The sequence below is a fragment of the Aquarana catesbeiana genome, linkage group LG06, assembly GCF_042186555.1.
Source record: "Aquarana catesbeiana isolate 2022-GZ linkage group LG06, ASM4218655v1, whole genome shotgun sequence".
Lineage (NCBI taxonomy): Eukaryota > Metazoa > Chordata > Amphibia > Anura > Ranidae > Aquarana > Aquarana catesbeiana.
Genome location: NC_133329.1, coordinates 363,317,791 through 363,389,879, shown reverse-complemented (window position 1 = coordinate 363,389,879; position 72,089 = coordinate 363,317,791).

The window sequence follows — 72,089 nt, the reverse complement described above, 5'->3', positions numbered from 1 at the left end:
GCTGTCAGTGCAGCCTGATTCATGTCCATCTGCAGCCTTGGAGGAGACAGGGAGGGGGCGGGACGAGCGCCAACAGATATACAGGAGAAATTCCTGTTTACACGGCGGCCTCTTTAATTGAAAGTCCCGCCTCCTATGATGGACAAAACAATTGTCCAATGGCAGCGCAGGAGACGGGACTTCCTTTTACACAGGACGCCGTGTAAACAGGAAATTCTCCTGTATCCTGTACGGCGCTTGTCCCGCCCCCTCCAAGGCAGCCAGCATATCTATCTTTTATGGCCCCCGGCGCTCGGGGATTCGTTGGGGGCCACAAAAGATATATATGTCAAAATTACCAGGCGGGCCGTCCGAAACCGGACCGCGGGCCGCGATTGGCCCGCGGGCCGGACTTTGGACATGCCTGGGAGGGAGATTGGTGTCCATACTTAGTATGAACACATGTTCTGTCTCCTATCCCTTGAAAGAACCCGGGATCTGTGTGTTTACACACACAGATCCCGGTTCTCGCTCTGTCACCAGCGATCGCTGGAGCCCAGTGGTCATCGTGACCGCCATGCACTCGCATCGGCTCTAGGCACATGATGCGGGCGCGTAAGGTAACGTCAATGTGCCCAGCCGAGCCAACCTGCCGCAGTAAAACTGTGGCGGCTGGTCGGCAATCGGTTAAGAAGCTACATACAGCACCCTGCTGGCCATTCCCACTAGCCATGATCTGCCTGCATTGCCTAGAGAAGCACATAGATGATGTCACTGGGTCTAAAATAAATACACATATACATATATATGTTTGCTAGCACACCACGGATCTTGAATTGCAGTGCAAAACTTTTATTGCAGAAAGATCACATCACAGCAGGATAAGTTATCACTCTGTTATCACTTTGTAGGTAGGTTTAACGGGTTGACATGTCAGTTCATTTTCCTGTTGCCTTCACGCTATCATTGATCACCATCCTCATCATAATCCGGATATTACGGTTTGATTACTTTTATCTGGATGACTGGTTTGGGTTGGTGGATCATCGTCGCGTCTATAGGAACCCACATAGTTCTATTATCCTTCTCCTTATGGCCATGTTCCCCTTTCCTATTGGCTTTGTTTTTATCTCTTTTGCCGTGTACACACGACCGGACTTTTCGACCAGACTGGTCCGACAGAACGAATCCGTTGGACAATCCGACCATGTGTGGGCTTCATCGGACCTCTTTTGTCGAAAATCAGACGGACTTTAGATTTGTAACATGTTTCAAATCTTTCCGACGGACTCGAGTCCGGTCGAAAAATCAGTTCGTCTGTATGCTAGTCCAATGGACAAAAAAGGATGCAAGGGCAGCTATTGGCTACTGGCTATGAACTTCCTTATTCTAGTCCCTTCGTACGTCATCCCGTTCAAATGAACGGACTTTAGTCCGTTTGTGTGTGGGCAAGTCCGGTCATTCAAAAGTCCGTCGTAACTCCGTTGAAAGTCCGTCGTAACTCAGTTGAAAGTCCGTCGGCAAGACCGTCGGACCTTTTGATGCTGAAAAGTTCGCTCGTGTGTACGCGGCATTTCGCTCAATAGCTGCCCATGCATCCATTTGTTCATTCTAACATGTTTTTTACACAACGGTCAAGGATCTCATATTTGGGCAGCTCTGTGTTTTTGCAACGAACCAGTGAGAGTTCGCTTTACAATTGGATTCAATGGGATTGGATTATGGTTAATCGTACCCATTTGAATCCTCTTGTTGTTTTATGGATGGTTGTGCCCTGTTGTTCTTTTTTGTCATGGTATGCTTCTGATTAAGACCATGCAATATGTTAATTATATTCCCTATTTATTGAGTCTAGTTCATTGTAAAATATATGTTCACTTATCTGAATTAGGTCCAGTGTTAATAAGCTACAGAGGGTACACTCGTCTGGTAGGCACATTATAGGTACATGTGTGAAGGTTTTTATATTCTTATACGTCTATATGTATACATGTTTAAATGGTCATGTATTTCATGAGTGTCTTATCATTATCATTATGGTTCTGTATTGTGACAACATTCTTTGTGATAATACTTTGATTTCATTTTTACTCATAGTTCACGATCACGTCAGAATTATAATATTGTTGTTCCTTCTATGGGTATTTTATCTTTATTATATGGGCTCAGGTCATTTGAGGCTTTGACATATCACTTAGCTGTATATACCCACACATTTTTCACATCCTTACACATTTTTACTTCTCCATGTGGAGATTGTGTTGCACGTTTGTTTTTTCATTCGTTTTTTTCATTTGTTTTCCCACTCATTCATATATACATATTTTTCCCATTGTGTGGCACTATGCCCCACGAACATTCAAGGTCAACTTTATACCTTTATACACATACCTATATATGATTATTACTCATATTTCTATTATCACTAGTTGGAGTACGTTGTTCATGTTATCTATTAACATTTCAACACCAATAGATAATTCCTATCACTCTATTACCTATTTCGTCTACTTTTACTTATATTTGCTACTCATACACCCATATTCATGTTCATACACAAGTAAGACGGATTTTTATCCTTTAATTTGGAGTGTGTGGTTTTATCTAGTTATATCTTTCCCACAGTTTTTTTATCCACATTACAGAACCGTTGATGAGTCAGTGTTTCTTCACCTTTTCCATTCACTTTTAATGTCCTTACACATTTGTATACATTTATACACCCCCCCTCCCTCCCCCTCCTTTTTTTTTATCATTTATTCATTCATGAGTATCATTTTTTTTATTTAATTTTATTTTTTACCATCTTTCATCATCTTTTTTTATCTCTTGTGTATCAAATGTTTACATACACACACATTTGTTGTTTTTCCTTTGCACTTCTATCTATCCATTTGCTTACACACCATACGATTTTGTTTTGAGTCTAGGCTGGATCACTTAGGGACACCTGCTGAGCTCCTAGTTCTGTTTGATTGAAGAGCTAATTGAGCACATTATCCAGCCATATGACATAAAACTAGTAGGGTATATATTTGATACTCATTCCAGTGATCGTCAGCTATGAGTAAGCACTCATCGTAGTGTGAAACGCATCAGATCTTGTCTGTATCGCTATGGCTTGTACAGTGTGATCCCAACTTTTCAATAAAAGAAAATATTTGTTTTCCAAAGTGCGGCTGTCCAGAGTTTTCCCGTTCATCTTCATTTGCACAACAGGATATTTGCAGCGTTTCGGAGCCACGCAGGACCCCTTCGTCAGGCATGTGATGTGATGGGTCTGAAATAAGGCATGTAATTAAAGCTTTCTTAACCACTTTCCACCCGGCCTATAACAGGGAAGTGGTTCTGTTATCCTGACTGGGTTTCATATGACGACCAGCAGGATAACGTGCCGACGCGCACCAGATCGCGAGTGCGGCGTGTCAGTCTGACAGAGGCTTCTTACCATGTGATCAGCTGTGACCAATCACAGCTGATCATCGCAAGAACCAGGAAGTGCCGGTAAACGCCATTCCTCGGTTCGTGCTGACAGGGAGAGCAGATCGGCAGCTCTCCCTGTCAGAGAGGGGGGGTGTGTGCTGATAATCAGCACATTGATTATCAGCACAGCCCCATCAGATGTGCAAATCAGCTGCCAATCAGTGCCCAGCAGTGCCTTAATAATAAAGTCTGCCAGTGCCCATCACAGTACCAATCAGTGCCCATCACAGTGCCAATCAGAGCCCACCACAGTGCCAATCAGAGCCCACCACAGTGCCAATCAGTGTCCATCACAGTGCCAATCAGTGCCCAGCATTAATACCTGTCAGTACTTGCCCAATCAGTGCTGCCCATCAGTGCCATCTATTAGTGTCCATCAATGCCACCTGTCAGTGCCAATCAGTGCCGCCTATCAGTGCCAATAAGTGCCACAGGTCAGTGCCCATCAATGCCGCCTGTCAGTCCCCATCAGTGCCGCCTGTCAGTGCCCATCAGTGCCGCTTGTCAGTGCCCATCAGTGCTGCATATCTGTGCCACCTATCAGTGCCCATCAGTGCTGCATATCAGTGCCGCCTATCAGTGCCCATCAATTCTACATATCAGTGCCTCCTCATCAGTGCCTATCAGTGCCACCTTATCAGTGCCACCTCATCAGTGCCTATTGGTGCCGCCTCATCAGTGCTCATCAGTGCCCGTCAGTGAAGGAGAAAACAAAAACAGAACAGAAACAAAGAAAAACTTTTTTTTTTCAAAAATGTTGGTCCTTTTTAGTTTGTTTAGCAAAAAATAAAAACCGCAGAGGTGATCAAATACCACCAAAAGAAAGCTCTATTTGTGGGAAGAAAATGATAAAAATGTAGTTTGGGTACAGTGTTGTATGGCCGCGCAATTGTCCATCAAAGTGCGACAGCGGTGGAAGCTGAAAATTGTCCTGGGCAGGAAGGGGGGAAAGTGCCTGGTATTAAAGTGGTTAATAATGTCATTAGCATATTGATGAGGGAGGAAAGGAGGAACCAGGGAAGGCAAAATTGAAGGCAGATTAAACTTCAGTATTTACTTTCAATTTCTAAAGCCACTGGATTGAAATTTCTAATGCTGACGATCTTTAGCCTTTATTAGGAACCAGTTCCTTTTCTGACGGCCAGACTAAAATTTGGCTTTTGGAAATCAAAGTTTCAAGTTTTATCTCACTGCTAGAACATTGAGTTCTACTTCATGTTCTAGCAATTTTTCTTTAAAAAATTCCATCAATTGCCTGTGACGTAGCATTATCTAATTCCAATTAAACCCTTTGAGGGTTTTATGTATCACATTCAATCTTTAAAATCCCAACTTCAACTTGTAATTAAATTTGGAGGAAATGCACCAAGCCGAAATCTGATCGCACTACAAATTTTTAGTGGTGTTATTGCAATATTAACTCTAATTGGTCTCACAGGGAAATTCATATTTTGTTTTAGAAAACATTTCCTCTCTGTCGTTCATTGGATGTCTGTGGTTAATAAATGCACTTAAACAAAAAGCGCCACTAAACTGTACAAAACAGCAAATAAGTGAAATGAAATCTCTGTCTAGGGGAGAATTTAAGGTTGGAGTAAGTCCTAATTTATAAAATTGTCTGAAGCAAGAAGTGTTTTTGTGACTGTGCATGATTCTAATGCACATAGGAAAGGGAAAGACTGAATGTGTAACTACAACAAATGTGGAGGGTCTATTTATAGAAAACTTGCATAGCCATTTATCCAGCGATCATGCATATACATTGTTTTTATGCAAATTAGGCGAAAACAAGGGTTTTTAAGTTTATTCTCTCTCCTAAGTGAATGTTGTTATATTTTGCATTAAGCCACTAGATGGAGCTGTGGAGTAAAGGAAATACATATATCTTTGCAACAAGAGATACAATGTAATCATTTTAAAGAACGCTAGAGGGAACTAGAAAAACAAATTAACAAATGGTGTACTTCCAGTGTACCTCAGCCCCCTCCAGGGGCCATAATGAGGTAGTTTATTACTGCCCATAATAAACAGCAATCACTCAAAGAAAATATGAACATTTGTTTTTGCTCAGTTTACATAGAACAAATATATGCATACTGATTTGCTGAATGTATGGTTAAGAATTTTTTTTTATAAATAGAGCCCATGTTGCTCACAGAAACTAATCGGGGACAGAGTGATTCCATATTAATTTGACCTGTACAATGAATATGTCTGTAGGGATATGCTCCCTGGCAGCCTTGCTGTGATTTTTTTTGTATCTTTGCAGTTTGTCTTGCAGCGTTTTGCACTCAGGGATGATGCATATTACATAAACTGTAGAAGCATGAGAGTCGCACTAAAAAATTTAATAAATAGATGAAGTAAAATTAATAAATATGTGAACCATATATAATAAATAGACTAGTTTGCATATAAAAATCCTGTAAATATAGTCTATGTGAGTGGTGGCGTCTAATGATGACCACCCGTGCTGAAACAAAACACCAAGTTCACATAAGACAATCTTGATCCACTCTGTGAAGAAATGTGATCCACCACCAAAAAAATAGAAGGGGTAGCTCCTTACCAGAAAACCATGATCCCCCACCACAGAGGATCATAGCAAGCAAAAACAGCTGTGACTTGAACTTGGCATCAATCCTTGTCTGCTAGATCTTCGGATCAACACATGATGGGACCGAATCAGGTGGGAAGTGGACCGTGTAACAAAGATAAAAGCTCTGATAGTGTAAAACCTTATGAGTTTATTAAATCGTATAAAAAGCACACTTACATAGACGTTTCAAAAGATAAGCCTTGAGTCCGGTCAGGCGGCCCAGCCAAAATGCCATAAAAATGCTATAAATCTTTTCCATAGTTTGTAGATACTTTTGCGCAAACCAATCAATATACGCTTATTGTGATTTTTATTACCAAAAATATGTAGAAGAATATATATTGACCAAAACTGATGAAGAAATTAGATTTTTAAAAACATTTTTGGGGATATTTATTATAGCAAAACGTAATCGATATTGTTTTTTTTTTTCAAAATTGTCTTTTTTTTTTTGTTTATAGCGCAAAAAATAAAAAACGCAGAGGTGATCAAATACCACCAAAAGAAAGCTCTATGTGTGGGGAAAAAAGGATGTAAATTTTGTTTGGGTACAGCTTCGTACGACCGCGCAATTGTCAGTTAAAGCGGCGCAGTGCCGTATCGCAAAAAATGGCCTGGTCAGGAAGGGGGTAAATTCTTCCGGGGCTGAAGAGGTTAATGTAAATTCTTGAAATTCTGTAGCCTATCCACAGTTCTGCTTTAATGTAATAATTAATTGGTGCCCTGGTGTCTGCCTTCATAATCCATGGACTTCCACAGAAGAGTTGTGGAGTGGTGCTCACATGAATGCAGTATTGTAAGACATTCATTTTCATCAATCCATCTATAGTTCCTTGTGTAATTAAAAACTGATTGGTCCAGTACTTTTTTATAGAGATCTATTAAAATGTTTTGGGTTCCTAATGCCGCGTACACACGGGCAGACTTTGACGGACTTTCGAATGAACGGACTTGCCTACACACGATCAACCAAAGTCCAACGGATTCGTACGTGATGACGTACGACCGGACGAAAATAAGGAAGTTGATAGCCAGTAACCAATACATACATAGCATACAGACGAGCGGACTTTTTGACCGGACTCGAGTCCGTCCGAAAGATTTGAAACAAGTTTTATTTCTAGGACCGTCGGACTTTTGGGAAAAAAAAGTCCGCTGGAGCCCACACACGATCGAATTGTCCGACCTAGTCCGTCGAAAAGTCCGCTCGTGTGTACGCGGCATCACAGTCACTAAGATGCAGCACCATTCATGTGTATCTTCCTTCCTCCTCTGAAGACGGCTGTTGGCAGTTTTAAATCACATTTTTTTTAAATTCCTGCATCCGTTGCTTTCCCTCCATTGTAAATGGTTTGTGATAAACAGTACATGGTCCTCTTCATGTAGTAAGTAAATGAATAGCGGAACTGATAGGTGCTGAGGATACCAGAGTTCACATTACGCTTTTTCTTGTTCTCTCTCTTTATCAGCAGAACCCCTCAGCAAAAAATAAATGGATATTTATTTATGCCAGGTGTTTATATAGCACCAACAATTTATACAGAGCTTTTATATATTGCACATCAGTCCCTGCTCTCAATCAGCTTACATTTTAGGGTCCAATAGTCAATTTTAATTTTATACATAGAAATATGTATATATAATATGTTTGGTACTTAGTATATATCCTTTTTTGACTTCTTGTATGATGATTAATATCAAATCTTTTGAAGGTCTTCATGATGATTAATTTGATCTTGTTTATAGTTGTTCTATAACTTTTTATATCTGCATTTGTTTTTGTATCAGTATTTATTATACTTTTTCTTTATTATTTCCAAATGTTTTAGCCTTTGATTGTACTACATATACATATATATCTTTCTATGTTTTCCTTCATTTGGATTGATTGTAGTCGCTAGCTCTTTGCTTCTCCCCTTCAGGTGCAATTCATTTTGGCATTAACAAGGTCTGATTCTATGGGGAGGTTTTTTCCAACATTAGTTCACATTTGATTGGCTGTCTATTTTTCATCAGCTCCATATATATATATGATCAGACCTTGTTTATTCAGCTATGACTAAGCATCTGTTGTGATGTGAAATGCGTTAGCTGTTCTACCCTGTTTTCTATGCATAAGATATGACTGTTTTTGGATTTTAATTTAATTTGAGCAGAGCCAGCACCTGCAAGATCATATAGGGCGGGTGTTTTCAACAGGTCTGGAGCTATTGAGCTGTAATTTTTCTTCTTTCACCGATTACATGTTTGTTACCCCCAACATTTCATATTCCTGATATGTACCTGTTGTACCATGTACTTGTATGAAATAGTAACCTGTAGTCTTTGCATTGCTTCCTTTGTGTGAAATCACTGGTGATCCTGCCAGTCCCCCTGTTTTCCTATTTTGAACTGCTAACGCCAGGGCATGGAAGCACAGCTGACCCAGTATGGTCAGTTTTCCTCTTTACTTTCTGCTTGGGTTCACAGCCTGCCTGTACTCCCAGGGGCAAATCCAGGGGAGGGGCATAGAAAACGGTGAGCGGGTGGCCGGCGGGTGAACGGACGGGCAGTCTGGTCAGTAAGAGGCCGGAAAGTGAGCGGAGTGGGCGAGCAGGCCAGTGAGCGGCCAGTGGGTGAGCAGAGCAGGTGGGCAGTCATGCCAGTAAGCGGGCCGGTGGGTGAACGGGAAGGCAGTAGAGTGGGCTGGTGGGCGAGCGAGCAGAGAGATGACATCATCTTTCACTGCCCGCCCTGCATCGCCACAGTTCTGCCCTCACTGCGCAGTTGTGGGCAGCATAGAAATTACATCATCTCTCACTGCCCGCCCTCATATGTGTTGAAAAGCTGGGGAGAGAAGCCTGTTTCTCTGATGTCACTGTTGTTGCAGGATAGTGACAAGCTGCATCTGGTGGCAAATAACATAGCAAGTGACAAGCTGCATCTGATGGCAGGCAATGTGGAAAGTGACAGTCCGCATCCGGTGGCAAGTAACGTGGCAAATGACAAGCTGCATCCGGTGGAAAGTAACGTGGCAAGTGGCAAACTGCATCTGGTGGCAGGCGATGTGGCAAATGATAAGCTGCATCTGGTGACAGGCAATGGTGGCAAGTGACAATTTGCATCTGGTGGCAAGTGACCATCTGCATTTGGTGGCACATGACAATCTGCATCTGGTGGCATCTAGTGGCAGATAACGTGGCAAGTGACAAGCTGCATCTGAAGGCAGGTGGCGTGGCAAGTGACAAGCTGCATCTGGTGGCAGGCGACAGCAGCAAGTGACATACAGCATCTAGTGGCAGGTGGCGATGGCAGATGACACACTCTGGGCACCCACTAATTCTGCATTATGGTGAGTTGAACTATTTAATTTTATATTACATACATATACAATGTAATATTAGATATAATGCACTTCAATCATTCTGACACCATATCAACCATGGTGCTGGAATGTATGATGCACCAACACCAGCCATTGCACTAACAAATTGCCTGCAAAAAACTTTATTTTCTGGCAATGTCCCTTCCGAGACTAGACTCTGAATCCGCCCCTGTATACTCCAGTAGTCAGACTTTTGCTGACAGGCCCCTTGCCCAGCTAATCATTGAGAAGATCAGTGTACTGTTACTGTTGTTTCTCTGAATCTTGCTGACACACCCCTCCCCTGTAGTCTCCACCCCCCTCTCTCTAAGCCCCGTATGCAGCTGAGAAGAGAGGTCATGTGAGCAATTAAAAAACATAAAATAAGGTATTTAAATATATATATACCAGCACATTTTTGGGTGTGGGAGGAAATCAGGGTCCCCAGAGGAAACACATGCAAACTCCATGCAGGTATGGTTGGAATTCAATACCCTAGTGCTAACCACTAACCCACTGTCCTCCTTTATTAAAGCCCAGCTCTGGGCTGTGCTTGCAAGGATTACTTGTTAATTTTGGTCTTACCCGATTCTCTGCTCCTCCCTGCAGCTAGACCAGTCCCTGCAGCTTCTTCTATCCCATTCTCCAGCAGTGTAGGGTCCTGACATCATCAAAACCAAAGCCATAACCAAAACCATAGTCCTGCACTGGAGGACTCAGTGGGACAATCCACTGCTGGATGATGGAGTGCCAACTTTAGTAGGAACGGAGGATCAGGTAAGTAAAACTCTTTTTTCCCCTCCCCTAGACAAACCAAGCTATTAAAGGGGTTGTAAACCCTTTACAACCACTTTATACTACAGGCAAACCTATAATTAGGCTTACCTGTAGCTATACTGGATATCTCCTAAACCTGCACGGTTTAGGAGATATCCCTGTATTTGCATGTGCCAACTTCATCGGCACATGCACACTTAAGCAAACTGAAGCAACGGCACTACGTGCCGTTGCTTCAGTTATACTGCGCCGACACCGGCGGCTCCAGGGGCATGCGCGGGAGTGACGTCATTGCGGCTTTGGCCAATCACTACGGGGCAGCCACGAAACCCAGAAGTAACCCCAGGAGAGATGTCGGTGAACGAGGACTGCTGCGGGGGATTCGATCTAAGCTATGCATACTAACTCAATATGCCTTTGTCTTGCAGGTTGTTTTTTTTGGAATTTTTTTTAAGGGTTTAAAACCACTTTAACCCTTGCAGTGCGGGCACAGCCACACTGCTGGGAATCATTTTTTTTTTTGTTGCCCGGAGTTGGGCTTTAAGAATATGTGACACAAAGTAAAAGTCCCATCAAAATTTACTCTCAGCTAAACTTTATGTGCAGGCTTTGAAATGTACTATAGTTTCTCTTCCAAAAAGCTTTCTGTATTGTTTCCATTTCATTGCAGCATTAAATAAAAAATACAATAAAAATTGGTGCCCCTGTATTGCCGTTCTCGTCTATATATCTGGATTGAATTGTTCTGTTTGGTAATAAGCTGTTATGGCCGGAGCCGTCCATTTCTCCTTCCCGACTCCGGAGCCATAACCGGTAACAGTTAACTTCTCCGCAGCTCACATATAAACTTCTTGATTCAGAACATCAGTTTACTGTACAGCTCAATTTTGGGTTTCCATGGTAACATGCGGGGAGCCTATCTTCTGTGTTTATCTCCATCTCTCAAAAGAGAATTCCCAAGTAGGAGCAGTTTCTGAGTTGATTCCCTTAACACAGCATTCTCTGCTTCACCTGGTAGGCAAACACATCTACCCTGGAGACGAGGCGGCAAACAATTTTGGATGAATAATTACCTTGGCAAGTCTATAGTCAGAACAGCCCCTGAGCTGCTGAAAAACTGCAGGATAAAGTCATTTTTCTTGGACTGATAACTGCTGAACAAAAGAAGTGCTCTTGCGCCACCTTGAGGGCAGAGAAAAGAATGCCATCCTCAGGATCGAAACCTGCAATACCCCTGTTCACATTAGTGCAATTTGTTGTACGTCTGCATAGCTCCCAACTGTCCCTGATTTCGAGTGACTGTCCCCTGATTTGGAGCAATGTCCCTCTGTCCCTTTTTCCCCCTCATTTGTCCCTCATTTTGGTCTGATCTATGTAGATTGTGATGGTATGCGAGGTGATATAGTGGATAATCGCTACATTTCACCTCGCATTCGTTGTAAGGGATTGCACTGGAATCCGGCCCGGGTTGTCCCAGCCTCTGTTGCAGGCTGGGTTCCAGCCTGGATGTTCTGGTCCACTTGAGCCCACACTCAGGTGGACTTTAAATAACCAGGAAGAGAACTCAACAGGGCTCTGGTTTTGAGACTCAGGAAGGAACCTAAGTGAGAGGAGCTCTGGCTATTGGACTAAAAAGGTTTGCTTTACCGCATGTTTTGTGGGTGACAGGGACCAGCCCTGCACTGTCTAGAGAGGAGACTATTTGTTTAGTTAGCGCCGGACGGCAAGGATTTACTTTACTGATTTTGTTATCCTTATTTTGCAAACCTCCTGTAAATAAACGTGGCATCCGCCAGATTTTTAAGAAAGTGCCCGTTTGCTGACTGTCGTTCAGAAAAGGTGATCCCCACAAGCTAATCTGCCTTAAGATGTATATAAAATGCACTTTTTATCTATTAAAAAGTGTTTTCCAGCACTAAACCTTTCATCTGATTTCTAAATTGCTGCATTTGTAAATTCCAAAAGCCAATATAAAGAAATAGTGGTGGTAAAAAAAAGCACTTGTGGGTTTAACCAATCTTGTTTTTTTTGTACAATTCACCTTTTAAGGGGACGTGGCAGGGGGTGTGTCCTATGCCTGCATACTTTTGCTGATAGGTGTCCCTCATTCCCATCTCAAAAAGTTGGGAGGTGTGCGTCTACTATCACACTGCACTGCATGACAATGGAAGTTACATTATTCTCTATGGTGTCAGTTCACATCAATGCAGCATAGTGCAGTGTGATTTTTGAAAGAGTGCGTGCTCTTCTTTTGTTTCTGGTCCCATAGACTTCAATTGAAATGCATCAAAAATGCAGGTAGATGCATTTTTTATGCATATTGGAGTGGCTTTTTTTTTACTTCCAATTAATTTTCTTCTCGTTATTCATTGGCAAAAAAAAAAAAATGCATGAAGCATGAAAACACAGGAAAAAATGCATCAAAAAACATGCATAAACCTGCTACAAAAATGCGCATGATCATACAGCAGCACTAATGTGAACCTAGCCTAACACATTTAAAGGGTTTACCTGTATGAAAAACTGCCTATGCAGATAAGGGGTGTCTGTAGATAAAAATAAAATGTGAGGCTTTGACTAAAGATTAATAATGCCCTTTCTATAGGTGTAGGCATAGCTCCAAAGCTCCCAACTATGCCTGATTTTGGGGACTTTCCCTGATTTGGAACAAAGTCCCTCTGTCCCTCTTTGCTCCTCATTTGTTCCTTCTTTTGGTCTGATCTATATAGTTGTTCATAAAATGCATTTTTTTATCATTCAGAAAGTTATTCTCAGTGCTAAATCTTTCATCCAATTTCTAAATTGCTACATTTGTAAATTTTACACGCCGATATAAAAGAATAGATATAAAATGATACCCGCGTGAATAAGGTTAAGACAGCAGCTGAACACTATAACAATGGCGTCCCTGGGGGGGGGGGGCAGAGGGGGCCCTGACCCCCCCCCCCAACATTATGCTGTGCTCCACCATGTCCCCCCCCCCCCCCCCCCCCCAATTTAAAAAAAAAAAACATTTTTTTTTTTTACAAAAAATCAATGTCTAAGAGGGAGATAGTCCCCAGTCAGCTCCTGCGGGTGATTCCTCCCCCCTCCCTCTGCTCGCTGACACTGCATAATGTGAGCGCTCACACAACCACGGCCGCCCGATCTGCTCCTTCCCCTGCATCCTCATTGGCAGGGAGAAGAGCGAGTTGCAGGAAGGACTCCACCAGGACTCTGTTACTGAAAAAACAGACTGATTTCTCCCATCCTTAGGACAGGAGAACCAGCCTGTAAATTCCAAGAGATGCCAGACCAGCACTGTCAATAGCAGGGGCAGGACAGCAAGAGGAGGCTGGGGAACCCCACAGTGGCAGAACACCAGGGCCCGGTGGCAAGACAACCTTTGCAACCCTGATAGTTCTCCCACTGCTTTGGATCCTTATATTTTCTTGGTATGTATATATATAAATTGCATTTTATAGTTGCCCCCCTACTTTTGACTTTTGTCCCTGTCCCCCCCATGTGCCCCCCCTAAATATGAAAGCTGGAGACGCCACTGCACTATAACCCAGATATTGGGCACAAAAATGTAATCTAAAATATAAAGTGCAGCACTAAAGTTAAACTGTGCAATTCATGATAACACAATGCATATAAATAGCATGTGATAAGCTGTAAAGTGCAAAAGTGCAATGAAACAATATGCAAATACCAACTATGGCTCATATGCAATACCAATACAACTGTAAAAAAGTGGTGAACAAAGAAGGTTCATATATGACTAAGGCTGGCCATACATGGTCGAATTTCGAAAGAATTTTCTTTTGAAAATCAGAAAATTTGTGTGTTTTGTGATCAGATGGAGCCCCCATTGATTTAGAAATTCAACCAACCAAACCTTCAATTTCATCTCATGTTGCTACAGAAAAGAATTTTTGTGGCTGGGAATCTTCTTTTCTTTCAGGGAATTTTCTTTTCTTGCACATGTACATTTCTTTTTCGACTACGTTTTTTACACGATTCTCCATGCCCCATAGATTTACTAATTAGGTGACTTCTGAAGGCAATTGGTTCCACTAGATTTTAGTTAGGGGTATCAGAGTAAAGGGGGCTGAATACAAATGCGCACCACACTTTTCAGATATTTATTTGTAAAAAATATTGAAAAACATTTATCATTTACTTTCCACTTCACAATTATTTGCCATGCTGGATCAATGTAACTTAAAGGGGTTGTAAAGGTAAAAATTTTTTCACCTTAATGCATTCTATGCATTAAGGTGAAAAAACTTTTGACAGTACCGCCGCCCCCAGGCCCCCCGTTTTACTTACCTGACGCCTCGAATCTTCGCTGCTCGTGCTCGTCATCTTCATTGCAGCTCAGCCTGGTCGCTGATTGGCTGCAGTGGATGGATTGAAAGCAGCGCAGCCATTGGCTCGCGCTGCTGTCAATCACATCCGATGACGCGGCGCGCCGGGGGGCGGGGCCGAGTGATACAGCGAGCGGCTATAGCCGCCGGCTGTATCACGGGAGCGCGCCCGCAAGCACTCACCACCGTGCAAGGGAGCTCGCATGAAGGTGGTAAATGCTTGCGGGGAGGAGCTGAAACAGCCGCCGAGGGACCCCAGAAGACCAGGTTCGGGGCCACTCTGTGCAGAACGAGCTGCACAGTGAAGGTAGCACATTGCAGGGGCTTCTATCGTTAAGGCTTCTATCTCTAAGTGATTCTTTCTACAAGTGATATGCACTTCATTCTCTGCACTGGGTTCTGCCTCACCTGATCATTCCTTCTGTCTCTTTACAGGTATGTGTCAGCTCATCCACATCTTCCACCGTTAACTGCAATTGGGATCTGCTTGCTGTCTCTGTGTGTGTGTGTCTCTCTGGTATGTGTCAGCTCATCCACATCTTCCACCGTTAACTGCAATTGGGATCTGCTTGCTGTCTCTGTGTGTGTGTGTCTCTCTGGTATGTGTCAGCTCATCCACATCTTCCACCGTTAACTGCAATTGGGATCTGCTTGCTGTCTCTGTGTGTGTGTGTCTCTCTGGTATGTGTCAGCTCATCCACATCTTCCACCGTTAACTGCAATTGGGATCTGCTTGCTGTCTCTGTGTGTGTGTGTCTCTCTGGTATGTGTCAGCTCATCCACATCTTCCACCGTTAACTGCAATTGGGATCTGCTTGCTGTCTCTGTGTGTGTGTGTCTCTCTGGTATGTGTCAGCTCATCCACATCTTCCACCGTTAACTGCAATTGGGATCTGCTTGCTGTCTCTGTGTGTGTGTGTCTCTCTGGTATGTGGCCTTCTCTATCTGTTGCCCTGTGCGAACAACCATGACATTATTTGTTTTTCTGGACTGTCTTACCTAAGTTTTATGTGTTGATCTTGTCTTGGCCTCTTGCTATTCTGACTTTTGAAGCAAAAAGTTCACTTTGATTGCTAGGCACTCTTATAGTCACTCATGATTAATTAACGAACTTCAACCCCACCCTTATAACAGTATATATTTGAGCATCCTTAAGGGGGTAGCACATTGCTGGGGTAGCACATTGCAGGGGCTTCTATCGTTAAGGCTTCTATCTCTAAGTGATTCTTTCTACAAGTGATATGCACTTCATTCTCTGCACTGGGTTCTGCCTCACCTGATCATTCCTTCTGTCTCTTTACAGGTATGTGTCAGCTCATCCACATCTTCCACCGTTAACTGCAATTGGGATCTGCTTGCTGTCTCTGTGTGTGTGTGTCTCTCTGGTATGTGTCAGCTCATCCACATCTTCCACCGTTAACTGCAATTGGGATCTGCTTGCTGTCTCTGTGTGTGTGTGTCTCTCTGGTATGTGTCAGCTCATCCACATCTTCCACCGTTAACTGCAATTGGGATCTGCTTGCTGTCTCTGTGTGTGTGTGTCTCTCTGGTATGTGTCAGCTCATCCACATCTTCCACCGTTAACTGCAATTGGGATCTGCTTGCTGTCTCTGTGTGTGTGTGTCTCTCTGGTATGTGTCAGCTCATCCACATCTTCCACCGTTAACTGCAATTGGGATCTGCTTGCTGTCTCTGTGTGTGTGTGTCTCTCTGGTATGTGGCCTTCTCTATCTGTTGCCCTGTGCGAACAACCATGACATTATTTGTTTTTCTGGACTGTCTTACCTAAGTTTTATGTGTTGATCTTGTCTTGGCCTCTTGCTATTCTGACTTTTGAAGCAAAAAGTTCACTTTGATTGCTAGGCACTCTTATAGTCACTCATGATTAATTAACGAACTTCAACCCCACCCTTATAACAGTATATATTTGAGCATCCTTAAGGGGGTAGCACATTGCTGGGGTAGCACATTGCAGGGGCTTCTATCGTTAAGGCTTCTATCTCTAAGTGATTCTTTCTACAAGTGATATGCACTTCATTCTCTGCACTGGGTTCTGCCTCACCTGATCATTCCTTCTGTCTCTTTACAGGTATGTGTCAGCTCATCCACATCTTCCACCGTTAACTGCAATTGGGATCTGCTTGCTGTCTCTGTGTGTGTGTGTCTCTCTGGTATGTGTCAGCTCATCCACATCTTCCACCGTTAACTGCAATTGGGATCTGCTTGCTGTCTCTGTGTGTGTGTGTCTCTCTGGTATGTGTCAGCTCATCCACATCTTCCACCGTTAACTGCAATTGGGATCTGCTTGCTGTCTCTGTGTGTGTGTGTCTCTCTGGTATGTGTCAGCTCATCCACATCTTCCACCGTTAACTGCAATTGGGATCTGCTTGCTGTCTCTGTGTGTGTGTGTCTCTCTGGTATGTGTCAGCTCATCCACATCTTCCACCGTTAACTGCAATTGGGATCTGCTTGCTGTCTCTGTGTGTGTGTGTCTCTCTGGTATGTGGCCTTCTCTATCTGTTGCCCTGTGCGAACAACCATGACATTATTTGTTTTTCTGGACTGTCTTACCTAAGTTTTATGTGTTGATCTTGTCTTGGCCTCTTGCTATTCTGACTTTTGAAGCAAAAAGTTCACTTTGATTGCTAGGCACTCTTATAGTCACTCATGATTAATTAACGAACTTCAACCCCACCCTTATAACAGTATATATTTGAGCATCCTTAAGGGGGTAGCACATTGCTGGGGTAGCACATTGCAGGGGCTTCTATCGTTAAGGCTTCTATCTCTAAGTGATTCTTTCTACAAGTGATATGCACTTCATTCTCTGCACTGGGTTCTGCCTCACCTGATCATTCCTTCTGTCTCTTTACAGGTATGTGTCAGCTCATCCACATCTTCCACCGTTAACTGCAATTGGGATCTGCTTGCTGTCTCTGTGTGTGTGTGTCTCTCTGGTATGTGTCAGCTCATCCACATCTTCCACCGTTAACTGCAATTGGGATCTGCTTGCTGTCTCTGTGTGTGTGTGTCTCTCTGGTATGTGTCAGCTCATCCACATCTTCCACCGTTAACTGCAATTGGGATCTGCTTGCTGTCTCTGTGTGTGTGTGTCTCTCTGGTATGTGTCAGCTCATCCACATCTTCCACCGTTAACTGCAATTGGGATCTGCTTGCTGTCTCTGTGTGTGTGTGTCTCTCTGGTATGTGTCAGCTCATCCACATCTTCCACCGTTAACTGCAATTGGGATCTGCTTGCTGTCTCTGTGTGTGTGTGTCTCTCTGGTATGTGGCCTTCTCTATCTGTTGCCCTGTGCGAACAACCATGACATTATTTGTTTTTCTGGACTGTCTTACCTAAGTTTTATGTGTTGATCTTGTCTTGGCCTCTTGCTATTCTGACTTTTGAAGCAAAAAGTTCACTTTGATTGCTAGGCACTCTTATAGTCACTCATGATTAATTAACGAACTTCAACCCCACCCTTATAACAGTATATATTTGAGCATCCTTAAGGGGGTAGCACATTGCTGGGGTAGCACATTGCAGGGGCTTCTATCGTTAAGGCTTCTATCTCTAAGTGATTCTTTCTACAAGTGATATGCACTTCATTCTCTGCACTGGGTTCTGCCTCACCTGATCATTCCTTCTGTCTCTTTACAGGTATGTGTCAGCTCATCCACATCTTCCACCGTTAACTGCAATTGGGATCTGCTTGCTGTCTCTGTGTGTGTGTGTCTCTCTGGTATGTGTCAGCTCATCCACATCTTCCACCGTTAACTGCAATTGGGATCTGCTTGCTGTCTCTGTGTGTGTGTGTCTCTCTGGTATGTGTCAGCTCATCCACATCTTCCACCGTTAACTGCAATTGGGATCTGCTTGCTGTCTCTGTGTGTGTGTGTCTCTCTGGTATGTGTCAGCTCATCCACATCTTCCACCGTTAACTGCAATTGGGATCTGCTTGCTGTCTCTGTGTGTGTGTGTCTCTCTGGTATGTGTCAGCTCATCCACATCTTCCACCGTTAACTGCAATTGGGATCTGCTTGCTGTCTCTGTGTGTGTGTGTCTCTCTGGTATGTGGCCTTCTCTATCTGTTGCCCTGTGCGAACAACCATGACATTATTTGTTTTTCTGGACTGTCTTACCTAAGTTTTATGTGTTGATCTTGTCTTGGCCTCTTGCTATTCTGACTTTTGAAGCAAAAAGTTCACTTTGATTGCTAGGCACTCTTATAGTCACTCATGATTAATTAACGAACTTCAACCCCACCCTTATAACAGTATATATTTGAGCATCCTTAAGGGGGTAGCACATTGCTGGGGTAGCACATTGCAGGGGCTTCTATCGTTAAGGCTTCTATCTCTAAGTGATTCTTTCTACAAGTGATATGCACTTCATTCTCTGCACTGGGTTCTGCCTCACCTGATCATTCCTTCTGTCTCTTTACAGGTATGTGTCAGCTCATCCACATCTTCCACCGTTAACTGCAATTGGGATCTGCTTGCTGTCTCTGTGTGTGTGTGTCTCTCTGGTATGTGTCAGCTCATCCACATCTTCCACCGTTAACTGCAATTGGGATCTGCTTGCTGTCTCTGTGTGTGTGTGTCTCTCTGGTATGTGTCAGCTCATCCACATCTTCCACCGTTAACTGCAATTGGGATCTGCTTGCTGTCTCTGTGTGTGTGTGTCTCTCTGGTATGTGTCAGCTCATCCACATCTTCCACCGTTAACTGCAATTGGGATCTGCTTGCTGTCTCTGTGTGTGTGTGTCTCTCTGGTATGTGTCAGCTCATCCACATCTTCCACCGTTAACTGCAATTGGGATCTGCTTGCTGTCTCTGTGTGTGTGTGTCTCTCTGGTATGTGGCCTTCTCTATCTGTTGCCCTGTGCGAACAACCATGACATTATTTGTTTTTCTGGACTGTCTTACCTAAGTTTTATGTGTTGATCTTGTCTTGGCCTCTTGCTATTCTGACTTTTGAAGCAAAAAGTTCACTTTGATTGCTAGGCACTCTTATAGTCACTCATGATTAATTAACGAACTTCAACCCCACCCTTATAACAGTATATATTTGAGCATCCTTAAGGGGGTAGCACATTGCTGGGGTAGCACATTGCAGGGGCTTCTATCGTTAAGGCTTCTATCTCTAAGTGATTCTTTCTACAAGTGATATGCACTTCATTCTCTGCACTGGGTTCTGCCTCACCTGATCATTCCTTCTGTCTCTTTACAGGTATGTGTCAGCTCATCCACATCTTCCACCGTTAACTGCAATTGGGATCTGCTTGCTGTCTCTGTGTGTGTGTGTCTCTCTGGTATGTGTCAGCTCATCCACATCTTCCACCGTTAACTGCAATTGGGATCTGCTTGCTGTCTCTGTGTGTGTGTGTCTCTCTGGTATGTGTCAGCTCATCCACATCTTCCACCGTTAACTGCAATTGGGATCTGCTTGCTGTCTCTGTGTGTGTGTGTCTCTCTGGTATGTGTCAGCTCATCCACATCTTCCACCGTTAACTGCAATTGGGATCTGCTTGCTGTCTCTGTGTGTGTGTGTCTCTCTGGTATGTGTCAGCTCATCCACATCTTCCACCGTTAACTGCAATTGGGATCTGCTTGCTGTCTCTGTGTGTGTGTGTCTCTCTGGTATGTGGCCTTCTCTATCTGTTGCCCTGTGCGAACAACCATGACATTATTTGTTTTTCTGGACTGTCTTACCTAAGTTTTATGTGTTGATCTTGTCTTGGCCTCTTGCTATTCTGACTTTTGAAGCAAAAAGTTCACTTTGATTGCTAGGCACTCTTATAGTCACTCATGATTAATTAACGAACTTCAACCCCACCCTTATAACAGTATATATTTGAGCATCCTTAAGGGGGTAGCACATTGCTGGGGTAGCACATTGCAGGGGCTTCTATCGTTAAGGCTTCTATCTCTAAGTGATTCTTTCTACAAGTGATATGCACTTCATTCTCTGCACTGGGTTCTGCCTCACCTGATCATTCCTTCTGTCTCTTTACAGGTATGTGTCAGCTCATCCACATCTTCCACCGTTAACTGCAATTGGGATCTGCTTGCTGTCTCTGTGTGTGTGTGTCTCTCTGGTATGTGTCAGCTCATCCACATCTTCCACCGTTAACTGCAATTGGGATCTGCTTGCTGTCTCTGTGTGTGTGTGTCTCTCTGGTATGTGTCAGCTCATCCACATCTTCCACCGTTAACTGCAATTGGGATCTGCTTGCTGTCTCTGTGTGTGTGTGTCTCTCTGGTATGTGTCAGCTCATCCACATCTTCCACCGTTAACTGCAATTGGGATCTGCTTGCTGTCTCTGTGTGTGTGTGTCTCTCTGGTATGTGTCAGCTCATCCACATCTTCCACCGTTAACTGCAATTGGGATCTGCTTGCTGTCTCTGTGTGTGTGTGTCTCTCTGGTATGTGGCCTTCTCTATCTGTTGCCCTGTGCGAACAACCATGACATTATTTGTTTTTCTGGACTGTCTTACCTAAGTTTTATGTGTTGATCTTGTCTTGGCCTCTTGCTATTCTGACTTTTGAAGCAAAAAGTTCACTTTGATTGCTAGGCACTCTTATAGTCACTCATGATTAATTAACGAACTTCAACCCCACCCTTATAACAGTATATATTTGAGCATCCTTAAGGGGGTAGCACATTGCTGGGGTAGCACATTGCAGGGGCTTCTATCGTTAAGGCTTCTATCTCTAAGTGATTCTTTCTACAAGTGATATGCACTTCATTCTCTGCACTGGGTTCTGCCTCACCTGATCATTCCTTCTGTCTCTTTACAGGTATGTGTCAGCTCATCCACATCTTCCACCGTTAACTGCAATTGGGATCTGCTTGCTGTCTCTGTGTGTGTGTGTCTCTCTGGTATGTGTCAGCTCATCCACATCTTCCACCGTTAACTGCAATTGGGATCTGCTTGCTGTCTCTGTGTGTGTGTGTCTCTCTGGTATGTGTCAGCTCATCCACATCTTCCACCGTTAACTGCAATTGGGATCTGCTTGCTGTCTCTGTGTGTGTGTGTCTCTCTGGTATGTGTCAGCTCATCCACATCTTCCACCGTTAACTGCAATTGGGATCTGCTTGCTGTCTCTGTGTGTGTGTGTCTCTCTGGTATGTGTCAGCTCATCCACATCTTCCACCGTTAACTGCAATTGGGATCTGCTTGCTGTCTCTGTGTGTGTGTGTCTCTCTGGTATGTGTCAGCTCATCCACATCTTCCACCGTTAACTGCAATTGGGATCTGCTTGCTGTCTCTGTGTGTGTGTGTCTCTCTGGTATGTGTCAGCTCATCCACATCTTCCACCGTTAACTGCAATTGGGATCTGCTTGCTGTCTCTGTGTGTGTGTGTCTCTCTGGTATGTGGCCTTCTCTATCTGTTGCCCTGTGCGAACAACCATGACATTATTTGTTTTTCTGGACTGTCTTACCTAAGTTTTATGTGTTGATCTTGTCTTGGCCTCTTGCTATTCTGACTTTTGAAGCAAAAAGTTCACTTTGATTGCTAGGCACTCTTATAGTCACTCATGATTAATTAACGAACTTCAACCCCACCCTTATAACAGTATATATTTGAGCATCCTTAAGGGGGTAGCACATTGCTGGGGTAGCACATTGCAGGGGCTTCTATCGTTAAGGCTTCTATCTCTAAGTGATTCTTTCTACAAGTGATATGCACTTCATTCTCTGCACTGGGTTCTGCCTCACCTGATCATTCCTTCTGTCTCTTTACAGGTATGTGTCAGCTCATCCACATCTTCCACCGTTAACTGCAATTGGGATCTGCTTGCTGTCTCTGTGTGTGTGTGTCTCTCTGGTATGTGTCAGCTCATCCACATCTTCCACCGTTAACTGCAATTGGGATCTGCTTGCTGTCTCTGTGTGTGTGTGTCTCTCTGGTATGTGTCAGCTCATCCACATCTTCCACCGTTAACTGCAATTGGGATCTGCTTGCTGTCTCTGTGTGTGTGTGTCTCTCTGGTATGTGTCAGCTCATCCACATCTTCCACCGTTAACTGCAATTGGGATCTGCTTGCTGTCTCTGTGTGTGTGTGTCTCTCTGGTATGTGGCCTTCTCTATCTGTTGCCCTGTGCGAACAACCATGACATTATTTGTTTTTCTGGACTGTCTTACCTAAGTTTTATGTGTTGATCTTGTCTTGGCCTCTTGCTATTCTGACTTTTGAAGCAAAAAGTTCACTTTGATTGCTAGGCACTCTTATAGTCACTCATGATTAATTAACGAACTTCAACCCCACCCTTATAACAGTATATATTTGAGCATCCTTAAGGGGGTAGCACATTGCTGGGGTAGCACATTGCAGGGGCTTCTATCGTTAAGGCTTCTATCTCTAAGTGATTCTTTCTACAAGTGATATGCACTTCATTCTCTGCACTGGGTTCTGCCTCACCTGATCATTCCTTCTGTCTCTTTACAGGTATGTGTCAGCTCATCCACATCTTCCACCGTTAACTGCAATTGGGATCTGCTTGCTGTCTCTGTGTGTGTGTGTCTCTCTGGTATGTGTCAGCTCATCCACATCTTCCACCGTTAACTGCAATTGGGATCTGCTTGCTGTCTCTGTGTGTGTGTGTCTCTCTGGTATGTGTCAGCTCATCCACATCTTCCACCGTTAACTGCAATTGGGATCTGCTTGCTGTCTCTGTGTGTGTGTGTCTCTCTGGTATGTGTCAGCTCATCCACATCTTCCACCGTTAACTGCAATTGGGATCTGCTTGCTGTCTCTGTGTGTGTGTGTCTCTCTGGTATGTGTCAGCTCATCCACATCTTCCACCGTTAACTGCAATTGGGATCTGCTTGCTGTCTCTGTGTGTGTGTGTCTCTCTGGTATGTGGCCTTCTCTATCTGTTGCCCTGTGCGAACAACCATGACATTATTTGTTTTTCTGGACTGTCTTACCTAAGTTTTATGTGTTGATCTTGTCTTGGCCTCTTGCTATTCTGACTTTTGAAGCAAAAAGTTCACTTTGATTGCTAGGCACTCTTATAGTCACTCATGATTAATTAACGAACTTCAACCCCACCCTTATAACAGTATATATTTGAGCATCCTTAAGGGGGTAGCACATTGCTGGGGTAGCACATTGCAGGGGCTTCTATCGTTAAGGCTTCTATCTCTAAGTGATTCTTTCTACAAGTGATATGCACTTCATTCTCTGCACTGGGTTCTGCCTCACCTGATCATTCCTTCTGTCTCTTTACAGGTATGTGTCAGCTCATCCACATCTTCCACCGTTAACTGCAATTGGGATCTGCTTGCTGTCTCTGTGTGTGTGTGTCTCTCTGGTATGTGTCAGCTCATCCACATCTTCCACCGTTAACTGCAATTGGGATCTGCTTGCTGTCTCTGTGTGTGTGTGTCTCTCTGGTATGTGTCAGCTCATCCACATCTTCCACCGTTAACTGCAATTGGGATCTGCTTGCTGTCTCTGTGTGTGTGTGTCTCTCTGGTATGTGTCAGCTCATCCACATCTTCCACCGTTAACTGCAATTGGGATCTGCTTGCTGTCTCTGTGTGTGTGTGTCTCTCTGGTATGTGTCAGCTCATCCACATCTTCCACCGTTAACTGCAATTGGGATCTGCTTGCTGTCTCTGTGTGTGTGTGTCTCTCTGGTATGTGGCCTTCTCTATCTGTTGCCCTGTGCGAACAACCATGACATTATTTGTTTTTCTGGACTGTCTTACCTAAGTTTTATGTGTTGATCTTGTCTTGGCCTCTTGCTATTCTGACTTTTGAAGCAAAAAGTTCACTTTGATTGCTAGGCACTCTTATAGTCACTCATGATTAATTAACGAACTTCAACCCCACCCTTATAACAGTATATATTTGAGCATCCTTAAGGGGGTAGCACATTGCTGGGGTAGCACATTGCAGGGGCTTCTATCGTTAAGGCTTCTATCTCTAAGTGATTCTTTCTACAAGTGATATGCACTTCATTCTCTGCACTGGGTTCTGCCTCACCTGATCATTCCTTCTGTCTCTTTACAGGTATGTGTCAGCTCATCCACATCTTCCACCGTTAACTGCAATTGGGATCTGCTTGCTGTCTCTGTGTGTGTGTGTCTCTCTGGTATGTGTCAGCTCATCCACATCTTCCACCGTTAACTGCAATTGGGATCTGCTTGCTGTCTCTGTGTGTGTGTGTCTCTCTGGTATGTGTCAGCTCATCCACATCTTCCACCGTTAACTGCAATTGGGATCTGCTTGCTGTCTCTGTGTGTGTGTGTCTCTCTGGTATGTGTCAGCTCATCCACATCTTCCACCGTTAACTGCAATTGGGATCTGCTTGCTGTCTCTGTGTGTGTGTGTGTCTCTCTGGTATGTGTCAGCTCATCCACATCTTCCACCGTTAACTGCAATTGGGATCTGCTTGCTGTCTCTGTGTGTGTGTGTCTCTCTGGTATGTGGCCTTCTCTATCTGTTGCCCTGTGCGAACAACCATGACATTATTTGTTTTTCTGGACTGTCTTACCTAAGTTTTATGTGTTGATCTTGTCTTGGCCTCTTGCTATTCTGACTTTTGAAGCAAAAAGTTCACTTTGATTGCTAGGCACTCTTATAGTCACTCATGATTAATTAACGAACTTCAACCCCACCCTTATAACAGTATATATTTGAGCATCCTTAAGGGGGTAGCACATTGCTGGGGTAGCACATTGCAGGGGCTTCTATCGTTAAGGCTTCTATCTCTAAGTGATTCTTTCTACAAGTGATATGCACTTCATTCTCTGCACTGGGTTCTGCCTCACCTGATCATTCCTTCTGTCTCTTTACAGGTATGTGTCAGCTCATCCACATCTTCCACCGTTAACTGCAATTGGGATCTGCTTGCTGTCTCTGTGTGTGTGTGTCTCTCTGGTATGTGGCCTTCTCTATCTGTTGCCCTGTGCGAACAACCATGACATTATTTGTTTTTCTGGACTGTCTTACCTAAGTTTTATGTGTTGATCTTGTCTTGGCCTCTTGCTATTCTGACTTTTGAAGCAAAAAGTTCACTTTGATTGCTAGGCACTCTTATAGTCACTCATGATTAATTAACGAACTTCAACCCCACCCTTATAACAGTATATATTTGAGCATCCTTAAGGGGGTAGCACATTGCTGGGGTAGCACATTGCAGGGGCTTCTATCGTTAAGGCTTCTATCTCTAAGTGATTCTTTCTACAAGTGATATGCACTTCATTCTCTGCACTGGGTTCTGCCTCACCTGATCATTCCTTCTGTCTCTTTACAGGTATGTGTCAGCTCATCCACATCTTCCACCGTTAACTGCAATTGGGATCTGCTTGCTGTCTCTGTGTGTGTGTGTCTCTCTGGTATGTGTCAGCTCATCCACATCTTCCACCGTTAACTGCAATTGGGATCTGCTTGCTGTCTCTGTGTGTGTGTGTCTCTCTGGTATGTGTCAGCTCATCCACATCTTCCACCGTTAACTGCAATTGGGATCTGCTTGCTGTCTCTGTGTGTGTGTGTCTCTCTGGTATGTGTCAGCTCATCCACATCTTCCACCGTTAACTGCAATTGGGATCTGCTTGCTGTCTCTGTGTGTGTGTGTCTCTCTGGTATGTGTCAGCTCATCCACATCTTCCACCGTTAACTGCAATTGGGATCTGCTTGCTGTCTCTGTGTGTGTGTGTCTCTCTGGTATGTGGCCTTCTCTATCTGTTGCCCTGTGCGAACAACCATGACATTATTTGTTTTTCTGGACTGTCTTACCTAAGTTTTATGTGTTGATCTTGTCTTGGCCTCTTGCTATTCTGACTTTTGAAGCAAAAAGTTCACTTTGATTGCTAGGCACTCTTATAGTCACTCATGATTAATTAACGAACTTCAACCCCACCCTTATAACAGTATATATTTGAGCATCCTTAAGGGGGTAGCACATTGCTGGGGTAGCACATTGCAGGGGCTTCTATCGTTAAGGCTTCTATCTCTAAGTGATTCTTTCTACAAGTGATATGCACTTCATTCTCTGCACTGGGTTCTGCCTCACCTGATCATTCCTTCTGTCTCTTTACAGGTATGTGTCAGCTCATCCACATCTTCCACCGTTAACTGCAATTGGGATCTGCTTGCTGTCTCTGTGTGTGTGTGTCTCTCTGGTATGTGGCCTTCTCTATCTGTTGCCCTGTGCGAACAACCATGACATTATTTGTTTTTCTGGACTGTCTTACCTAAGTTTTATGTGTTGATCTTGTCTTGGCCTCTTGCTATTCTGACTTTTGAAGCAAAAAGTTCACTTTGATTGCTAGGCACTCTTATAGTCACTCATGATTAATTAACGAACTTCAACCCCACCCTTATAACAGTATATATTTGAGCATCCTTAAGGGGGTAGCACATTGCTGGGGTAGCACATTGCAGGGGCTTCTATCGTTAAGGCTTCTATCTCTAAGTGATTCTTTCTACAAGTGATATGCACTTCATTCTCTGCACTGGGTTCTGCCTCACCTGATCATTCCTTCTGTCTCTTTACAGGTATGTGTCAGCTCATCCACATCTTCCACCGTTAACTGCAATTGGGATCTGCTTGCTGTCTCTGTGTGTGTGTGTCTCTCTGGTATGTGTCAGCTCATCCACATCTTCCACCGTTAACTGCAATTGGGATCTGCTTGCTGTCTCTGTGTGTGTGTGTCTCTCTGGTATGTGTCAGCTCATCCACATCTTCCACCGTTAACTGCAATTGGGATCTGCTTGCTGTCTCTGTGTGTGTGTGTCTCTCTGGTATGTGTCAGCTCATCCACATCTTCCACCGTTAACTGCAATTGGGATCTGCTTGCTGTCTCTGTGTGTGTGTGTCTCTCTGGTATGTGTCAGCTCATCCACATCTTCCACCGTTAACTGCAATTGGGATCTGCTTGCTGTCTCTGTGTGTGTGTGTCTCTCTGGTATGTGGCCTTCTCTATCTGTTGCCCTGTGCGAACAACCATGACATTATTTGTTTTTCTGGACTGTCTTACCTAAGTTTTATGTGTTGATCTTGTCTTGGCCTCTTGCTATTCTGACTTTTGAAGCAAAAAGTTCACTTTGATTGCTAGGCACTCTTATAGTCACTCATGATTAATTAACGAACTTCAACCCCACCCTTATAACAGTATATATTTGAGCATCCTTAAGGGGGTAGCACATTGCTGGGGTAGCACATTGCAGGGGCTTCTATCGTTAAGGCTTCTATCTCTAAGTGATTCTTTCTACAAGTGATATGCACTTCATTCTCTGCACTGGGTTCTGCCTCACCTGATCATTCCTTCTGTCTCTTTACAGGTATGTGTCAGCTCATCCACATCTTCCACCGTTAACTGCAATTGGGATCTGCTTGCTGTCTCTGTGTGTGTGTGTCTCTCTGGTATGTGTCAGCTCATCCACATCTTCCACCGTTAACTGCAATTGGGATCTGCTTGCTGTCTCTGTGTGTGTGTGTCTCTCTGGTATGTGTCAGCTCATCCACATCTTCCACCGTTAACTGCAATTGGGATCTGCTTGCTGTCTCTGTGTGTGTGTGTCTCTCTGGTATGTGTCAGCTCATCCACATCTTCCACCGTTAACTGCAATTGGGATCTGCTTGCTGTCTCTGTGTGTGTGTGTCTCTCTGGTATGTGTCAGCTCATCCACATCTTCCACCGTTAACTGCAATTGGGATCTGCTTGCTGTCTCTGTGTGTGTGTGTCTCTCTGGTATGTGGCCTTCTCTATCTGTTGCCCTGTGCGAACAACCATGACATTATTTGTTTTTCTGGACTGTCTTACCTAAGTTTTATGTGTTGATCTTGTCTTGGCCTCTTGCTATTCTGACTTTTGAAGCAAAAAGTTCACTTTGATTGCTAGGCACTCTTATAGTCACTCATGATTAATTAACGAACTTCAACCCCACCCTTATAACAGTATATATTTGAGCATCCTTAAGGGGGTAGCACATTGCTGGGGTAGCACATTGCAGGGGCTTCTATCGTTAAGGCTTCTATCTCTAAGTGATTCTTTCTACAAGTGATATGCACTTCATTCTCTGCACTGGGTTCTGCCTCACCTGATCATTCCTTCTGTCTCTTTACAGGTATGTGTCAGCTCATCCACATCTTCCACCGTTAACTGCAATTGGGATCTGCTTGCTGTCTCTGTGTGTGTGTGTCTCTCTGGTATGTGTCAGCTCATCCACATCTTCCACCGTTAACTGCAATTGGGATCTGCTTGCTGTCTCTGTGTGTGTGTGTCTCTCTGGTATGTGTCAGCTCATCCACATCTTCCACCGTTAACTGCAATTGGGATCTGCTTGCTGTCTCTGTGTGTGTGTGTCTCTCTGGTATGTGTCAGCTCATCCACATCTTCCACCGTTAACTGCAATTGGGATCTGCTTGCTGTCTCTGTGTGTGTGTGTCTCTCTGGTATGTGTCAGCTCATCCACATCTTCCACCGTTAACTGCAATTGGGATCTGCTTGCTGTCTCTGTGTGTGTGTGTCTCTCTGGTATGTGGCCTTCTCTATCTGTTGCCCTGTGCGAACAACCATGACATTATTTGTTTTTCTGGACTGTCTTACCTAAGTTTTATGTGTTGATCTTGTCTTGGCCTCTTGCTATTCTGACTTTTGAAGCAAAAAGTTCACTTTGATTGCTAGGCACTCTTATAGTCACTCATGATTAATTAACGAACTTCAACCCCACCCTTATAACAGTATATATTTGAGCATCCTTAAGGGGGTAGCACATTGCTGGGGTAGCACATTGCAGGGGCTTCTATCGTTAAGGCTTCTATCTCTAAGTGATTCTTTCTACAAGTGATATGCACTTCATTCTCTGCACTGGGTTCTGCCTCACCTGATCATTCCTTCTGTCTCTTTACAGGTATGTGTCAGCTCATCCACATCTTCCACCGTTAACTGCAATTGGGATCTGCTTGCTGTCTCTGTGTGTGTGTGTCTCTCTGGTATGTGTCAGCTCATCCACATCTTCCACCGTTAACTGCAATTGGGATCTGCTTGCTGTCTCTGTGTGTGTGTGTCTCTCTGGTATGTGTCAGCTCATCCACATCTTCCACCGTTAACTGCAATTGGGATCTGCTTGCTGTCTCTGTGTGTGTGTGTCTCTCTGGTATGTGTCAGCTCATCCACATCTTCCACCGTTAACTGCAATTGGGATCTGCTTGCTGTCTCTGTGTGTGTGTGTCTCTCTGGTATGTGTCAGCTCATCCACATCTTCCACCGTTAACTGCAATTGGGATCTGCTTGCTGTCTCTGTGTGTGTGTGTCTCTCTGGTATGTGTCAGCTCATCCACATCTTCCACCGTTAACTGCAATTGGGATCTGCTTGCTGTCTCTGTGTGTGTGTGTGTCTCTCTGGTATGTGGCCTTCTCTATCTGTTGCCCTGTGCGAACAACCATGACATTATTTGTTTTTCTGGACTGTCTTACCTAAGTTTTATGTGTTGATCTTGTCTTGGCCTCTTGCTATTCTGACTTTTGAAGCAAAAAGTTCACTTTGATTGCTAGGCACTCTTATAGTCACTCATGATTAATTAACGAACTTCAACCCCACCCTTATAACAGTATATATTTGAGCATCCTTAAGGGGGTAGCACATTGCTGGGGTAGCACATTGCAGGGGCTTCTATCGTTAAGGCTTCTATCTCTAAGTGATTCTTTCTACAAGTGATATGCACTTCATTCTCTGCACTGGGTTCTGCCTCACCTGATCATTCCTTCTGTCTCTTTACAGGTATGTGTCAGCTCATCCACATCTTCCACCGTTAACTGCAATTGGGATCTGCTTGCTGTCTCTGTGTGTGTGTGTCTCTCTGGTATGTGTCAGCTCATCCACATCTTCCACCGTTAACTGCAATTGGGATCTGCTTGCTGTCTCTGTGTGTGTGTGTCTCTCTGGTATGTGTCAGCTCATCCACATCTTCCACCGTTAACTGCAATTGGGATCTGCTTGCTGTCTCTGTGTGTGTGTGTCTCTCTGGTATGTGTCAGCTCATCCACATCTTCCACCGTTAACTGCAATTGGGATCTGCTTGCTGTCTCTGTGTGTGTGTGTCTCTCTGGTATGTGTCAGCTCATCCACATCTTCCACCGTTAACTGCAATTGGGATCTGCTTGCTGTCTCTGTGTGTGTGTGTCTCTCTGGTATGTGTCAGCTCATCCACATCTTCCACCGTTAACTGCAATTGGGATCTGCTTGCTGTCTCTGTGTGTGTGTGTCTCTCTGGTATGTGGCCTTCTCTATCTGTTGCCCTGTGCGAACAACCATGACATTATTTGTTTTTCTGGACTGTCTTACCTAAGTTTTATGTGTTGATCTTGTCTTGGCCTCTTGCTATTCTGACTTTTGAAGCAAAAAGTTCACTTTGATTGCTAGGCACTCTTATAGTCACTCATGATTAATTAACGAACTTCAACCCCACCCTTATAACAGTATATATTTGAGCATCCTTAAGGGGGTAGCACATTGCTGGGGTAGCACATTGCAGGGGCTTCTATCGTTAAGGCTTCTATCTCTAAGTGATTCTTTCTACAAGTGATATGCACTTCATTCTCTGCACTGGGTTCTGCCTCACCTGATCATTCCTTCTGTCTCTTTACAGGTATGTGTCAGCTCATCCACATCTTCCACCGTTAACTGCAATTGGGATCTGCTTGCTGTCTCTGTGTGTGTGTGTCTCTCTGGTATGTGTCAGCTCATCCACATCTTCCACCGTTAACTGCAATTGGGATCTGCTTGCTGTCTCTGTGTGTGTGTGTCTCTCTGGTATGTGTCAGCTCATCCACATCTTCCACCGTTAACTGCAATTGGGATCTGCTTGCTGTCTCTGTGTGTGTGTGTCTCTCTGGTATGTGTCAGCTCATCCACATCTTCCACCGTTAACTGCAATTGGGATCTGCTTGCTGTCTCTGTGTGTGTGTGTCTCTCTGGTATGTGTCAGCTCATCCACATCTTCCACCGTTAACTGCAATTGGGATCTGCTTGCTGTCTCTGTGTGTGTGTGTCTCTCTGGTATGTGGCCTTCTCTATCTGTTGCCCTGTGCGAACAACCATGACATTATTTGTTTTTCTGGACTGTCTTACCTAAGTTTTATGTGTTGATCTTGTCTTGGCCTCTTGCTATTCTGACTTTTGAAGCAAAAAGTTCACTTTGATTGCTAGGCACTCTTATAGTCACTCATGATTAATTAACGAACTTCAACCCCACCCTTATAACAGTATATATTTGAGCATCCTTAAGGGGGTAGCACATTGCTGGGGTAGCACATTGCAGGGGCTTCTATCGTTAAGGCTTCTATCTCTAAGTGATTCTTTCTACAAGTGATATGCACTTCATTCTCTGCACTGGGTTCTGCCTCACCTGATCATTCCTTCTGTCTCTTTACAGGTATGTGTCAGCTCATCCACATCTTCCACCGTTAACTGCAATTGGGATCTGCTTGCTGTCTCTGTGTGTGTGTGTCTCTCTGGTATGTGTCAGCTCATCCACATCTTCCACCGTTAACTGCAATTGGGATCTGCTTGCTGTCTCTGTGTGTGTGTGTCTCTCTGGTATGTGTCAGCTCATCCACATCTTCCACCGTTAACTGCAATTGGGATCTGCTTGCTGTCTCTGTGTGTGTGTGTCTCTCTGGTATGTGTCAGCTCATCCACATCTTCCACCGTTAACTGCAATTGGGATCTGCTTGCTGTCTCTGTGTGTGTGTGTCTCTCTGGTATGTGTCAGCTCATCCACATCTTCCACCGTTAACTGCAATTGGGATCTGCTTGCTGTCTCTGTGTGTGTGTGTCTCTCTGGTATGTGGCCTTCTCTATCTGTTGCCCTGTGCGAACAACCATGACATTATTTGTTTTTCTGGACTGTCTTACCTAAGTTTTATGTGTTGATCTTGTCTTGGCCTCTTGCTATTCTGACTTTTGAAGCAAAAAGTTCACTTTGATTGCTAGGCACTCTTATAGTCACTCATGATTAATTAACGAACTTCAACCCCACCCTTATAACAGTATATATTTGAGCATCCTTAAGGGGGTAGCACATTGCTGGGGTAGCACATTGCAGGGGCTTCTATCGTTAAGGCTTCTATCTCTAAGTGATTCTTTCTACAAGTGATATGCACTTCATTCTCTGCACTGGGTTCTGCCTCACCTGATCATTCCTTCTGTCTCTTTACAGGTATGTGTCAGCTCATCCACATCTTCCACCGTTAACTGCAATTGGGATCTGCTTGCTGTCTCTGTGTGTGTGTGTCTCTCTGGTATGTGTCAGCTCATCCACATCTTCCACCGTTAACTGCAATTGGGATCTGCTTGCTGTCTCTGTGTGTGTGTGTCTCTCTGGTATGTGGCCTTCTCTATCTGTTGCCCTGTGCGAACAACCATGACATTATTTGTTTTTCTGGACTGTCTTACCTAAGTTTTATGTGTTGATCTTGTCTTGGCCTCTTGCTATTCTGACTTTTGAAGCAAAAAGTTCACTTTGATTGCTAGGCACTCTTATAGTCACTCATGATTAATTAACGAACTTCAACCCCACCCTTATAACAGTATATATTTGAGCATCCTTAAGGGGGTAGCACATTGCTGGGGTAGCACATTGCAGGGGCTTCTATCGTTAAGGCTTCTATCTCTAAGTGATTCTTTCTACAAGTGATATGCACTTCATTCTCTGCACTGGGTTCTGCCTCACCTGATCATTCCTTCTGTCTCTTTACAGGTATGTGTCAGCTCATCCACATCTTCCACCGTTAACTGCAATTGGGATCTGCTTGCTGTCTCTGTGTGTGTGTGTCTCTCTGGTATGTGTCAGCTCATCCACATCTTCCACCGTTAACTGCAATTGGGATCTGCTTGCTGTCTCTGTGTGTGTGTGTCTCTCTGGTATGTGTCAGCTCATCCACATCTTCCACCGTTAACTGCAATTGGGATCTGCTTGCTGTCTCTGTGTGTGTGTGTCTCTCTGGTATGTGTCAGCTCATCCACATCTTCCACCGTTAACTGCAATTGGGATCTGCTTGCTGTCTCTGTGTGTGTGTGTCTCTCTGGTATGTGTCAGCTCATCCACATCTTCCACCGTTAACTGCAATTGGGATCTGCTTGCTGTCTCTGTGTGTGTGTGTCTCTCTGGTATGTGGCCTTCTCTATCTGTTGCCCTGTGCGAACAACCATGACATTATTTGTTTTTCTGGACTGTCTTACCTAAGTTTTATGTGTTGATCTTGTCTTGGCCTCTTGCTATTCTGACTTTTGAAGCAAAAAGTTCACTTTGATTGCTAGGCACTCTTATAGTCACTCATGATTAATTAACGAACTTCAACCCCACCCTTATAACAGTATATATTTGAGCATCCTTAAGGGGGTAGCACATTGCTGGGGTAGCACATTGCAGGGGCTTCTATCGTTAAGGCTTCTATCTCTAAGTGATTCTTTCTACAAGTGATATGCACTTCATTCTCTGCACTGGGTTCTGCCTCACCTGATCATTCCTTCTGTCTCTTTACAGGTATGTGTCAGCTCATCCACATCTTCCACCGTTAACTGCAATTGGGATCTGCTTGCTGTCTCTGTGTGTGTGTGTCTCTCTGGTATGTGTCAGCTCATCCACATCTTCCACCGTTAACTGCAATTGGGATCTGCTTGCTGTCTCTGTGTGTGTGTGTGTCTCTCTGGTATGTGGCCTTCTCTATCTGTTGCCCTGTGCGAACAACCATGACATTATTTGTTTTTCTGGACTGTCTTACCTAAGTTTTATGTGTTGATCTTGTCTTGGCCTCTTGCTATTCTGACTTTTGAAGCAAAAAGTTCACTTTGATTGCTAGGCACTCTTATAGTCACTCATGATTAATTAACGAACTTCAACCCCACCCTTATAACAGTATATATTTGAGCATCCTTAAGGGGGTAGCACATTGCTGGGGTAGCACATTGCAGGGGCTTCTATCGTTAAGGCTTCTATCTCTAAGTGATTCTTTCTACAAGTGATATGCACTTCATTCTCTGCACTGGGTTCTGCCTCACCTGATCATTCCTTCTGTCTCTTTACAGGTATGTGTCAGCTCATCCACATCTTCCACCGTTAACTGCAATTGGGATCTGCTTGCTGTCTCTGTGTGTGTGTGTCTCTCTGGTATGTGTCAGCTCATCCACATCTTCCACCGTTAACTGCAATTGGGATCTGCTTGCTGTCTCTGTGTGTGTGTGTCTCTCTGGTATGTGTCAGCTCATCCACATCTTCCACCGTTAACTGCAATTGGGATCTGCTTGCTGTCTCTGTGTGTGTGTGTGTCTCTCTGGTATGTGTCAGCTCATCCACATCTTCCACCGTTAACTGCAATTGGGATCTGCTTGCTGTCTCTGTGTGTGTGTGTCTCTCTGGTATGTGTCAGCTCATCCACATCTTCCACCGTTAACTGCAATTGGGATCTGCTTGCTGTCTCTGTGTGTGTGTGTCTCTCTGGTATGTGGCCTTCTCTATCTGTTGCCCTGTGCGAACAACCATGACATTATTTGTTTTTCTGGACTGTCTTACCTAAGTTTTATGTGTTGATCTTGTCTTGGCCTCTTGCTATTCTGACTTTTGAAGCAAAAAGTTCACTTTGATTGCTAGGCACTCTTATAGTCACTCATGATTAATTAACGAACTTCAACCCCACCCTTATAACAGTATATATTTGAGCATCCTTAAGGGGGTAGCACATTGCTGGGGTAGCACATTGCAGGGGCTTCTATCGTTAAGGCTTCTATCTCTAAGTGATTCTTTCTACAAGTGATATGCACTTCATTCTCTGCACTGGGTTCTGCCTCACCTGATCATTCCTTCTGTCTCTTTACAGGTATGTGTCAGCTCATCCACATCTTCCACCGTTAACTGCAATTGGGATCTGCTTGCTGTCTCTGTGTGTGTGTGTCTCTCTGGTATGTGGCCTTCTCTATCTGTTGCCCTGTGCGAACAACCATGACATTATTTGTTTTTCTGGACTGTCTTACCTAAGTTTTATGTGTTGATCTTGTCTTGGCCTCTTGCTATTCTGACTTTTGAAGCAAAAAGTTCACTTTGATTGCTAGGCACTCTTATAGTCACTCATGATTAATTAACGAACTTCAACCCCACCCTTATAACAGTATATATTTGAGCATCCTTAAGGGGGTAGCACATTGCTGGGGTAGCACATTGCAGGGGCTTCTATCGTTAAGGCTTCTATCTCTAAGTGATTCTTTCTACAAGTGATATGCACTTCATTCTCTGCACTGGGTTCTGCCTCACCTGATCATTCCTTCTGTCTCTTTACAGGTATGTGTCAGCTCATCCACATCTTCCACCGTTAACTGCAATTGGGATCTGCTTGCTGTCTCTGTGTGTGTGTGTCTCTCTGGTATGTGTCAGCTCATCCACATCTTCCACCGTTAACTGCAATTGGGATCTGCTTGCTGTCTCTGTGTGTGTGTGTCTCTCTGGTATGTGGCCTTCTCTATCTGTTGCCCTGTGCGAACAACCATGACATTATTTGTTTTTCTGGACTGTCTTACCTAAGTTTTATGTGTTGATCTTGTCTTGGCCTCTTGCTATTCTGACTTTTGAAGCAAAAAGTTCACTTTGATTGCTAGGCACTCTTATAGTCACTCATGATTAATTAACGAACTTCAACCCCACCCTTATAACAGTATATATTTGAGCATCCTTAAGGGGGTAGCACATTGCTGGGGTAGCACATTGCAGGGGCTTCTATCGTTAAGGCTTCTATCTCTAAGTGATTCTTTCTACAAGTGATATGCACTTCATTCTCTGCACTGGGTTCTGCCTCACCTGATCATTCCTTCTGTCTCTTTACAGGTATGTGTCAGCTCATCCACATCTTCCACCGTTAACTGCAATTGGGATCTGCTTGCTGTCTCTGTGTGTGTGTGTCTCTCTGGTATGTGTCAGCTCATCCACATCTTCCACCGTTAACTGCAATTGGGATCTGCTTGCTGTCTCTGTGTGTGTGTGTCTCTCTGGTATGTGGCCTTCTCTATCTGTTGCCCTGTGCGAACAACCATAACATTATTTGTTTTTCTGGACTGTCTTACCTAAGTTTTATGTGTTGATCTTGTCTTGGCCTCTTGCTATTCTGACTTTTGAAGCAAAAAGTTCACTTTGATTGCTAGGCACTCTTATAGTCACTCATGATTAATTAACGAACTTCAACCCCACCCTTATAACAGTATATATTTGAGCATCCTTAAGGGGGTAGCACATTGCTGGGGTAGCACATTGCAGGGGCTTCTATCGTTAAGGCTTCTATCTCTAAGTGATTCTTTCTACAAGTGATATGCACTTCATTCTCTGCACTGGGTTCTGCCTCACCTGATCATTCCTTCTGTCTCTTTACAGGTATGTGTCAGCTCATCCACATCTTCCACCGTTAACTGCAATTGGGATCTGCTTGCTGTCTCTGTGTGTGTGTGTCTCTCTGGTATGTGTCAGCTCATCCACATCTTCCACCGTTAACTGCAATTGGGATCTGCTTGCTGTCTCTGTGTGTGTGTGTCTCTCTGGTATGTGGCCTTCTCTATCTGTTGCCCTGTGCGAACAACCATGACATTATTTGTTTTTCTGGACTGTCTTACCTAAGTTTTATGTGTTGATCTTGTCTTGGCCTCTTGCTATTCTGACTTTTGAAGCAAAAAGTTCACTTTGATTGCTAGGCACTCTTATAGTCACTCATGATTAATTAACGAACTTCAACCCCACCCTTATAACAGTATATATTTGAGCATCCTTAAGGGGGTAGCACATTGCTGGGGTAGCACATTGCAGGGGCTTCTATCGTTAAGGCTTCTATCTCTAAGTGATTCTTTCTACAAGTGATATGCACTTCATTCTCTGCACTGGGTTCTGCCTCACCTGATCATTCCTTCTGTCTCTTTACAGGTATGTGTCAGCTCATCCACATCTTCCACCGTTAACTGCAATTGGGATCTGCTTGCTGTCTCTGTGTGTGTGTGTCTCTCTGGTATGTGTCAGCTCATCCACATCTTCCACCGTTAACTGCAATTGGGATCTGCTTGCTGTCTCTGTGTGTGTGTGTCTCTCTGGTATGTGGCCTTCTCTATCTGTTGCCCTGTGCGAACAACCATGACATTATTTGTTTTTCTGGACTGTCTTACCTAAGTTTTATGTGTTGATCTTGTCTTGGCCTCTTGCTATTCTGACTTTTGAAGCAAAAAGTTCACTTTGATTGCTAGGCACTCTTATAGTCACTCATGATTAATTAACGAACTTCAACCCCACCCTTATAACAGTATATATTTGAGCATCCTTAAGGGGGTAGCACATTGCTGGGGTAGCACATTGCAGGGGCTTCTATCGTTAAGGCTTCTATCTCTAAGTGATTCTTTCTACAAGTGATATGCACTTCATTCTCTGCACTTCAGTGATTGCACGAAGCAAACAAATACAGCAATCTGCACTGGAAAGCAGCTAACAGACTGCAGGTGACCCTGTCTCTCTATTAAGCTCTCCTTCCACTCTGTAACATGCACTCTCTACCACTGCTTCTAACACTCCTGTCCTCTCTCCTCAAACTCTCTTACCTTCACCCCCCCTCTCCACCCGCCTGCTTATACATATCACCCTGCCTTCTGTCTTCCCCCTACTACTGCTCTTACCAACTCTCGCTCATTCTACATCCATACACTGATAAAACCTCCAGTACTCTGAGACATGTCCCTTCACATAAATCACAGTCCCACATTACCTCCCTCACCCTCCTGCTTCTCCTAATCTCTGGTGACATATCCCCAAACCCTGGGCCACCATCATCTGTCTTTGCCCAACGCTCCCATCCCCCTACACCCTCTGGCAGGAGCCGCAACCCACAGAACTTGGTCCATATTCCTCTTTCCAAAACCAGCCCCCCCTTTTCCTGTGCCCTGTGGAATGCACGTTCTGTCTGCAACAAACTCACCGCCCTCCACGACCTCTTCATCACAAATTCCTTTAACCTACTTGCCATTACTGAAACCTGGCTTCATGAATCGGATACTATTTCTCCTGCTTCCCTCTCCCATGGGGGCCTTCTTTGGACTCACTCCCCCAGACCAAGTGGACGGAAGGGAGGTGGAGTGGGAATCCTTCTAGCCCCATGCAGCACCTATCAGGTTCTTCACCCACCTCCCTCTCTGACACTCTCCTCTTTTGAGGCACATTGCATTCGTCTTTTCTCTCCCATTTCTCTAAGAATTGCTGTCATCTACCGGCCCCCTGGACTGGTATCAGCCTTTCTTGATGACTTCTCTGCCTGGCTACCCTACTTTCTCTCTTCTGAAATCCCCACAATTATTCTTGGGGACTTCAACATCCCTGTCAACACTAACACTACTATTACTTCTAAACTTCTCAGTCTAACCTCATCGCTTGACCTGAAGCAATGGATACAGGCTCCTACCCACTCCAACGGCAACACCCTTGACCTTGCCTTCTCCTATCTGTGCACTCCGTGCAACCTTTCCAACAATCCATTCCCACTCTCTGATCACCACCTCATTAGTTTTGCTCTCTCCTTGTCTTCCACCTCTTCTCCCTCCAACCGCCCAACAGTTACACGCAGAAACCTTCGCCACCTCAACCCTTCTCTTCTCTACTCTGCTACTGATCACCTCTATGACAAAATCTCCCCCCTGTCCTGCCCCAACCTAGCTACTTTCATTTACAACAGCTCACTGTCCTCCTCCCTAGACAAGCTGGCCCCCCTCACTACACGCAGAATTAGGCCCCGACTGCTACAACCCTGGCAAACAGATGACACCAGAAGTCTCAGAAAACGTAGCCGCGCTCTTGAGCGCCTGTGGCATAAGACTAAGACCCAGGAAGACTTCACACAATATAAATCTGCCCTCCTAAAATACTACTCCTGCCTTCACACTGCCAAACAGACCTACTTTATCACACTCATCAACACCTTCTCATCCAGTCCACGTCAACTCTTCTCTACCTTCAACACTCTACTCTGTCCTCCACTGCCTCCACCCACCAACTCAATCACCGCCCAGGAGATTGCCAATCACTTCAAAACTAAGATTGATACAATTCATGAGGAGATCGCCAATGCGCAAAAACCTCCCCCATGCAACACCCCATGTCCACAGATACAGTCATTACTTCCCTCATTCAACCCTGCTACTACTACTGAGGTTGCTAAACTTTTATCTAGCACTCATCTAACCACTTGCCCCCTGGATCCTGTTCCCTCGCAAATGCTACGCTCACCCTCTGACTCGATTCTACGCTCTCTAACTCACATTTTCAACCTCTCCCTCTCTTGTGGCATCTTCCCAAACTCTCTAAAACATGCACTAGTCACCCCCATACTAAAAAAGCCCTCACTGGATCCCACCAATCTCAACAACTTACGTCCCATCTCCTTACTCTCCTTCTCCTCCAAACTTCTTGAAAGACTGGTCTACAACCGATTAAGTGACCATCTGACCATGAATAAACTTCTTGATCCCCTTCAGTCCGGTTTTCGCCCTCAACACTCCACGGAAACTGCTCTCCTTAAACTCTCAAATGACCTACTAATGGCTAAAGCCAATGGACACTATTCTGTACTACTTCTCCTGGATCTCTCTGCTGCCTTTGACACAGTGGACCACCCACTCCTCCTCGAAAAACTCCACTCCTTTGGTCTCCGTGACTGCACTCTTCGCTGGTTCTCATCCTACCTATCCCACCGCTCCTTCAGTGTCACTTACAACTCTACTTCCTCCTCTCCTCTTCCTTTTTCCGTTGGGGTCCCCCAAGGTTCTGTTCTCGGACCTCTCCTTTTCTCAATCTACACCACCTCCTTGGGTCAGTTGATTGCCTCCCACGGCTTTAAATATCATCTCTACGCTGATGACACCCAAATCTATCTCTCCACCCCCCAGCTCTCTCCATCTGTCTCCTCACGCATTACCAACTTATTAGCAGACATATCAGCCTGGATGTCACATCACTTTCTCAAACTCAACCTATCCAAAACCGAGCTCATGATATTTCCTCCCTCAGGTGCCACTTCCCCTGATCTCCCTGTCAAGATCAACGGCTCAACTATCAACCCATCTCCCCACACCAAGGTCCTAGGTGTAATCCTGGACTCTGAACTAACCTTTCGACCCCACATTCTATCACTATCCAAAGCTTGCCGCCTCTGTCTTCGCAACATCTCCAAGATACGCCCCTTCCTAACCATTGACACCACAAAGCTTCTAATCCACTCCCTGGTCATCTCCCGCCTTGACTACTGCAACTCCCTCCTCATTGGTTTACCTCTAAATAGGCTATCCCCACTTCAGTCCATCATGAACGCTGCGGCCAGGCTCATCCACCACACAAACCGCTCAGCGTCTGCTACACCCCTCTGCCAATCCCTCCATTGGCTGCCACTCAGTCACCGAATTAAATTCAAGATACTAACCATAACTTACAAAGCCATCCACAACTTGGCCCCTAGCTACATCTCTAACCTAGTCACAAAATACCAACCTAATCGTTCTCTTCGCTCCTCCCAAGACCTCCTGCTCTCAAACTCCCTTGTCACCTCATCCCATGCTCGCCTTCAGGACTTCTCCAGAGCCTCCCCCATCCTCTGGAATGCTCTACCCCAATCCGTCCGTTTTTCTCCTACTTTATCCACTTTCAGACGATCCCTGAAAACTCATCTCTTCAGAGAAGCCTATCTGGCCCCCACCTAACAACTGTACATTTATCTTCTCAATCAGCACATCACCCACAGTTATTACCTCTTGTATCTCTTGACCTCCCCTCTTAGATTGTAAGCTCTAAGGAGCAGGGCCCTCTGATTCCTACTGTATCAAATTGTATTGTACTTGTACTGTCTACCCTCAAGTTGTAAAGCGCTACGTAAACTGTTGGCGCTATATAAATACTGTATAATAATAATAATAATAATAACATGTTTGTTATTTAAAAAAAAAAAAAATAAATAACTTTACAACCCCTTTAAGAAATTGCCATACCTGGAATTCATCTTTATAGCGAATATTCAGAAGAACAGTAAGAGATTGCTGTCTCTTAGCCAATGAGGAGGCAGAGAGAGCAACCGCTCTTGTGCTCATTGCTAGATCAGGATGAGGCTCGGGTAAATTATTGGGGGTGGGGGGGAGCTATGGTGGGAGATGCATACTGAAGGTTTTTACCTTCATGCATAGAATGTGTGAAGGTAATAAACCTTCAACCTTTAGAAACACTTTTCTTTTTTATATAATACTTTTAACCACTTCAGCCCCGATAGGATTTACCCCCTTAATGACTAGGCCATTTTTTGCGATACAGCACTGCATTACTTTAACTGACAATTGTGCGGTCATGCGATGTTGTACCTGAACAAAATTGACATCCTTTTTTTCCCACAAATAGAGCTTTCTTTTAGTGGTATTTGATCACCCCTGTGGTTTACATTTTTTGCGCTATAAACAAAAAAGAAACCACCAATTTTGAAAAAAACACAATATTTTTTACTTTCTGCTATAAAACATATCCAAAAAATAAAAATAAAAAAAAAACAAATGTATTCATCAGTTAAGGCCAATATGTATTCTTCTACATATTTTTGGTAAAAAAAAAATCCCAATAAGCGTATATTGATTGGTTTGCACAAAAGTTATAGCGCCTACAAAATAGGGGATAGATTTATGGGATTTTTATTTTTTATTTTTTTAACTAGTAATGGCGGCGAGCTGGAGAATAAAATGGTGGTTGTTGCAAGTTTTTAGATCACACAAAATGTGCACAGATGTTTATTGAATGTAAGTTTTCAGGGGAAAAAAACACTTAAATGCATTTTTAGTGAACACAAGCACAATATTTTCATCCTGTCCCCAGTTTCTATAATTATTTCATGGGTTTGGAGCTATGCTATAGAGCAGGGGTCTCCAAACTTTCTAAACACAGCACCAGTTTACTGTCCTTCAGATTTTAGGGAGCCAGACTGGGTAGTAGCAAATTGGGGGTAGAAATTGTCCAGGTGTCAGTGGGAGTAAAAAATACGTCTTTGTTATTAGGGGAGGAATTAGGAATAATGTCCTATTATTGGTATTAGTGGGAGGAATAGTGTCTCATTGTTGGTATCAGTGGGATGAATAGTGTCCCATCATTAGTATTAGTGGGAGGGATAGTGTCCCATCATTGGTATCAGTGGGAGGAATAATGTCCCATCATTGGCATCAGTGGGAGGAATAGTGTCCCATCATTGGTATCAATAGAAGGAATAATGCCTCATTGTTGATGTCAGTGGGAAGAATACAGGGGAGGGCTGGCAGCCTTAGGCCTAGGGGACAAGTCCAGTCAAGTGGCCCATTGAACCACTGAATCATCTCACCATCCATCTGCACTAAATTGCCCGCACAGAGAGAGAGAGAGAGAGGCAGGGAGACTGCTCCACATTGCCCCAGAAAGATCACTTCACACTGCCTGCACAGAAAGAGGCCGCTTCACACTGCCTGCACAGAGAGAGGCTGCTTTACACTGCCTGCACAGAAAGAGGCCGCTTCACACTGCCTACACAGAGAGAGAGACCGCTTCATGCTGCCTGCACAGAGAGAGAGACTGCTTCATGCTGCCTGCACAGAGAGAGAGAGACCGCTTCACGTTGCCTGCACAGAGAGAGAGAGACCGCTTCACGCTGCCTGCACAGAGAGAGAGACCGCTTCACGCTGCCTGTACAGAGAGAGAGACCGCTTCATGCTGCCTGCACAGAGAGAGAGAGACCGCTTCACGCTGCCTGCACAGAGAGAGAGAGACCGCTTCACGCTGCCTGCACAGAGAGAGAGAGACCGCTTCACGCTGCCTGCACAGAGAGAGAGAGACCGATTCACGCTGCCTGCACAGAGAGAGAGAGACCGCTTCACACTGCCTGCACAGAGAGAGAGAGAGAGACCGCTTCACACTGCTCGTAGAGAGAGAGAGAGACCGCTTCACACTGCCTGTACAGAGAGAGAGACCGCTTCACACTGCCTGCACAGAGAGAGAGACCACTTCACACTGCCTGTACAGAGAGAGAGACCGATTCACGCTGCCTGCACAGAGAGAGAGACCGCTTCACACTGCCTGTACAGATAGAGAGACCGCTTCACACTGCCTACACAGAGAGAGAGACCGCTTCATGCTGCTTGTACAGAGAGAGAGACAGCTTCACACTGCCTGCACAGAGAGAGAGACCGCTTCACGCTGCCTGCACAGAGAGAGAGAGACCACTTCACACTGCCTGCACAGAGAGAGAGAGCTCTTCACACTGCTTGTACAGAGAGAGAGATCGCTTCACGCTGCCTGCACAGAGAGAGAGACCGCTTCACACTGTCTGCACAGAGAGAGAGAGACAGCTTCACACTGCCTGCACAGAGAGAGAGAGAGACCGCTTCACACTGCTTGTACAGAGAGAGAGACCGCTTCACGCTGCCTGCACAGAGAGAGAGAGAGACCGCTTCACGCTGCCTGCACAGAGAGAGAGAGACCGCTTCACGCTGCCTGCACAGAGAGAGAGAGACCGATTCACGCTGCCTGCACAGAGAGAGAGAGACCGCTTCACACTGCCTGCACAGAGAGAGAGAGAGAGACCGCTTCACACTGCTCGTAGAGAGAGAGAGAGACCGCTTCACACTGCCTGTACAGAGAGAGAGACCGCTTCACACTGCCTGCACAGAGAGAGAGACCACTTCACACTGCCTGTACAGAGAGAGAGACCGATTCACGCTGCCTGCACAGAGAGAGAGACCGCTTCACACTGCCTGTACAGATAGAGAGACCGCTTCACACTGCCTACACAGAGAGAGAGACCGCTTCATGCTGCTTGTACAGAGAGAGAGACAGCTTCACACTGCCTGCACAGAGAGAGAGACCGCTTCACGCTGCCTGCACAGAGAGAGAGAGACCACTTCACACTGCCTGCACAGAGAGAGAGAGCTCTTCACACTGCTTGTACAGAGAGAGAGATCGCTTCACGCTGCCTGCACAGAGAGAGAGACCGCTTCACACTGTCTGCACAGAGAGAGAGAGACAGCTTCACACTGCCTGCACAGAGAGAGAGAGAGACCGCTTCACACTGCTTGTACAGAGAGAGAGACCGCTTCACGCTGCCTGCACAGAGAGAGAGAGAGACCGCTTCACACTGCCTGCACAGAGAGAGAGAGAGACCGCTTCACACTGCTTGTACAGAGAGAGAGACCGCTTCACGCTGCCTGCACAGAGAGAGAGAGAGACCGCTTCACGCTGCCTGCACAGAGAGAGAGAGACCGCTTCACACTGCCTGCGCAGAGAGAGAGAGCTCTTCACACTGCTTGTACAGAGAGAGAGATCGCTTCACGCTGCCTGCACAGAGAGAGAGACCGCTTCATACTGCCTGCACAGAGAGAGAGACCGCTTCACACTGCCTGCACAGAGAGAAAGACCGCTTCACGCTGCCTGCACAGAGAGAGAGACTGCTTCACACTGCCTGCACAGAGAGAGAGAGAGACCGCTTCACACTGCCTGCACAGAGAGAGAGACCGCTTCACGCTGCCTGCACAGAGAGAGATCGCTTCATGCTGCCTGCACAGAGAGAGAGAGAGACCGCTTCACGCTGCCTGCACAGAGAGAGAGATCGCTTCACGCTGCCTGCACAGAGAGAGAGAGACCGCTTCACACTGCTTGTACAGAGAGAGAGACCGTTTCACGCTGCCTGCACAGAGAGAGAGAGAGACCGCTTCACGCTGCCTGCACAGAGAGAGAGATTGCTTCACGCTGCCTGCACAGAGAGAGAGAGACCGCTTCACACTGCCTGCGCAGAGAGAGAGAGCTCTTCACACTGCTTGTACAGAGAGAGAGATCGCTTCACGCTGCCTGCACAGAGAGAGAGACCGCTTCATACTGCCTGCACAGAGAGAGAGACTGCTTCACACTGCCTGCACAGAGAGAAAGACCGCTTCACGCTGCCTGCACAGAGAGAGAGACTGCTTCACGCTGCCTGCACAGAGAGAGAGAGAGACCGCTTCACACTGCCTGCACAGAGAGAGAGACCGCTTCACGCTGCCTGCACAGAGAGAGAGATCGCTTCATGCTGCCTGCACAGAGAGAGAGAGACCGCTTCACACTGCCTGTGCAGAGAGAGAGAGCTCTTCACACTGCTTCTACAGAGAGAGAGATCGCTTCACGCTGCCTGCACAGAGAGAGAGACCGCTTCATACTGCCTGCACAGAGAGAGAGAGACCGCTTCACACTGCCTGCACAGAGAGAAAGACCACTTCACGCTGCCTGCACAGAGAGAGAGACTGCTTCATGCTGCCTGCACAGAGAGAGAGACAGCTTCACACTGCCTGCACACAGAGAGAGACCGCTTCAGGCTGCCTGCACAGAGAGAGAGAGAGACTGCTTCACACTGCTTGTACAGAGAGAGAGACAGCTTCACACTGCCTGCACAGAGAGAGAGAGAGAGACCGCTTCACACTGCTTGTACAGAGAGAGAGACAGCTTCACACTGCCTGCACAGAGAGAGAGACCGCTTCACACTGCCTGCACAGAGAGAGGGACCACTTCACGCTACCTGCACAGAGAGAGAGACAGCTTCACACTGCCTGCACAGAGAGAGAGAGCGCTTCACACTGCCTGCACAGAGAGAGAGACAGCTTCACACTGCCTGCACAGAGAGAGACCGCTTCACGCTGTCTGCACAGAGAGAGAGACCGCTTCACACTGCCTGCACAGAGATAGAGACAGTTTCACACTGCCTGCACAGAGAGAGCGCTTCACGCTGCCTGCACAGAGAGAGAGACAGCTTCATACTGCCTGCACAGAGAGAGACCGCTTCACACTGCCTGCACAGAGAGAGACGGCTTCACGCTGCCTGCACAGAGAGAGAGACCGCTTCACACTGCCTGCACAGAGAGAGAGAGAGCGCTTCACACTGCCTGCACAGAGAGAGAGAGAGACAGCTTCACGCTGCCTGCACAGAGAGAGAGACTGCTTCACACTGCCTGCACAGAGAGAGAGAGAGACCGCTTCACACTGCCTGTACAGAAAGAGAGACCGCTTCACACTGCCCGCATTGAAGCAGTCACTCTCTGTGTGGGCAGTGTGAAGCGGTCACTCTCTGTGTGGGCAGTGTGAAGCAGTCACTCTCTCTCTCTGTGCAGGCAGTGTGAAGCAGTCTCTCTCTCTGCACAGAGAGAGAGACTGCTTCACACTGCCTGCACAGAGAGAGAGAGAGAGACTGCTTCACACTGCTCGTAGAGAGAGAGAGACTGCTTCACACTGCCTGCACAGAGAGAGAGACTGCTTCACACTGCCTGTACAGAGAGAGAGACCGCTTCACGCTGCCTGCACAGAGAGAGAGAGAAAGAGACCACTTTACACTGCTTGTACAGAGAGAGAGACAGCTTCACACAGCCTGCACAGAGAGAGAGAGACCGCTTCACACTGCTTGTACAGAGAGAGAGACAGCTTCACGCTGCCTGCACAGAGAGAGAGAGACCGCTTCACACTGCCTGCACAGAGAGAGAGACCGCTTCACGCTGCCTGCACAGAGAGAGAGAGACAGCGTCACACTGCCTGCACAGAGAGAGACCGCTTCACGCTGCCTGCACAGAGAGAGAGAGTGCTTTACACTGCTTGTACAAGGAGAGAGAGAGACAGCTTCACGCTGCCTGCACAGAGAGAGAGAGACAGCTTCACACTGCCTGCACAGAGAGGGACAGCTTCACACTGCCTGCACAGAGAGAGAGAGTGCTTTACACTGCTTGTACAGAGAGAGAGAGAGACTGCTTCACACTGCCTGCACAGAGAGAGAGAGAGAGACCGCTTCACACTGCCTGTACAGAAAGAGAGACCGCTTCACACTGCCCGCATTGAAGCAGTCACTCACTGTGTGGGCAGTGTGAAGCGGTCTCTCTCTCTGTGCAGGCAGTGTGAAGCGGTCTCTTTCTGTGCTGGCAGTGTGAAGCGGTCTCTCTTTGTGCGGGCAGTGTGAAGCAGTCTCTCTCTGTGCGGGCAATGTAATGCGGCCACTCTCATTGCAGTCAGTGTAGAATATATATACAGTGTAAGCAATGTATTGATATATATACAGTGCATTCAGTGTATACAGTGCAGGCAGTTATATCTATCTATCTATCTATCTATCTATCTATCTATCTATCTATCTTTCTATCTTTCTATCTATCTATCTATCTATCTATCTATCTATCTATCTATCTATCTATCTATCTATCTATCTATCTATCTATCTATCTATCTATCTATCTATATACAGTGCAGTCAGTGCAGAGTAGATAATAGTGCATTTAAGTGGTTAAGGGGAACCCTATGACAGAATTAAGGGCCCCCCCAAAATCCATACCAGACCCTTATCAGAGCATGCAGCCTGGAGGATAAGGATACCATACCAGGCCACATGCCCTCAACATGGGGAGGGTGCTTTGGGGTGCAATACATTACAGCCACGAGCAAGTTTAAGTACATTTTTTCCTTTAGAAATGTAACTTTGCTGCGGCACTGTTTTATACACTGTACAGATGCGCTACTTTACAGGCAGTCTAAGGGAACCCCCCAGGGGTCTTTAAGCATTATTAAGATCCACTGCTCCTGAAAAAACGGTGTTTTGAAAAGCTTTTTTTTGCTTTGATACATGTCCCCTGGGGCAGTACCCATACACTTTTTATAGCAATAACTTGCATATAAGCCTTCAAATTTTATTTTTCATGTTCATGTCCCATAGACTTTAATAGGGTTCACATGTTCGCTCAAACTTTTTGCCTGTTCGCATGTTCTGATGAGAACCGAACGGTTCTCATCCCTACTAAATAGTGCATTTTATATACAACTATAGATCAGACCAAAATGAGGGACAAATGAGGAGGAAAGAGGGACAGAGGGACTTTGTTCCAAATCAGGGACAGTCCCTTGAAATCAGGGACAGTTGGGAGCTATGTCACTGGAGTTTTAACTTTCTTGCCCACACATCCTCTTCACAGACAGCACATGAGCTGTCCAGAGTGTGGGGAGCGGGAAAAAGAAAGCAGATCCAGCCTCTACCAGCCATTCGTGTGGAGGAGGGAGGGGCTGGGCTGCGCTCTGTAATGCCCCGTACACATGGTCGGACTTTGTTCGGACATTCCGACAACAAAATCCTAGGATTTTTTCAGACGGATGTTGGCTCAAACTTGTCTTGCATACACACGGTCACACAATGTTGTCGGAAAATCCGATCGTTCTAAACGCGGTGACGTAAAACACGTACGTCGGGACTATAAACGGGGCAGTGGCCAATACCTTTCATCTCTTTATTTATTCTGAGCATGCATGGCACTTTGTCCGTCGGATTTGTGTACACACGATCGGAATTTCCGACAACGGATTTTGTTGTCAGAAAATTTTATATCCTGCTCTCAAACTTTGTGTGTCGGAAAATCCGATGGAAAATGTGTGATGGAGCCTACACACGATCGGAATTTCCGATAACAAGGTCCTATCACACATTTTCCGTCGGAAAATCCGACCGTGTGTACGGGGCATAACACAGACTGTCAGCCCTGTGACAGAACACATCGCTGGCTCACAGTATTGCATTTCCAGCAAGTGTTTTTGGAACTTATAGAAAAGATGTAACAATGCATTTCAGATCAAAAGTAAAACAAGTCAAGTATACTTAAACAAATAAGAGAAGTTCAGTGTTGGCGTTAAATACACTTTAACCGCTTGCCGTAGCTGTACGTTGCCTCGTGAACTCGCTTTTTTGGGCACCTGCACACTCTCATTGGCCAGCGGGAGAGCCAATCTGCGGGTCTGCGGATTCGATGTCCGCTGACCACCTGCAATCATTCCCCGCAGTGACAGAATGGGGATCTGCCTGTGTAAACAGGGCAGATCACACAGATCCTGTCTTTCTGCTATGCAGGAAGATGGATCTGTGTGTTTCCCCAGTCACACAGTCCCCCATACAGTTAGTAAACACACCTGCAGGGAACACAGTTAACCCCTTGATCGCCCCTGATGTTAATCCCTTCTCTGCCAGTGTCATTAGTACAATAACAGTGCATATTTTTAGCATAATGACTACTGTAAAAAATGTCACTGGTTCCCAAAAAAGTGTCAAAAATGGCAGTTAGATGTCCTCTCTGTCTGCTGCAATGTTGCAGTCCCGCTAAAAATCACTGATCACCACCATTACTAGTAAAAATAAATAAATAAATAAATAAATAAATAATAAAAATGGCATAAATATACCCCCTATTTTGTAGACGCGATAACTTTTGCGCAAACCAATCAATATATGCTTATTGCAATTTTTTTTACCAAAAATATCATAATGTAGCAGAATGCATATTGGCCTAAACTGATTTGTTTTTTTGTTTGTTTTTTTATTAATTGTTTTTTTTGGAAATGTTTTATAGCAGAAAGTAAAACATTTTGTTATTTTTCAGATTTTTTATTTTTATTTTTTATTTTTTATTTATAGCGCAAAAAATAAAAACCGCAGTGGTGATCAAATGCCACCAAAAGACAGCTCTATTTGTGGAGAAAAAGGACATCAATTTTGTTTGGGTACAGTGTTGCACGGCCGCGCAATTGTCAGTTAAAGCGATGCAATGCCGTATCCTAAAAAGTGGCCTGGTCAGGAATTGGGTAAATCCTTCCGGGGCTGAAGTGGTTAAATGTTGTTGGTGTGTGCCATTGCATCCCCATTTTCTGATCTGACAATTCATCCTCTGTCTTCCAGGGTTTCCATAATAACTGTCAGACTGATCGTAACATTCTGTTACCTGCCTGGAAATTTTCCCTTTCCTAATCCTCACCTGAAGCATGAAACTGGCTCCCTGTTAAATTTTTTACAATGTTGCAGTAAATCAGGCTTTTCTGGAAAAGACTTTACAAAAACATTGCAATTATATTTTATACTACACCTGCTTGTGTGAACATTTAGTAAAAGGCAATATTCTAATTGAATGCCTTGCTTTTAGTTACTTGTATACTGTATGTACCATTTAAAATGCGCTATTAATATTAATTATAGTGAAACAAACTGACATAATAAGACAATTTCATGGCTCATCTAATGATACAAACATAGCTTATCTTAAATATTTATTCCATGTTTTATGTATCTAGGTTGTAATGTTTATGTTCTAATGTAAAGATTGCTGTTAATAATTCATGGTGACACAAACACACTTTATAAAAATCATTTTACAAAGCCCCTATGTGAGCTGCAGTTTAATTATAGTGCTAGAGTGCCATCTAGTGTTTGATGTTATTAAAGAAAATACATTGTCATTTACTGTACTGTATATAAAAAGCAGCCCTTCTAGACAAATTCATTTGCCTTGATCCACCCTACCAGCCGTGGGCATAAATGCTTATTTGCAAATATGGATTGTGGGTAATGGAACAAGCAAGATTTAGCATGGTTGTTGAACCAAGGATAAAATTATTTCCCATTTCAAACAGGTGGATGCTTTAACCACTTCAGCTCCAGAAGATTAGCATTTTTAATTTGTTTGCGCTATAAACAAAAAAGAGACCGACAAGTAAAAAAAATATATATATATTATTATTATTTTTTTTTTTACTTTCTGCTATAAAACATATGCAATATTTTTTTTTAAAAAGATCTAATTTCTTCATCAATTTAAGAAAAGAACGGCAATCTGCCATGTTTACATGACAATTACAGTGGGAGGGAGCTGCCGGCTCAGTGCATTCACAAACCTTACCCGGAAGTGCAGGATCATGTACATATATGTGATCCTGTGCACAGCAGCTACCCTGTAGCAGAAAACTGTAGGGCAGTCGGCAAGTAGTTAAGGTGATCAGTTCTCTTTACAACCTCTTTTACATCTACCAAAAAAATCTGATTGCCTCTTTAAGCAATACATTAATTTTGTATCCGACCTTGCAGGCCCTTTACGCAACATAGTTTTCAGTAGATTTAAAGCCCAACGCCATATTTACCAGGCTCCTCATCCACCCACTGGTGCACCCTTAACCACACACCCCAAAAAAAGAGAAAAACATGTATAGTTTTCTTTTTACGCTTTTGAAATTAGGATTTGCAACTCAGGTATGTGCTCCAAGACTTGCATCCGGTTTCTGTTTGGTAGGCGACAAAGCAGCCAGTATTATACCTACAGGTTGATTAAACTATTATTTGTGTAGCACTTACCTCCACAGGAGCCACTAGTAATGACGGTTCTCTGTTGTGCCAGGACTCTTTTAACTGTTCGGTCCCCACTGACCAGGGATGAGCCGAACACCGCCCCCTACCCCTGGTTTCGTTCGCAGCAGAACATGTGAACAGGCAAAAAATGTGTTCAAACACCGTTAGTCTATGGGACACGAACGTAAAAAATCAAAAGTGCTCATTTTAAAGGCTTATATGCAAGTTATTGCCATAAAAAGTGTTTGGGGACCTGGGTCCTGCTCCAGGGGACATGTATCAATGCAAAAAAAGTTTTTAAAGCATCAGTTTTTTCAGGAGCAGTGATTTTAAGAATTCTTAAAGTAAAACAATAAAAATGAAATCTTCCTTTAAATATCGTGCCTGGAGGGGTCCTTAGCATGCCTGTAAAGTAGCACATCTTTCCCATGTTTATAACAGTGCCACAGCCAAAAGACATTTCTAAAGGAAAAAATGTCATTTAAAACTGCTTGCGGCTGTAATGTATTGTCGTATCCCGGCAATATAGATAAAAATACCAAAAATACCAAAAAAATGGCGTGGATGTCACCCCCAAAATCCATACCAGGCCCTTCAGGTCTGGTATTGATATTAAGGGGAACCCCACACCCAAATCTTTTAAAAAATGACGTGGGGGTCCCCCAGGCCCCCAGGCACTATATACTCTGAACAGCAGTGTATATGTTATAAGGCCTGCCCTATATACTCTGCAGAAAATTGAGCCTTAGGTATTGGTGGTACCAAAACACTGTAAGTCCTCACAGTTACTCTTGTTGGGCGCAGGAACGGGCCCTGCGTTTAAATATTATATAAAAAATTGTAAGTACATGCCCCTCTTAAACAGGGGCAGAAAAATTGGGCCTTGGGTGGTGGTGCCACAACACTGTAAGCTCTCACAGTTACTCTTGGTGGAGGCAGGAACAGGCCCTGCTGTGAAATATTAAATCAAAAATTGTAATTACATGCCTCTGTTAAACAGGGGCAGAAAAATTGGGCCTTGGGTGGTGGTGCCACAACACTGTAAGCCCTCACAGTAATGCCCTGTACACACGGTCAGATTTCCCGACGGAAAATGTGCGATCGGAGCTTGTTGTCGGAAATTCCGACCGTGTGTGTGGGCTCCATCGGACTTTTTCCAGCAAATTTTCCGACACACAAAGTTTGAGAGCAGGCTATAAAATTTTCCGACAACAAAATCCGATCACATCAATTCTGACCGTGTGTGGACAATTCCGACACACAAAGTGCCACGCATGCTCAGAAGAAATTCCGAGATGGAACAGCTCGGTCTGGTAAACTTAGCGTTCAGAATGGATATAGCACTTCAGGCTGCAGTGTTTTAAATAGTTTAATGCAGCGCACTCTGTTTTTATTTATAATGCAAGAAGGATTAAGTCGTTTTGCTGCTCATATTCACACAGAATTATCACAAACTTCTTTCTTTATTATTTAGCATGATTTCATCAATATATTTTGATTTGTTACATCTGACTAAAAAAAGATATATATATTTTTTTTGGTTTATATTTTTTTTAAGCCTGATTTTTTTTTTTTTTTTACTCCTGAAAATTTTTGGGTGTGTTTTGTGTGTCAAGTTACCACAACACCATTATTATCTTGTATTATTTAATCTCAAGGAGGTTGCTTAGTGTTGGTGTCTCTCATTAATTTCACATTGTATTTTTGAAATGTACCTGCCTCCTCACAAACAAACTGTCCTTTTTGAAGGAAAACACACATAGGCGAGTATAATTGAAATAAAAATTCCTTTATTAAGGGCTCAGAACCAAACAAAGAGGAAGGCAACGCTGGATAAACATCAGAAATTGGTGAAGCCTTTGACCCCCAGGGCACACATCAATTATTTTACTGCAAAAGTCCATATATAAGGGAGTGCAGTCTGGTCCAGAAGTCCAAGAGAATCACGAACAGCTGCAGATGACATCTGTGTCCCCAGGCTGTGGTCATACAAGAGCCTGCATCTTTGGCCAGACCAGACTTAACCCAGGTCATCACTCTCTGGTCTTCCTTCCCGGCTGTGGCTCTGGTGGTGGAGTTGTGGCAGGAGGAGGAGTAGGACCTGGAGGAGGAGGAGGAGGGGGAGGAGGACCTGGAGGAGGAGGAGGAGGACCATGGGTGAGCTGACAAATGTGGCTTTCACATGTGAGTTGGCCCCTCAACCCCTTATTTAGAGCTTCTAAAATGACAAACTCACATAAGAGGCGTTGGCCCTCCTCCATTTGCATCATTTTGCATGCAGTTAGCTCAGCAAAATCCTCTTCCACACTGTGGGGTGTTCTGAGGGCCTCAGTAGCCTTCCAAAATAGGCCAATTGCAGCCTCCTCCAGGTTACTCCTCTTCCTGACACTTTTTCTTTGAAGGAGGAGGAGAGGGACCTGGGTATTGGGCAGCCTGCTTGGCCCGGCCACCTCCTGGCTGAGACTTCCCTGTGTATGAAAAAGGGACATCGTTTTAGTTTTTGGTTCATCAGTCACAATCTGAAATTAGTACTCCAAACTAACATCTATTTAACATCATTGATTGGACAACCAGAAATATTTCGAAGAATGCTATACCTGGCTCAAGCTGGGCTCCTCCACATGTTGCTGCCTGGAAGGCCCAGGTTGGGCGTCAGAAGCCAGGAAGGGTGGAAGGAAGAGTGGAGAGTGCTGGCCTGGGTTCAGTCTCACCTGACAGAAAATGCAGCCTGTCATAGTACCACAGCCTGGGGACATAAATGTCATCTGCTGCTCCTGATCTCTGGAAATCCTGAACTTTCTTGCGCTTCCTTAGATAAGTGCTCCTCATGGCACCAATTAGGATCTTCAAATAGGTGATGTCTGCCGTGGGGATCACCGGCTTCACGAATTGCAGCAAATTATCCAGCGCTGCCTTCCTCTTTGTTTGGTTCTTATATTCGGGGTGGTTCACCTGCCACAGACAGGGCAGCTCCCTAAACATATCTATGAAGATTGGCATAAAGTCATGATCATTGACTAGATCCATTTTCTCTGCAAGACACAACACAAGACAAACCCTAATGTCAGCCTAAAGTCTTCTAAACTTGTCCAAATACAGGCCTCAATCTAGAAGCAGTATAGGCCCAATTTGAATCTTACCTTCGTCATCACGATCGGCGCCTCCGATAGTCCTTCCTCCGCTCACAGATCGTACGTAGTACGCACGCATGTTACGCTTTATATACACTGCGCATGCGTGAAACTCCACCCGCCCCTGGCGTTCTTTCTAGCCTATTCCCCGCCCCTTCTCGTTCGGCGCAGTGGGGAAGAGCACATGGTGGAGACACAGCAGGTGCGTGTTAATTACACCAACGAGGAAGAGGAGGAAAGCCCGGAGCCAGAAATGTCCCGATCCCGGAGGAGACGATTTAAGGCCTCAAATATGTCCTTTGGGGAGATGTTGGAGATGGTCGACATCCTGAAGAGGGCCGACTATGACTGGAAGTATGGACCTTACCCCAATCCCAATGTCAGAAAGGCCAAGATCACTGCGAAAGTGGTCAAGAGTCCGCACCGGAATTTCAGGGTACGACGATCGAAAGATCAACTGAGGAAGCTGGGGTCGGACTTCAAATTAAGGGAGCACGATCAGTATAGAAGGATCAGGAGAGTGCTGCAAAAAAGTAAGTAGTTGTCCTGTGTTACTATTCTTTATTTTTATTACGTTCGTGCTGCTCCATGTGCTTTTCTTTACTGTTGTACAGTTTAAAATGGCAACTTTCATGTTCATGGGCACATCGTTCGTTGGAAACATTGTTCGTTCGGCATAGAAAACACCATGTTTTGGCCATATAAATTTGAATACATTTTTGCTAGCCTACTTCTCTTAAAATAATTTGGGTGTGTAAATGGGTTGGTAACTAGAATGAAATGCAAACTAGATTCTGTGTAAGGAGAGGACACTCAGCAGCTGTTTACACATCTGGACACTGGAGCACTAGGGGACCCACACAGGTGCTCCAGTGAATACTATAGGGGTGTCTCCATCTGAGAAGCTTGTACAAAACATTTAAGTATTCAAGCTTGACAAAAGAAAAAAATATTTCTTCATCTTGCAACTCTGCCAAAAGACTCGGAGGACACCACTCATCTGAGGAGACAACAGACCCCCCACTTCATGAGGAAGTGGAAATCCACCAAAGCCAACAGGAGGAGGAAGGAGACGTAATCGAAATACCACAACAGGTGAGTGTCTGCGACCACAGACTCAGGTGAGAGATGGATGCCGGCATATTTATAATACATGGTGTATTTTTTTTCTATATTTTTAGGTGATCGTGATGTTGTGGATCCAGGTCATTTCAACAGTGAGAGTGCCCAGATCCTGATCGGGGGGATCATGGGGTGTAATAGGGACTTGGAAAACATCCAGAAATACATCAATGATGTTCAAAACAAATTGAAGAACATCATTGATGTTTTAGGCAGAGTTTAAAACACCTCCATATACCAGACTTTTTTCTTGTTTTTTGGATCGAAAAATGTTTTGCACCTTTTTTGACATATTTTCGAAAAGCCAAATTTTGAAGATGCACACAGTGTCTCAACATGTGCTATCTGCCATCACGAGAGATCAATGGACGTGTTTTGTGGGTGCAACCCCTTCCTCAATAATAAAGTAGCTGAGAGGAAGGGGTTGCACCCACAAAACACGTCCATTGATCCCCCAAGATGGCAGCTAGCGCATGTTGACATTCTGCAATTTGTGTGCATCTTCAAAATTTGGTTTTTCCAGGGGTGACTTCACCCCATCTGAACGCAATATAAAACACAGTTTATAAATACTCATGTCTGATATTGCCTTCAATTTCTAGAAAAGTTGAACTTTGTAAGTTCCAGATTTGTGTACTTCTTGTTGGTTTTAAACATGCCTGTTTTACCTTAAATAGACATTTTGACTTTTATTAATGTGACCCAAAAAATTGTTATACAACAAACATGTTGGTTTGCTTTGAAAACCTTTTATAAATGCACGTGATTGTGCTGGTATTAAAAAGATTGATAATCAAGAATGTGTGGATTCTTCTTTCAATGCTCTAAAACTTTTGTTGTGGTAAAATTGGTGTTTTCTGTGACAATGGGGTTATTTCCTAAGGGCAAATCCACTTTGCACTACAAGTGCAGCCTCAAGTGCAAAGTGTATTTGCCTTTAGTAAATAACACACAACAGTGCTTTCTAATGTTACACAATAACGCCATTTTCAGGACTACACACATTTCAGTCAGGGGCAGCTAAAAGAAACACAAGCAGTAATAAATGTCAGCAAATATTTTAGTAGGTAACTATTTTTTTTATTAAAAAAAAGGCTCAGACATTGTCTGGCATATTGATGGCCCCCCACCCGCAAAGTATTCAAGGTATCTTAGACGGACCTCGTGGGCACTCAGAGGGGGCAAGCCAGGACAGCCAGCCTCAAGCGCCGTCGGGTTTGGTTCATTTACATGAATTCCAGCCTCAGGCCCCACTGGGGCAGCATAGTTGGCAGAATTTCACCTTAAAAAGTTGTGGAGAACACAGCACGCCAGGATGATATGATTCAGTTTATACTCTGCCATATATATGGGTGTAAGAAATAGGCAGCTGGCTATGATTCTAAAGTGTTCTCCACCACACTTCTGGCTCTGTCCAGCAGGTAATTAAAAACCTTCTGATCCGGGGTGAGGGTCCTCATCGGGAATGGCTGCATAAGATGGTCCCCCCAGTGCAAATGCTTCATCCGCAACAAAGACAAATGGGAGTCCTTCCACATTGTCTTCTGGAGGTGGCAAGTCCAAGCTGCCATTCTGGAGACGCCTGTAGAACTCCGTCTGGGCGATGACTCCACCATCTGACATCCGGCCATTCTTCCCCACGTCCACATACAGGAACTCATAAGTAGCCGACACCACTGCCAACATCACAATACTATTGAACCCCTTATAATTATAATGGTATGACCCTGAGCTGGGTGGTGGGATGATGTGGATGTGTTTCCCATCAATTGCCCCTCCGCAGTTAGGAAAGTCCCACTGCTGGGCAAAGTGGAAGGCCACAGTCTGCCATTCCTGTGGGTTGGAAGGAAACTGTGGAGTAAAACCAGAAAATTAAATCAATCATTTTGCACATAAACATGGAAAGCAGATTAGACACAAACATTCTTGGCCAACATCAGTATAACATTTATTTTAGGGAGTATTTAAAGACAAAGGTATAAGGTCCACCTATCAGATTCCCCCCCCCCCCCAAGGGCCATTTTATAAATTTTATGGGGGGAGGGAGATTTTTTGGACAGGTAACTCTCTCCACTTCATTGAGAGATGAATGCATAAATAATGTGTATTACTTTGGCCAGCCCCTTCTTACTTTACACTATTGGCAGCCCACTGGACAGGTAAGAAGTGTCATAATACAAAGATATACATACACACTGTACACATTTTAGCACATTTTTACGTTCTGCTATTATCTATCAAGATAATAATAGGATACAAAAACTTGAAACAGTACCATTTGAAAGTATTCAGGCAGGCCCTTGCACTACATGCTTTGGGGAATTCATCCATAAATCTGACCACTAAAGAGGTGGGTATAGTGTGTATGGGTTTGGCAAAGTCAGCAGATAGAGGATTGGTATCAGCTGAGTTAGCAGTTGGGGGGAGGGAGGGTTCAAAAAGATTTTGGGAGACCAAAAAAAAGTCTCTGGCACTCTGCCTGAATTTAAAGCATGCATCACAAATTTACACATTTTAGGGGGTATTTAGGGTAAAGCACTACTATGGATCTGACGAAATACATTGTTAAATGACTACACAAGGTGAATATAGGGCCAGGAGAGCATGCTGTAAGTGAAGGAAAATATGTATGAAGGACAAAAAAAATTACATAAAAATCCAGCATTCATGAGGACAAAGGGGACATTCACAGCATATTACAATCATGGTAATTAGGGATCGAGGAAAGAAATACAATATATTAACAAGCATTCTATACAATAAAATGTGATGTTAAAGGATAAAAATCTTACCTTAATATACTCCTTCTGCAGGACCTGTATGATGGCAGAACAGGTCTCTGGGATACTTGAGGTCCTGCAGGCTTCTCCCCGTCCCCAAGTACCGCAGGGTGGCGACGAGCCTCTGCTCCAGAGTGATAGCTTGCCTCATGCAGGTATCCTGCCTGCTGATATAGGGGGTCAGCAAAGCCAACAAACGGTAAAATATGGGGTCAGTCATCCGGAGAAAGTTCCTGAAGTCGTCAGGATTTTTCTCACGGAGCAAAGGCATATGACAGAACTGGTCACACTGGAGCAACCAATTCTTGGTCCATGAACTCCTCCCCACCCTGTTCATGGACTGGGCTTGTGTCAAGGTAAGGACCCCAGCACCAAGCCCCCGCACAGCACGAACTCTAGGAGGAGTAAGTATAGGCAACATGGCTAGAAAACGGTCGACTGCTCAGAACGAAGTAACAGAACGCACTGCGAGGCCTGTGAAGAGCGACTTGAAAATCAGTAACGAATGAGCACGAACACAATGACAAGTCAATTGTATTTGCTGCACGCACTGAAGAACAGATAGAAAACCCACAAGCACAAACTGAAAAGCAGAAAACGATCTGAAAACTACGAGTCTGAAAAAGCGCGAATCGTCTCTCACCAAACTTTTACTAACACGAGATTAGCAAAAGGAGCCCAAAGGGTGCCGCGCTTGGTTCTGAACTGCCATTTTATAGTCTCGTCGTATGTGGTGTACGTGACCGCGTTCTTGGCGATCAGAAATTCCGACAACTTTGTGCGACTGTGTGTATGCAAAATAAGTTTGAGCCAACATCCGTCGGAAAAAAATCCATGGATTTTGTTGTCGGAATGTCCGATCAATGTCCGATCATGTGTAAGGGGCATTACTCTTGTTGGGGCGCAAGAAAGGGCACTGCTTTAAATATTGGGCCTTGGATGGTGGTGGTGGTGCCCTAAACCAAAAATATTTTTGGAAGCTAGCATCATCAAGATTGAGGAGAAATAGGATAGTCAGCATAGGCAGTCTTCAAGGGATCCCACATCCGTAGCAAATTCAATCAGTTACATCAGCATCAGGTGCTTGATAGCTGCTGATCCAAGACTGATTCATTTTTATGAATGTGAGCCTATCAATCTGTGGACAGGTGCACTCTTTGATCCGTTAAAAACCTTCCAGCAGCACTGATTGTGCATTCAGAAAGTACACCGGATGCAGGACAGGCCAGTAGCTCAATTGCATATTGAGCAAGTTCTGTCCAGTGGTCCATCCTTAAAACTCAGTAACCCAGTGGATGCTCTGTTGGAAAAGTCTCCAAGTCTGCTCTTCGCCCTAGATATTCCTGCACCATGTAATGCAGACGTTGGCAATGGTTACTTGAACCGATCAGACTTTGATGCTGAGGACTGAAAAAAATTGTTTAAATGCATCAGTCAGCCGGCCACCTTCTCCACCGCTCTTCCTCTGACTGAATGAAGCCTCAGCAACACATTGTCCTGCACCAGGAAATTGTAATCCCCCAGGGTCAGGAAATGTGTTGCACAAACCTTTCTACAAGGCCTCCTCAAGATGTTTCATCCTCTGCTCGCTCTGCGAAGGCAAGATGAGCTCTGCAACATTACCCTTGTAACGTAGATCAAGAAGGGTTGCCAGTCAATAATGATCCCTCTTCTTGATACCACGAATCCTAGGGTCCTTTCGCAGGCTTTGCAGAATCAGGGAGGCCATGCAGCGTAAGTTTGCAGAGGCATTCAAGTCCTCAGCCACGTACAACTCCTTGGATTTCTGGGGACTGAAAACCATTCCTTGAAGACTGCTGCTGAGTGTTATCCTCTATATCCATGCTGACACAATCCTCCTCCTCTTCTTCCTGTGTGTTTGGCGGGCCCACAGGAATGCTATGTGGGTAAAGGGGGCCTTGAGAGGTAAGGAAATCCTCCTCTTCCTCCCACTCTTCTGCCTCTGGTGCCCTGTCCATGATTCCACGAAGCATGTGCTCCAGCAGGAAGACTAGAGGGACAGTGTCACTGATGCATGCATTGTCGCTGCTCACTAAGGATGAGCTTCGGCGTGTTCGCACACTCCACGTGCCGAGCCCGCCAGGAAGTCGGCACGGTGCTGCGCTAATCACAGGCAGTGAGACATTTTCTCGATGTGCGGCTGCAGAGATCGGGAAATGTCTCACTGCCTGTGATTAGCGCCGTGCCGACTTCCTGGCGGGCTCGGTATGTGGAGTGTGCGAACACGCCGGAGCTCATCCTTACTGCTCACCATCCTTGTGGCTTCCTCAAATGGTGACAGGACAGTGCATGCATTCTTGATCAGTAGCCACTGGAGTGGCAAAAAGAAGCCAAGCTCCCCTGACCCTGTCCTGGTGCCATACTTGCACAGATACTCATTGATGGCCCTCTGCTGTGTGTGCAACCACTGCAGCATTGCCAACGTTGAGTTCCACCTGGTGGGCATGTCACAAAGGAGGCGGTTGGTGGGCAGGTTGCATTCCCTTTAAATGTCAGCCAGCCGAGCACTGGCATTGTATGACTGGCAGCAATGACCACAGATATTCTGGCCTGCCTCAGAAGATTCTGAAAGCCTGGGTACCTGCTCAAGAACTGCTGCACCACCAAATTCAGGTCATGTGCCAAACATGGAGCATGGGTCAAGTGTCGCTGTCCGGGAGTGGAGAGAAGGTTGGTGCCATTGTCGCATACAACCATTCTGGGCTGAAGCTGGCATGGCGTCAACCACCTCTGGGCCTGCCCCTGCAGAGCTGACAGAATCTCTGGCCCAGTGTGGCTCCAGTCCCCTAGGCAGACCAATTCAAGCACCTGACTGCTTGCGTAGCCCCTTGAATGCTTATGGAGCACCTCTGATTCAGAGGACAATCCTGCAGAAAAGGCCATAGAGGAAGAAGAAGAGGGGGTGGAGAAGAGAGCTGTGGCAGAATCACCACTAGCATTTTGGAGGCTTGGTGGCAGAACAAGCTCCAACAACACTAAACCCTGTCCTGCATGCTTTCCAGCTGCCAGCAGAGTTACCCAGTGCACCATGAAGGAAAGATAACGTCCCTGCCCATGCCTGCTGGACCATAAGTCAGCGGTAATATGAACCTTACTGCTGACAGCCCTGTCCAATGAGGCCAAAACATTGCCTTCCACATGCCAATAGAGAGCCAGAATGGCCTTCTGTGAAAAGAAATAGGGTTTTGGAACCTGCCACTGAGGTACCGCACATTCCACAAATTCACGAAAGAGGGCAGAGTCTACTAGCTGAAAAGGCAGCAGTTGCAGTGCTAGCAATTTGGCCAAGGTAGCATTAAGACGCTGAGCATGTGGATGGCTGGTGCCGAATTTCTTTTTACAGTTCAGCAACTGGGGTAGGGAAATTTGCCTGCTAAAATCAGATGGTGGTGTACTGCTAGCAGATTGGCTGCAAGTACTTGGGACACCTATTGCTATACCGTCATTCTTCTCAGTGCAGGTTTTTGAGAGGACTGGAGGTATAGTAGGGTTGGAGATCCAAGATGAGGAGCAAGGAGAAGTCTGCCTTTTTCTTTGATGTGGATCTTTCAAGTGCTGTTGCCAATGGACTGCATGGCAGGTCGTCATATGTCTGGTCAAGCATGTGGTGCCCGAGTGGCTGCTGTTCTTGTCACGCTTGATCTGCTTCAGACATAGGTTGCAAACAGCAACAGTGCGATCTGCTGCACACGCATCGAAAAAAAGGCCCACACCAAGGAACTTTTAAAAGTCAGCGGGGAGTCAGCAGCGCCCTGCACCTGCAGAGCTCTGCGGGGTGATGCAATAGGGTGGCTGCCCTTAAGCTGACCCCTAGAGGACATCCTGCCTTGTTGGAGTTGTGCCTCCCCTTCCTCCTCTCTTCTCTCAGACACCCAAGTACAGTCAGTGACCTCATCATCCCCTCCCTCCTCACTGGAGCAAACTTGGCAGTATGCTGCAGCTGGTGGAACATGACTGCCAGTTTCTTGTCCTTCTATGGCACCCCCTCTCTCTAGGCTCATGTTACTCCCTTCCTCAACCTGAAAACCAACATCAGAGCTTTCAAATCGCTGAGCATTCTCTAGCAGCATGTACCCGACACTGTGGTTGAATAATTCTCTGGACTCCTCCATTCATAATGGTGGGGCTACGGAAGGAGTGACTGTGGACAAGGAGCCAGTGGAATAGGCAGCTTTGGCAGCTGCGTTGGAAGGCAAACTACTCTGAGCCTGGGTGACAGAAGACGAGGACAGCTTTGTCATCCACTCCACCAACTCTTCTGCATGTTGTGGCTCAATACCACAGCCAGCAGCAGAAACAAAGGACAAACGTGCCCCACAGCCACCTGCAGAGTATGCACCATGTCCACGACCACAACTGTTGACTGTAGACACAGAGGCTGCTTGCCCTCTTTTAGTGGCCTGTGAGCGTTTGCCTCTCCTTGGTGGCCTTCCAGACATGGGGTATTTTTTGTTTTGAAAACACCACACTACACTGTATTAGATACTGTGTACACCGCCTGAAGTGTAGTAGAAACTGTACACACTGTATTAGACACTGTGTACACCTCCTGCACTGTATTATAAACTGTACTACAGCTGCACTGTATTGTGTACTGTGTACAGCACCAGAAGTGTAGTAGAAACTGTACACACGGTATTAGATACTGTGTACACCACCAGAAAAGTAGTAGAAACTGAACTACGGCTGCACTGTATTGTGTACTGTGTACACCACCAGAAGTGTAGTAGAAACTGTACACAATGTATTAGATACTGTGTGCACCGCCTACATTGTATTAGAAACTGTACTACAGCTACAGTACACAACTGTATTGTGTACTGTGTACACCACCAGAAGTGTAGTAGAAACTGTACACACTGTTTTAGATACTGTGTACACTGCCTGCACTGTATTATAAACTGTACAACAGCTGCACTGTATTTTATTCTGTCTACACCACCAGAAGTGTAGTAGAAACTGTACACACTGTATTACATACTGTGTACACTGCCTGAAGTGTATTAGAAACAATACACCACAGAATGCACTGTAGATATAGGCTACACTGGATGCAGCGTATATAAATATATATATATATATATATATATATATATATATATATATATATATATATATATATATATATATATATATATATATAAATATATATGTATATTAATACATTGCCTGAACTGACTAAATATAGAGTAAACACTGAATATATAGTCTATGCTAAATCTAAATGCAGAGTATATATATATATATATATATATATATATATATATATATATATATATATATAAATATATATATATATGTACATAAATATATATATATATACTAGACTGACTGTATATATATAGATCAAATTCACTGCCACTAACTGAATAACCTGCCTGCTTAATCTAACTCAAGCTATCTCTCTGTCCATGCCAGCAACACTACACACAGCTGCCGTGTAAGCAGCCTTATAAAGTGTGGGGCGTGGACTTAGTCCCCCTGAGCCATGAATTATGGCTCTCTCAGAAAAGCATGCTGTGATTGGCCAAAGCATGCAGGTCAGGTGCATGCTTTGGCTAATCATCATACAGCAATGCACTGCGATCTCGTAGTGCATTATGGGAACGGGCGCACACCTGATGTTCGAGTCGAACTTATGTTCTACCCGAACATCGAGCTCATCCCAAGCACACTACAGGACAATGCTTCTGCATTGTGATCACATAGGAAGTGATAGCATATCTGCTGGAATAACATTACCTCTTATGCCTAGTACACGCAATGAGAAAATTGGACAGAAAAAAACACTTTCGAAGCAAGCGTCTGCTAATCTGATCATTAGTACACAGCTTTCGAGAGCTGATCATGACAGTTCATGCAAAAATATATGAAGTGACAAGCACAATTTTTTTATCATACAATAACAGAACTAACAATTTTCATATAGATAGTAAAGTATTTGTATGAAAACAATCATGTGACCAAGACCATGCATGCTCAGAAACTAAACGAAATTGGTTTTCAATATTAGCATGAGATTAGCTTGCAAAAAAAATGGACGTTCATTTGTCCAATATTCTTATCGTGTGTACTAGGCATTAGTCTGGCTGATACAGCTCTGCCCTGTCTCCCTTTCCAGCAAAGATCACTGCTATAAAGATCTGTTGCTGACTACTTGCAGTAAAAGATCACTATTAAGGCATGGTTCACACCTATGCAGGTTGCAGTTTTGCATATTCCAGGTGCATTTTGCATTTTTCAATGCACGTTTTTGATCCATTGAAGTCTATGGAACCAAGAACTAGAAAAAAGTCCCTGGCTCTTTCCATAAAATGCACAGATGTGAACATGACCCATAGGTAACCATGTTAAATGGATTGTAGTGTGTTTCTGCAAAGCTGAAAACACAAAAAAAATGCATAAGTGTGAACAAGGCCTAAAAGTGTTCTGTTGCAGCAGAGCTGCAGTACGTAGGGAGGCTAGAAAAAGAAGATTTGTAAAATTTTAACTACTTTTATGACTGCCCTTATTTTAACTTTACTGCTACAGGGCAGCCGCTGTGCACAGGATCACGTATATTTCACTTCCGGGTCACAGGAGCAAATGAGCATCACCGCCGACTTGCTCCCACTGTGATTCAATGTCTACTGATCATTCGTTACACAGGCAGAAAGGCAGTCTGCCTATGTTAACAAGGTAGATTGGCATTCTGTCAGTGCAGAAGGCGTGGATCCTGTGTTCCTGCAAAGCTGGGACTTGGATCCATATCTTCCCCTAGTACAAGCACCTCCCCCAAGAAAAGCAAGAAAACACAGGCGAGGCACACATTTAACCCTTTGATGGCCCCTGATGTCTAAAGGAGTTGTAAAGACAGAAGGTTTTATCTTAATGCATTCTATGCATTAAGATAAAAAAACCTTCTGTGTGTAGCAGCCCCCCCAGCACCCTCTAATTACTTACCTGAGCCCAATCTCTCTCCAGCGACGTCCCCAAGTTTCTTTTTTTTTTTTTTCTTCTTTTGCCACTTCAGTCGACCTTTTCGAGGGGCTCAAATCAACTTTGCAGTTCATTTTTCTTTAATCTCCCTCTAAATGTTTCATCATCGTGGCACTTTGCCATATCAAAGTAGTAAAAACAAAAAGTATTATATCTATTACATGACACGTCCCATAGAGGATTAAACAGGCCCAATTACCATTACTGAACTCCTCTCTTCTTGTTTTCCCTTCCCACCCACACCCTCCCTCCCAGCCCCAAACCTTCCCTTTCCCCTCCTCTCCAAGGTCTTTTCTTCTTCTACTCTCCTTCTCTAGTCTAAGGCTTTCAGTTCTTTAGCGTAGCTCCAAGTTTTTTTTAATTTTTTCCAACACTCCCACGCGTCTAAATTTACACTCCTTGTTTCATCTATCATGCTCGCCAAAGTGTCCATATTATATATTTCCTCTACTGCGTCTATCCACTCCCATGTCTCTGGGCTCTCCCTCCTCTACCAACTCTTCGGTATCAATCTCTTTGCAGCGTTTAAAAGATGAGGAACCAGTGACCGCTTATATTTATTTATATCTCCTTCTCCCCCATGAAACAAAACTTCCCAGGGGTCTTCTACCACTTCTATTTCCGTCATTTTCTTAATTAGAGCGAGAATCTTCTTCCAGAAGTTTTTTATTTTAGGGCAATTCCACCAGAGGTGCCCCATTGTTCCTATTTCTTGGCAGCCCCGCTAGCAGTATGCCGACCCATTCTGATATTTACTTGTTATCTCTGGAGTTAAATAACTTCTACTTATGCATTTATAATTCATTTCTGCCGTTCGTACGTCTGATGCTGAGTTGAAAATCATTTTCAAAATTTTTCTAATTGTGTTTTCATCCTTCTTTGTGCCAAGCTCCCTCTCCCATTTACCCATAAATGGCGGCATCTCCAATTTTTCTGTCGTCATCAAGATTTTATATATTTTAGAAACTATATTTCTCGGGTCTTCCATGTCGCACAACCTTTCAAAGTCTGTCAATTTATCCCCAGACCTAATAGGATGTGGTAATTTGTTCACAAAGTGACTCAATTGGAGGTACCGCCACTCATCCATCCCCCGTGCCACCCTCCCGTGTCTGAGTTGTTGAAGTGTCATGATTTTACCTTCTTTAATAATTTCTCTTAATTGTGTATTCCCCCAAAGTGCTTCCTTTCCTCCTATAATTTCTGTTCCCGGTGCAACAAAAATTATTATCTTTTAGTGCGAGTAACGGTGAGTTATATTTCCCATTAACTTTCTTGTATACCCCATCCCAAATTTTAAAGACATTTCGTGTTATTGCGTGTGTGCTGTTGTCTAAAGTTCTAAAGTGTGGAGGGTTCCAAATGATGCTTCCCAATTGTGCTTTACTAAGGCTTTCCTCTATTTTTACCCACCTTTTTTCATTTTCTCTCTTTGCCCATTCAACCATTCTTGACAAAACTACGGCTTTATAGTAGTTCTGGACATCTGGCACGGCCAGGCCGCCATTTATTTTCCTTTGTTTTAAGATCTGGAAGGAGACTCTCGGTCTTTTATTTTTCCATATAAAATTCATTATTATTTTTTTTAGCTTTCTTAAGTAGTATAGGGGGAGTGGTAGTGGTATCATCTGGAATTGGTACATAATTTTAGGGAGTAGGACCATTTTGATGACATTGATGCAGCCTATCCATGAGAGGGGCTTATTGGTGAATCTTTTACAGTCGAGTCTGATTACGTCAAGTAGGGGTAGATAATTTATAGTATATATCTTCTCAATTGAGTTAACTAGTTTAATTCCAAGGTACCTTAGTTCCTTGGTCCATCTAAAGCTAAACTCTTTTTTCAAGATCTCTACTTCTGTCTTGCTTAGATTTATATTTAATATTTCCGACTTTACCAAGTTTATTTGGAAATTAGATACCTCTCCATATTTCCTCAGGGCTTTTACTAGCTTGGGCATAGAGGTCACAGGGTCCGTTATATAGAACAGCACATCATCAGCAAATGCTGCAATTTTATGTTCATCCTCTCCCACCTTAATACCTCTTATGTCGGGGTCTCTACGTATTGTTGCCAGGAGGGGTTCCATAGTCAGGGCAAAGAGCAACGGGGACAGGGGGCACACCTGCCTCGTGCCGTTTTCCATCTCAAATGGTTGAGACATTAATCCATTCACTCTTATTATGGCGGTTGGATGGTGATACAGAGTTTTGATCCTCTGGATCATTTTAGGTCCTAGTCCCATAGTCTCCAAAGTCTGTATCATGAACCCCCAGTCTACTCTGTCAAAAGCCTTTTTGGCGTCGATTGACAGAAGTAGCCCTGGGGGTCCACTCTCCTTAAGTTTTTGCAGCAGGAGTAGTGTCCTGACCCCGTTGTCACTCCCTTCCATTTTATGGACAAACCCCACCTGGTCTGGGTTAACCAGGGAGTTCATTAACTCCTTTAACCTCTCTGCCAAGACCTTTGCATATAGTTTTGTATCGGTGTTGAGCAGAGAGATAGGGCAATAGCTTGAGCATAGTGTTTTCTCTTTACCCTCTTTCAGTATGATTGTGATGGAGGCCTTCAAAGCCTCCCTACTCATCTCGTAGCTATCTCCCAGCCCATTCATGTAGTGACACAACCTAGGGACTAATATTTCTTTGAATTTTTTATAATAGAGCAGTGTAAACCCGTACGGGCCAGGGCTTTTCCCAGGGGCCATTCCTGCTAGTGCTTTTCTTATTTCCTCTTCAGAAATTGGCATTTCCAAGAGTTCTCTAACCATCTGTAATCTTAGGGAGCGTCGCCTTCTTTAGATAATTGTTATTTCTTACTCTCCTATTATTTAGGTGCGTGTCTTGTTTAGAGACTGAGTATAACTCCTGGTAATATTTCTTAAAAATATCCGCTACCTTTCTAGATGACTACTCCATATGGCCCTCTTTAGTCTGGATTTTCTCTATGAAGTTCCTAGCTTTCTTCTTTTGTACCATTTTCGCTAGATGTTTACTTGGTTTGTTGCCCCATCGATATCTTTCCCATACTATCTTGCTGTATGTTGCTCTAGATTCTTGCTCCATTACCGTTTTCAACTCTGCCCTTTTAATTACCATCTGTTGATGTATCTCTTGAGAGAGCTGGCCCAGTTGTTTTTTGTTACTCAGGACAGTGGCGTTTAAACGAGGAACTGATTAGAGAGGATGAGGGGTTTGACAGAATCAGAAAGGAATTGGAGAATTACTTTGCTGTAAATGACACTGGAGATGTATCAGGGTCCATCCTGTGGGAGGCTCATAAAGCCTACATAAGAGGGGTCTTAATAGAGATGGGGGCGAGGAAGAAAAAAGAGAGATGCAAGAAAATTCAAAAACTAACGGTAGATTTAGCGATGTCCACAAGTTTCTAAGCCATTCGGGACACGCCTCCTGATTGGCTGAGACACAGCAGCAGCACCATTGGCTCCCATGGCTGTCAATCAAAGTCAGTCAGCCAATCAGGGGAGGGGGGTGGAGCCAGTGCCGATGTTCCATGTCAAAATGGATACATGGAGCTCTAACTCGGCTCGGGTGCCCCCATATAAATCTGTTAGCTTTGGGGGCACTCAATAGGAGGGAGGGGCAGGAGCAGCAAAGAGGGACTTGAGAAGAGGAGGATCTCTGTGCAAAACCAACTTCACAGAGCAGGTAAATATAATGTGTCTTTGTTTTTAAATTAAAAAAAAAAAAAAACAAGACTTTACAATCACTTCCCAGCCAGTGTCATTAGTACAGTGACAGTGCATATTTTTAGCACTGATCACTGTCACTAGGTCCCATAAAAGTGTCAGTTAGTGTCCAATTTGTCCGCTGCAATATTGCAGTACTGCTATAAGTAACTGTTTGCCGCTATTACTAGTAAAAAGTTAATAGATACATAAAAATTCCATAACTATATCCCATAGTTTGTAGACTCTATATCTTTTGCATAAACCAATCAATATACAAGTATTGGGATTTTTTTTTTATCAAGAATATGTAGCAGAATACATATTGGCCTAAATTGATGAAGAAATTAGATTTTTATTTTTTATTTTTTTATTGGGTATATTTTATAGCAGAAAGTAAAAATATAGTTTTTTTCAAAATTGTCAGTCTTTTTTTTTATTTATAGCCCCAAAAAAAAAAAAAAAAAAAAATACGCAGAGGTGATCAAATACCACCAAAAGGAAGCTCTATTAGTGGGGAAAAAAGAACATCAATTTTATATTGGTACAGGGTTGTACGACTGCGCAATTGTCAGTTAAAGTAATGTAGTGCCGTATCGCAAAAAATGTCCTGGTCGTGAAGGGGGTAAACCTTCCGGAACTGAAGTGGTTAATAAATCAATTCAATAAATAATAAAAATAATATCTCCTCTCCCTATTGATCCCCAAGTCACAATTATTTGCACTGTTTTGGAAAACACAAGTGAGTACAATGCCCCCATTGGTAGATTTTCCTTCTATTTTTGTTCTGGTGGTAACCCAAAGTTTGTGACTTTCCTTCACTTTCACTCTCTGAGACAAAGTTGAGAGGGTGGATTTCCCAAACGGGGACATAGACAGTGGTAAAAATATGACAGATGTTTTAATTCCTCTCCACTCTATCAGAAACTAAAAAAATGAAAAATTTAAAACATTTCTTTAGTTACATTTTAATAACAAAATTAACAGACATGAATATATAGCACACCCAAAAAAACCTACTCTGAAATAATAAATGTCTAATTTGACTACAGTGAACTGAAGCCTGGTTGCCAAAGCTAAACTTTACTAAATGCAAAAGAATAGAGCAGGGCGACCCTGATTCCTGTTCAAGGAGCTGCGGGAGGCTGTGTGTGCTTCCTTATCACCTTCCCAGCGGATTTCCCATCACCATTTGGACTTTACTTTGTATATTATTGTGCTTTTTTCCCCACTGTGTACTGAGTGCTGATTGTGATTGTTCATACAAATTTGCTTTTGACACTTTGCTAAATGTCTGCTTGGCCACAGTGGACTTTTCCTTCTGAAGAAACCCCTATAATTAATAATTTTCCACTATATTGCTTATTGCTCACTAGATGGCGACAGACTACCACAAATCTATACAGCACCAGCTGCAATGAGATCAAATTGCAACACAGTAACTTCTATCAATCATCTTTAAAAATTAAACCTGTCTTCAGGGATCATAATGAAAATGGATGCAACTTGAAAAGACCGCAGAACACATTGTTAGTCCTTACAAATCCTGCCCAGTAAATTCTGCTATTCCTGAGAGATAAATTTTGAAAGCTTCAGTTGTTACATGTATATTCTGTGTAGATATAAATATATATACGTACATACTAACAGGTTTTTCGCAGGATCCAGCCATCACTGGAGTAAGTGATTGTAGATAGAAAGTAGTTGCAAAGAGGCTGCAGGAGATTGGCAGCACTAAGGAGCAACAAAGGATGAAAAAAGGCTACAACAAGTATTTTTTAGCTACTTGAGTATCAGCCTGGACTACTCCTTTATTACCAGGCAATTTTTCAGTTTTCAGTGCTGTGGTAGTTTGATAATTACTCGGCCATGCAACACTGTACCCAAATTTGTTTTATATATGTTTTTTAAACACATAGAGTTTTCTTTAGTGGTGTTTATTAAACACTTGTTTTTTTATTTTTATTTTGTGCTATATAAAGTAAAAAAAAAAAACACCTAAAATAAAAGTAAATTAAACAGTTCCCTTAACTTTCTGTCAAAAATTCCAGCAGAGTTAAAAAAAAAAAAAACTAAAATTACCTCCTTTTTGGAAAGTAGACACCCGAAGGCATTGTCATTTTTTTTGTCATAATATTTTGGAAATATAGAAATTAGCTGGAATTGAGGGGGTTAATACCTAAAACTTAGTCATGGTGCATGAGATAAAGCATATACAGGTCATACACAGAGAGGTGGAGGTGAAGGGGTTAATTTACAGGTCACATACAGTGGAAGGATGGAAATGTAGAGGTTAATGTGTGGGATATGGAAGGTGAAAGGTTAATATACAGGTCACTGATGAGGCAATGTTCGCATCATGTGATTGCAGTGCCTGGGTTGTGTTTGACCAATCACAGTGATCTGAATGTACAGAGATGCTCAGATCGGCTCTGTACACAATGTCTGTGAACATCGCTGTACACTGATATTAACGGGCTGTCCCAGGGCTGTTCCTGGAGTGATGCTTATAAAGGGCACTCCAGAAATAGCAATTGCTGTTGACCAGTATTTACACCTCACTCTTTTACCAATTGCAGTAGCTCTCATGACCACTTCAGAACACATAAATGCAGGGCTTTTTTTCAGCGGGAACGCGGGGGAACGCAGTTCCGGCACCTT